The sequence below is a fragment of the Nothoprocta perdicaria genome, unplaced genomic scaffold (assembly GCF_003342845.1).
Source record: "Nothoprocta perdicaria isolate Ctin4 unplaced genomic scaffold, notPer1 scaffold_5, whole genome shotgun sequence".
Classification (NCBI taxonomy): Eukaryota; Metazoa; Chordata; class Aves; order Tinamiformes; family Tinamidae; genus Nothoprocta; species Nothoprocta perdicaria.
In genome coordinates this window covers 6,379,839-6,451,927 of record NW_020455754.1, presented here as the reverse complement: position 1 = coordinate 6,451,927, position 72,089 = coordinate 6,379,839, and the positions used below count along the sequence as shown (strand labels likewise).

At 40.9% G+C, this 72,089-nt stretch overlaps 2 protein-coding genes and 1 long non-coding RNA gene across 6 annotated transcripts in view; 1 reads left to right on the top strand and 2 right to left on the bottom strand.

The window, feature by feature from the left end:
• Positions 1-14,561, top strand: part of SGCD (sarcoglycan delta) — a 236,370-nt gene extending 221,809 nt beyond the window's left edge. For all 4 annotated transcript variants that reach the window (XM_026047658.1, XM_026047661.1, XM_026047659.1 and 1 more), the window contains exons 8-9: positions 12,812-12,935; positions 14,375-14,561. In XM_026047658.1, the coding sequence (XP_025903443.1) occupies positions 12,812-12,935; positions 14,375-14,548 (298 nt within the window). In that variant the 3' untranslated portion in view covers positions 14,549-14,561. The remainder of the gene's footprint in view (positions 1-12,811; positions 12,936-14,374) is intronic.
• A 46,791-nt stretch (positions 14,562-61,352) lies between these two features.
• Positions 61,353-62,646, bottom strand: LOC112954492. Its single transcript, XR_003250727.1, has 3 exons — positions 62,571-62,646; positions 62,224-62,254; positions 61,353-61,524 (listed from the first exon to the last, which is right to left on the bottom strand). It is a non-coding gene; the product is annotated as an uncharacterized LOC112954492 (long non-coding RNA).
• Positions 62,647-64,834: 2,188 nt separating this feature from the next.
• LOC112954352 (T-cell immunoglobulin and mucin domain-containing protein 4-like) lies at positions 64,835-71,629 on the bottom strand. The gene is made up of 6 exons (XM_026047526.1): positions 71,524-71,629; positions 68,516-68,860; positions 67,956-68,015; positions 66,789-67,106; positions 65,391-65,480; positions 64,835-64,998 (listed from the first exon to the last, which is right to left on the bottom strand). The coding sequence occupies exons 1-6, from the start codon at positions 71,570-71,572 to the stop codon at positions 64,835-64,837; spliced, it is 1,026 nt and encodes a 341-aa protein (XP_025903311.1). The 5' UTR covers positions 71,573-71,629.
• Positions 71,630-72,089: the final 460 nt, after the last annotated feature.

The window sequence follows — 72,089 nt, the reverse complement described above, 5'->3', positions numbered from 1 at the left end:
ATGGAGGGAGTTCTACAGTGAATCCTGATTTTTTCCATTCCTCATGCTAGCAGTGAAATAACTTGGCATGTAGCATTTCTGCTGGTTATGGAAAGCATGTGGCATTTGGAAACTTGTAGAATTACACCTTCAGAGTAGCTAAAATCAAGACTTCTCATGTACCTTTTGCTTGGAAGAACGGAAACCAAGCAACATTTTAAACATGAGGAAAGAGACATGCCCTAACTCTCATCCTGCCTGGCTCGGCTGTGGCTACTGCCTGACTTCTGTTACTGACAAGGCTGTTAATTATCACCGTGAAGGTTTCAGCAGAGTGGTGGCTGCACACAGGAGATGCTAAGGATTCCACATGTGCTTGGGGAACCTGAACAAATTCTAAGTTCTTGCCTGTTTTATTTTCCCTTCTGCTGCTGCCAATCAGACAATCAATATATAGTGTTAATGTGGCTGCTGAGACACCATGAGAGTACCTGCAATTCGTAAAAAGCAAGGAAATCAGGAAAAAAAAAAAACATCTTACAGCTTTGATTTGTGTTGTTTTTGATGGCGGTAAAATAACCAGAGTTACTATTTTTCCTGCAACACTTCCTCATTAAGTTCTCTTTTGGCCAGGGAAAGGAGTAATTAAGGTTGATTTTAAGGTCTGGAATCCGGTTTCTTTTCCCATGGTACATTTCCAAGGTAACTCCATTGACTTCTTCTTGAGGCGATACCCGGGAAGTCAGCAGGCTTGCCTCTGCCTACCTGAGGGCTTTCCCACCACGTGAGACCATATGGTGGAGCTGCCTTGTGGAGCTAATGGCTCGGGGTTCTGCTGTGCAGCTGAGCTGGCAGACCGCTGTGAGCAGTTTCGAAAGCTTTGGTGTGAGTGCCAGAGGAGATCAGCAGTGCTGAGCTGCCCGTGTTGTGGAGAAGGTCACCTCATGGATGGTGGGGAGCCMTCCACACCATTGCCATCCCGCAGTAACTCCAAGGAACACTGAATCCACTCACCCACAGCAGCGTTCAGCCTGGGGCTGCAGACTGCATTCCAGTGCTTTGACTTCAAAACCCCTTCTTCTCACCTGCCTCTCTGCTTAAGAACAAAACAGAGTAAGAGGAAATGAAATCGGCAGCTAAAAAATGTTCTAAGGAGTATTTGTGCTGCTGAGGGTAGCAAAACTTTTCTGACTTTTTTTTTTTTTTTTTTTTTTTTACTATTCTTTTCATTTCACCTCCAGGTGACCTCTCTTCTATTAGTAGCTGAAACTGTCTCATTGTTACCTGGTAGAAAGTCTTATAAAGAATGTTATTACAGTCAAAAAACAGACTTGTCCAAGGAAAGATGGAAGGGACATCCTGAAGCTCAAAAAATGCTCAGTGATTTTCTCATTTTCCTTTGGCTGACACCAGRAGCTGAATCTGGAGAACAAATTTTTATACCTTAAAGCAAGGGAGAACAACTCAGCATGGATGGCAGAGACAGCAGTGACACATGCAGAAGGCACCAGCAGGGCTGACAGTGGGGACTGCAGCTTCTTGAGCTAMCGGTGAGCAATAGGGCTTCCCAAACCCCGGTGCTCGTCTGATTCCAAGGAACAGGACAGGGACATTGCTGCTCCCCCACAGAGAGGGTCATCCAATGCAGTGATCTGCCAGAACATGGTGAATTGCCACCAGACTCAGCCTCTCAACCACCTGAGAAAAATCTGGCATTAGCATCTCTCCCCTGATAATCTCCAAATCTTACCTTAAAACATAAGTTTTCCTCAGAAGTGGTTATATGCAAAACCTCCTGTGCACCTCCTGACTCCCTTCCCTCAGCAGCCTTGCCAGTTCCTTRGCACTTCTCCAGACAAGATCAATTCATTTTTCAGTCATTCAAGTTCTCAACTGAACTTTGTAAGTTGTACATAGGAAAATTGTCCAAATCAAAATAGCTTACCAAACGCCGATATAATGTTCAGAGGGATTTTGCATCCRTGTATATATATTAAAAAATGGCTGTCTCTCCAGAAGAGATTCAAGCTTGGCCAGGTTTGACACAGGAATTAGAAAGTGATTTTGAGGCTTCTTTTTTGCCAGAAGTCGTAGATAGTGACTGTCACCCCACTCAGCAGGAGTAACCTCATCTTATCAGAAGCTTTTGTGATCTTTATTTGCTATCCCAGCTTCAGCAAATAGTGATATGTACGGAACAATTTACGTCAAATTTAGCAATGGCCAGTGGGCTTGACCCTATGAAAAGTATTTCTTTTCACTGTAGCCAAGTCCTGCCTTGTTTTTCYATCTGCAGCAGCCAGGCAGCCATGGAAGAGCATAGCAGGGAATTTCAGCTGGTGATTTGAAGAGCATCTCTAATTGGGGAGCAAGGCTCTGAAAGAGCCTCAGGGAGGGTGAAATATGTGCCTAGTTCTAAGAGGCAGGTCAGCAGATTTTGAAAACAGGATTGTCCGAGAGTTTTTGCATGATACCAGATGGGATTTGATGAGTTAGGGTCATTCCTGTGGCCATATGCATGCAAAAGTGTAACTGTATTGCTAGTATAATCTGCAGCTGTGAAAAGGACCGCAACTTTGGCATATGCATCCCTTTAGGTTTACAAATTACACATATTTACCATTTTGTAAAGTATAATGGGGACAGCAAATGGTGTTTCTTGTGCATAAAAATGAAAAGTTAAAACCTGTTATGTACYCTGTATAGCTCTGATCAGAGGGAAAAAAAATTACTACAGATTTGTGGTTGACAAGCTTCAGAAAAGGTTCAGCAGAGTGTGAAAATTGACATTTAGCAAATAGCAATTCAGCCTTCATTTCTTTGAAGCTGCTTGAAATAAACTGCAGGTTTAAAACAAAATGTTTGGTCAGTTGTTCTACTGGATGTTGCTTGTCTTGTTACTTGCAGTTAATTAAAAAGGGGACAAAAAGCRAAAGCCAGAGTCAATAAGATTGTTAATAAAGATTTAATTTGGTAGAGTTACAAATTGGCTGTACAATGAATGGATATGCCACAGGAGCATCAGTGTCTGAAGGTCTATAAGTGGGTTTTCAGAAATAGCCATCAGGTTGTAGCTAATTTGTCATGCTAAATAAGCTCTTCAAATCCACTTAGGGAAGTCTGTACGTGTTTCCAAAGGTTATCATCACCACGTGTATAATGCATGCAGGCATACTTTTTTTGCAGCAGGTTTTATACTCAAGTATTTTGAATTCTTTTTAGTTTTGATATTTCTCACTCAATCACTCATTGTAAGTGATTGACYGGTAAGTCCAATTTTTTAGAAAAGAATAGAATAAATTGCTGAAGAAGAGRAAATGCAAAATATCACTTCAGAAAGGACTGTGCAGTGAAGTTGTGTGCTAGCCACATGAGATTTTAATCTCTCCAGCCCTGTTTCTCTAATTCTCATCAARTGACAGTCAAAAATCTCAGGATGGATAGACTTCAAAAAGAACCTAAAAATGGAGACCTAGATCAGCACTTTTTCTCGTCATAAAGTAGCTCTGCTATAGAAGCCTGCATGCAAACTACTGGTGATAATGACTGCAGGATTTGCACAGCACTGTACTCCCAGTAGTCCTCTCATTTGAGAATTTTGTATTACCACAACCAAAGCCATTTTGCTGTCAGTGGCAGCATTCTGGTTTGTTCAGCAAGGTGGTTCAACAAACTGAAAAACGGAATAGGAAGATGAGAACTCTGCATCCTACAGTCTTCCATCAAGGTAGGGCAAAAGAGGAAGCCTACTGGAGAGCTGGCCCAAACTCCCCCATGGTTGCTTTGTGCAGAGATGTGGTTAAGCTGAGGCCAATAAGTCATTACACTTTCTTGGTAAGTAGAGGCAGCAAGTGCTGCCTCACCCCACCACTGGCACCATATCAGGTCTAGGTGCCCTTTATATCCCATCTGTGCAGTGTGGCTGGGATTCTCAGCAGGAAGGCAAGTACTTGTGGTGGGAACTGAAGCATCACTTTTCTGGGATCTCAATATCCACGCAGATTGAGGAAACCCCAGGAGCATTCTGGCATCCACATGCACCGCACAAGTGGAGGTATTTGGAGCCTGCTGCCTTGGACAGTGGCTTGTACACTATGTGGCAAGGGCATGTCCAGCAATACCAAAASTCTGTCTTTAGTGCTCTTAGGACCAGACCAGTCAAGCAACGTGCTGAGCCATGCTGAACTTGCTTTAGCAGTTCACATGTGATAATAATTATTTTATGGGTTAATCTAGTGAAGTTTTAAGCTAACTCTTGTTAGCATCATGTTTTCTAATTTCCCGCCAGCTCAGGTGGCATTTGTTCTGCAAGCATCTGGAAGCCAGAATAAACTTCATAACGTGTGCTCTAAAAGCTAATACAATGGACTTGTGCTAAACCCAGCCCATCCTACAGTAATGTTATGGGGTGGGTGGGGCTCTTCTGACATCCAGTTAATGTCTCCAAGGCTGTGGAGGACATCTCAGTACCAGCATGTCTTTGTGCACCCTATTTTCTAGCTACCCACATTGGGCTGTGTTTTGCCACCCACTGGTGTTTTGCTCCCTGAGGACCCTTTGAAATAGCCCAGACTGAATAATAAGCCTTATGTGTTTCTTTATGCCCTTCTGCATCACTTCTGTACAGAGAAAAATTTCAGCAATTTTCCATAAGAAAACATAAGCGTCAGCTATTACATATAGACACCTATCCAACTGTCTGCCCACTCGCATATCTCAAGGTTACTATGAAATTTGGTGGCTCCCTAGATCTACAGGAGCCATAGGGCATGCTCACCTCTTTGGTGCTCCTGATGACAGTGGTTTGTTATGAATTATGCAGTGAAAGGTGCCAGTGGCATTAGYAGTGAGCTGGAATGCCTTATTTCTGTTGCTTTGTCTCCTTCCTGGCTTGGTGACAGTGCATTAAGATAATACCCAATCTTAGCAGTCTCTTCTGTAATTCTAGTTGAAAAGGTTTCTTCCAATTTATGCCTTTTAATTGGAAGCTTTCAACCTGTAATTAGAAACTTACACCAGCCCAACCTTTGTTTCTTAAAAAAATACATTTATGGTTTAGGCAATTATGGTAACATAAAAAGTAATTATTTTTCTCCATGTGTGAAATGAGTGTGCTCATTAATGTACCCAACAGSAGGAGGATTTTATTTTGTTTCAATTTGTTTTATTGTACTGCAGTAAGTTACATAGAAARGTATAGCAGTCGAACTAAAGAATGTGTAGTAGATGGAGCACATCTAAGTACTAAGTCTGTTACTTTACCACAGCCCAGAGAACCTAAAGCCAGTGGGAGCGAAGGAGCAGTTGTTTGGTAACACTGAGTCCCCTGGCCAGCACACCCAAGCAAAGTAATTTCCAGTCTGAGACCATTAAYTGACTGTTTTGGACCCAGAGTGCAAGTCTAACTTATGACGATAATTCCTTGATGGGTTTTGTAATAAAAACAATTACAGGTCCTTAACTTCTAGATGGTGGTATCAGGAACAGTGCTATGGCTTATTTAGGAGCTGCTGCTGAACCTACTGTGTGATAAATCCCAGCTGTGAACATGCCACAGGCRTGGACATCTGTCCCTTGTGTTTCCAGCAGCCAAAGCGGACAGTGCTGCTGTACTTCCATGTTCTTTCACGTAGCATCTACTATGGCTAAAGAACAGCACAATTATATTAATATTTAGGGCTTCGTTCTCAGACCTGAATCCTCTCAGCCCTGCCTGCAGTTACTGTGAGGTTTTAGCYGACCTCTGTGTTGCCAGCTGATAATACACTCCCAGCGGGCAAGTTGGCACTGAGCTTCTAAGGAGAGCTGGACCCATAGAGGATCTGACCCTGGGCATTAGACCTCTTCTGGCATCCAGGCTCCGTTCCATAAAGCTTTCCCTCTGCTTGGCATTGGAAAGACTCTGGATGATAGAGCTTCTCAGTGAAGGCTGGACACATGAGCCACATGGAGTGGAWGAGTCCTTTGGACAGCGCTCTGCTCAAAGCCATCAGGTACTGTGAGGTCAAGAGCCTGCTCCAAACTCACTGGGTGCACAGGAGTCATCTGTAGGCTTAAAATTAGAATAATTCACTCTGCATCTCTGAAGCCCTCCCCTGGCCACTTAAAGAGATCATCTCCTCAAACCACATCTGTATTTACCGCACATCACTTTAGACTATCTTCCAATTTCTATGATAATTTTCTTCTGTGATTTATAAGCAACAGACTTTTAATTATCCAGATGATTTTAATTTTCTCAGCCATGCCTCCATTTCATTAAACATTAATCTCATACTTTTTTCTTTGACAATCTCTACCCTTCACCACTTTTCCAGTTCATAATGAAAGTAGATCTCAATAGTATTACACAGAACATTTTCTCCTTAGATTAATTTGATATCTTCTGTTTGATCTTTCCTTTTGTCCTCTAATTACTGTATTTTTGCTTCTTGTAAACCATTTCAGAGATGACTTATAAAGTCAAAAGAAAAACCTAAAACATTTAGGACAACTTTGTGTAATTACATCTCATTCAGCTATACCTATGCTGCAACCTGGTAAACAGTAGCAAGGAATATACAATTATATTTGGATTTTTGCATACTTTTCTTCCTTTTTAGTGCCTATGAATAAGTTTCTGCTGCATTACAAACATGGGAATCATCCTGGAAGACTAAAATGGGAGGTTGTCAGTTTATAGGAAGCATCTGCTACCAGCACTAATATGAGAGAACCACTTCCATTATCATCTCAAAAGTTATCCCTCAGCAAGAGGACAAGTTGGTGTACACAATTCCTCCAAACACACTGGAAACCTCCCATTTTAGGCTTGTGCGCAATTTTAAGTGCAATATATTGCACTTAGKATAGGGTATCCTATCCTWAGATAGGATATATTCCTATCATTTTCTCAAYTCTTAGTCTTCCCTTGACTCAGCTTAGCATAAAATCTCTTTAGTGCCTGTGTTGTCTAGATAGAGAGAAGTGAAGTTATTGCACCCTTTGCYATTTGAACTGCACTTCTTTATGGCTCAATTAGAAAACTGTGATATCCAAAAAAAAACCCACTATTAGACCTCTGCCACTGTCTAAGGATCTACTGATAGATTTAAGTGGATTTTTCTTTGGACTTAACCATGATTATGGTGATGGATTGATCATGATGGTTGAAAAAATTTTCATTCATTGTCTTTGAGGTAGTAATAGGGATTATGTCCTTGAGGTTGTAATAGGGATTATGTGTGACTTCAGACCACAGTCCATTGCAATGTGTTTTAGACTATGACTGTGTGGGAATTGTCATAAAATAGATTTTCTGTGTAAGCACTGGAAACTGTATGGTGATGCTTGCTCTCAAGCTAGAGTGTTTACAGCAATAGCCAGAATTTACAGTTGACTACAATGATAATAATATATCCTTGTTTACTTATGTAATTAATGTTCTTAAAGAAAATGCCCTGGAAACCTCACAAAAGCAAGATTTATTTTTGTTGATTGAAACTATAATCAGATGCCAACATTCAAACAGTAATTGGTGCACTTCATTAAAATGTAATTGAAAACAGGATTTATGTCAATGCTAGGCAGTAAATAACAATGATACATCTTTTCTTGTTAGCCATAGTATCTCCTGTAAGCTTTCAGAGCACTTGCAGCTTTTGTGCTGCAATCAGGTACACCAAAATTGTGKTATCTTGATTAGGAATGAGAAAGAGATGTGTATTTTTCTGTTCTGGTGTTAGTCTTTCCCTGTGGCATACTAAGGTCAACTTCCCTTTTTGCCCTTTTCTTATTTTATATTAAACTCACTGTAGCTGACACATTTGAGTTCACAGTGATTCTAAACATAGTTTGGAAATGCCAGTATCTTCCGTGACAAAGGAACAAGAAGGAAATCTAGTGAGGGTCAGGGCTCAGGTCAGAGCCTTTTGGTCCTTGGGAGCTTACAAGATTGTACTTGAACTTATCATCAGCTGAGATTTTTCACCAAGTGAGTCCCAGGCCAAATCCTTGTTTCTCCTCCCAAACTTTTTCTGTTCCACTAAAAGCAGATATAAGGCAATTAAAAGAAAAGGTAGGTAAGCCTTCTAGAAATGAAAGTTGACCAGTGGCTTCTTCATAATCCAGTAAAATCTAATTACCTTTTAATTAATGGAGAGATAAGTACTGTATTTTGTTCTATAAGAAAATATGTGTATGTATGTATATATATGTGTGTGTGCTTATTTTTTTATATATATATATATATATATAGGATAACACAGAAATAATCTTGTCATGAGTAAGTCACCGTGAATGAGTGATCTCACTGATTTCACTGAAACAAGAGAGTTAAAAACTGAAAACAAATTTCAACCTGAGACACCGGTTCATTACAGGCAAATTGATAGACCTCTGCATTTACTTGCTAGCATAATTTACCAATTGTATGAGATGTAAACAGGCACAGTGGTAACACTGGCTAATTTTATGCTCAATGTGAAATCTTATAGTTGGTCAGATGGATACCATAAGAAATAATTAGAGTCATTAGAAATAATGGGCTACAGCTGCAGTAATACATGCTCTATTCTCAGTCCAGAGGTTTCTAAGCGAAATTAAATTAGCTCATGTTACCACACTGCTGCATCATATGCTCCTGACCTCCTGAGAGTAAACTACTCTTTCAATTTCTTTATTGCAAGCAGAGTTTGTGCCCCATGCAGAAAAATCCCATGCTGAGKAAAAATAAAAGTCAGAAGTTTGTGCCATTCTTTGAAGAGGAAGAAAATTTAAAAAATAGCAGCAATAGGCTGCCAAGTGTGTCCCCTACGATTAGTCCCCAGCCCATATTAATCCTTTTCACATGTTCTGTGCAGTCCTGCAGCCTTCAGTGCTGCCCACGGCCTCTGTCGCAGGGCTGCTTCTCACCTCGGTCCCCACCACTAGTAGTCAGGGAATTGCAAGTACTCTTAGTGTCAGCGCCAGAACCGGGGCAGTATTTTCCCACCATGAAGTATTCGTATTGAGCATTTTTCTGAGGAAATGAYGTTAATTTTGCTGAGAGCACATCAGCAGCTCCCAGTGTAGTGTGGGCAAAGGGTGCTCAGYGGGGAGGAACAGGAGTAGCAGTGTTTTTTTATGAGGATAGAGTTTTGGAAAGATTGGTTATTCATCCACCTCTATCTTTGGCTATGGTACTTACTTGGTTTCACTTATTCCATGGTGTAATTGCTTCACAATCACTGATATGTTTATTTTTTCCTGCTCTTTGTGAAGCTGGAAAGTGCTATTATCTCTGTTGCAGAACTAAGAAGTGAGTTTAAGGGTAAAGTTATAGCATGTAGGTGCTCAGTGGGATTTTCAAAAATACGTACATCTGATGTATTAAGAGTATCCTGGGGTCTTTTGAAAATACCATTGCTTGTCTCTTTTTTTTTTTTTTTTTTTTTTTTTTTTTTTTTTTTTTAACCTATGCAGTGGTCTTGGATCTGTAAGAAAGCTGGGAGCTAAGCAAAGAAAGCAAAAGAAAATCCTTTTGCAGGTTTTTCACTCAGACCAGAGGACCAGCTCTTCAAGCATCTCTGAGGATACTGGGACAGGAGTCACTTCATGTCAGTAGAAGGAAGTAACATATCTAGCTTCTGAATTCGTCAACAGTATTTGAAAATCAGTGTAACTCTATGGCTCGCAGTGTTGCCCTCCCTTCACAGCTCTGTAAGAACAGTCAGAATCAGGTCCTCAAAGCCCTGGAGCAAAAATAAGCACCAATGTGGTCAATAAAAAGGGCTTATATGCCAATTGCTGGGGTGGAAAATTCAAGAGCAGGAGCAAATAATGAAACAATCTATATTCATGTAGCCACCTTCCTAGCCTACTGCTGTAAATACAGGCTTACACCTAGCTTGGAGATGTGAATCCTACTGACAGCTCCAGAATACCCTACTGAAAAACAAATGTTGATTTTGAACAAATTATCCGTTCATCACTAAATCATTTTCTTTCATTATTAGTCTACAAATTGGTTCTGCTCTGGAAGACAGAATTAGGTTTAAAAGCAGAGTGTCTCTTAAACACTTGCTTGAAATGAAAAAGTATTTGGTAAACATTACTCAAACCCCCTAGAGCATAAACTCCTCAACTGCTTTCTCTGGCTTTGCATGGATTTCTCAGCTCCTGGTTTTAGACAGGTGTCTCAGGGATTCATTCAGGAAATCAAAAAATAATTAAATTAAAATAAATCTCTTGCAGTCATATGTTCCTAAAATGCCAAGGAATTTGTTATTCAGACCTTTCTGTCTTCACTTATAGAGAAGTCCCATGCGGACACATGGAGTTATACCAACATCAAACCACTGTAAGAGAGAAAAGCATCAGCTGCAAGCGCAGAACTTAACTACAAAACCAAGCAGGCTTTGGGCACAAGTTTCTTGTCACTGAAAAAGCTGCACGTTGCTGTTATAGCACTTGCAGTCATTTCCATAATTTTAAGGTTCTAAAACAACTTGGGGCTTTAAAATGATATTTTTAACATTATAGGGATGGTTTTTGGTTAATTTAGCGTGTCAGTAAAATTGCAGCTGTCTGAGCTAGTGATACAGAATGACAGAAGGGGGTTCAGCTCATCTAACATTAAAAAAATGCACAGGCTGCTGCAGGGAGCATACTTGATTACAGCAAAACCCTGGGCATGGGCRACTGTCCCATGTTACACTTTTGACTTCTAGGAGATGCTCAAGATGGACATTTGTGTCTCCTTGAGAGAGAAATCTCTGTAGGGATTAGAATGTGCCTAAAAATGCATGGGTTTTCAACAGCATTTTTAAGATGCTGTTATCCTCCCTGTAGGTTTCAGCTGGGAGGAGGAGGGAGAGCAACTCAGTCACTTTGTAGGTATGAAGAGAGACTAAAACTTCGGGGAAAATGTTATCTAATGGACTCACAGATACTGGTTAGCTTGTTCATAGGATGAATTTAATTTTGTTATAATGGGGTTTTGTGTGCACAGGGGAAAGTATACAAGTAGAAGATCCCCTTCTATCTAATACACCTGCTTTTGGAAAAGATTCTCATTTTCCCCTGTTCTCTACCCTCACCTCTAAAGCCCTGTTGTGAGAGTGGGGAGGGCAGGAATTGAGTGCTGCTGCAAATGAGTGCATTTGCAGCGTGGTGTCTGGAGGCTGCTTTGCACTTAAAGGATTTATTTCTCTGTGGGGAGAAGAGCTACAAGATTAACAGATGAACAAATGTATTGAGACAGCCACAACATCAAAGAAAGGGAAGATTCACTAAGACGTAGGAGAGCCGAAGAGTCACCTGGCCATAGTCCCCAGGAATTATTTTATCTGCAGATTAGCTCAGCTGTCTTAAGGTTTTGGTAAATCTGGTGAAGACGTTGCTGACCCCTGTGTGCTTTTACCATAAGGAAATTATAACAGATATTGATAAGGCAGTCATTGCAACTGGAAGGTCAGAGGCAATCATACCCCACGTAGCACTGTTTAATGTCAGTCATGCTTAGCAGGATTTCTCTCCTTCATGCAAGTGAAAATTCAATTGGGAAAAGAAAGAGAGAGAGAGAGAGAGAGAGAGAGAGGGATGCTGCCAGCCATGAGACCATGCTGTCTGCTTGTACTGCATATGCCTTAGTCCCTCCCTGGAGATTGTATTTATTTGGGTCAGCCAGGAAATTAAGATGAGTTTGGGGTCTTGAGGGAAAGGTATTTGAAAAAACAGTGATATGAAGAGACCAACAAGAGACAAAGTCATAACTTGAAAAGTGCTACATGGAAGGCACTGTATCTCTGCTTTATTGAACTGTTGGTTACAATAAATGCAGCTGAATTCCCTCAGTTCCCCTATAATGTTGTCTCAGTACCAGCAGGAGTCTATTCCAGAAAACACGGACTTGTACAAATTATGTAAAGAGCAGAGAAACAGCTGAAATGCCACTGCAGTAACACAAGCAAAGCCAAAAAGATACCCAAGCATGCTTGGTCATGGGCTGCCCTTGTGCTTTAGTTTTGTCCATGTGCTTGCTCCTGTCTGCCCAAGCCTTTCCTGTGATGCAGAGGATTTTCCACTGAAGTTCTCCTGTCCTTTTCATCTGGTGAGAGCATAGCCTAGTTTCTGCAATAGCACTGCAAATAAGTTGTGAGGAATCGACTCGRAAGACAATTCTGAGAACTTTATTATGAACAAAAACTTCAGAGACTCACATTCAGTGACTTTATTATGAAGGAGTTTCGTGTTGTGACACTTACGAATGGATAATCAGCATCGAAGAGTGAACCTTGCATGTTGAGATTTTAAAGCATTAACCTTGACTGTGTCTGAGCAGTGTTAGACAGTGCTGTGCTGGGGTGTCAGACTTCTGTACGGCTACTCACCATTAGAAGGGGTCAAAGGCCTGCAGAGAGGGCCTGGATGTGAGTAGTGTGATGTGAGCACTGGATTGTGAGACAGCAAACATTGTGTCTTAATCTTTCTACTCTTAGGTTTTCTTAGATGCCATCAGTGATCTCTGTGTGTAGGTGTACTGCTTTGGTCATATCCCTAGTGGTACTGCTTAGCTAGAAATCAGAACTTGTATATGGGCCAACTGATTATAGGAGAAACTCCTTGCATTTGGCACCTTGTTCCAGCGTTTACAGTAAAGCAAAGCTGCTGTGCAATGCAGATTGGATTAGTGATGTGTTTTATCCATTACACATTAATTCTTTCCATTGACTAAAACAGGCTTGGATCGAAAATTCAGTAGTAGGCGCCTAAGGTGCCTTGCAGTGAGCATTCAGACTGTGCAAGAAGGCAATCCAAAATTCAGCATGAGTTTTCAGGTCACCAGGATCTGTGATTCTGTTTTCTGTTGCAGGCTCGAATCACCTACGCGCGCATTGGTGATGGAAGCTCCAAAAGGCATCGAGATCAACGCCGAGGCTGGCAGCTTGAAAGCCACGTGCAGGACGGAGCTCAGGCTCGAATCCAAAGATGGAGAGGTAGGCAAAGCTCTGTGGCTAAACAAACCAAGCCCCACACCTGCAGATTTATAACCTTTTGATTCACTTAGGAGCTCTATATGAAACACGGGTTTCAGAACAATGGTGAAGCAAACCTTTGCAGCTTAGGTTCTGCCAGCAGAGATTGAACATATCTTATGCAAACACATCTCTCTCTCTGTGGAGAAGACTGATTCATTATTTTTAAAGTGCTTGGATAATAGCCTATGATGTTCAAGGAGATTTATGCAGTTGTAAAATACATAATACTCCCGAATTTTCTGTTTCCTTGTCACTTTAAAACAAGATTTACTTTGTCAACGTAATTAAATCTTATATCATACATTTTTCTATAAGAAGAGCATAAATCAGCTGTATTGATCTGAAAGCTTTTGTAGCTGATGCTTTCATTCTGGAAGGAAAGGCAGCATTAGGAAACATAGGTCATTGCACTGGGGAAACTTCCAAAGGAGAGAGAGAATAACTAAAAATTATATCACAGAACAAAAGTAAAACAGTATCTCAAATAGTGTCTGAAAAATTCATGTGCACACGGTTCTTATCCCCTTCTCCTCTGCAATGACGGAAGACTCTGAAAAAGGATATGGCCGAGAAATGCACTGGGGAACCTAGCAAAAGCCTTTGACAGAAAGAACTTACATTGAATATGAGCCTCCCAGCAGCAAGGTTTCCTAAGCATTTCCCATCTTTATATGAAATAGGAGTTTTATTGCAATTCTCTTTATTGATACAGGTATATATTCCAAACCTAGATGTAAAGAGGAGACATGGGTGACAGACTACAATTGAAATCCAGGRCATTTCACTACTGCAAACAATTACCTTAATGTTTTTAATACTAATTTGCTTTGGAAATCCATATATTGACCTGCCTCTTTGAAGAGATTAGATGGTTGGTTACTAAAACTGAAGTGGAGGCTCTTACTGTAATTGCAAGATGAGCAGATTCTGTAGGTTATCCTACTGTGCTGTTCTCTGCATTGGAGCACTGCTAGGGCAGGGGCCATATGTTCATCTTAGCATTGTGTTCTGTAAAGGGAAAGTCAGACACCGGATGGGCTAAAAGTGCTCTCTAGAGTCACTGCCCCGAGCCTGCAAGTGAGGATGTAAAAAGGCTCCCAAYGCCAGCAGTGCCAGCAGAGGAGGGGAGTTGTCRTGTGGATGTGACCTGTACACAACAACGCTTCTCCACTGGAAATTATGATCCAGGAAAAAGCAGGGATAGATTAGCAGATAAACGATGGAAGCAYTGGGAGGCTCATGCTAAAGGCAGATTTACATCAGGTTTTCCCCTTCATCTGCCTTTAATACATTTGCTTGCACAGTTTGGTTTTCCAAGTTTCTTTCTTTAAACATAAGGTCAAAAATAACAACTCTTCACTAATGTGCTCTTTCTCTTTCTCCCCTTCCAACTTCAGATAACGTTGAATTCTGCAAAAATCAAACTACCTAACTTGCCTCAAGGATCTTCTTCTTCTGCAGGGTCCAGGCAAAAAATCTACGAGCTCTGTGTGTGTCCCAATGGGAGGTTATTTCTGTCTCAGGCAGGGACTAGCTCGACCTGCCAGATAAATACAAGCGTCTGCCTTTGAGAGACAATTTGCAGAGGGGCATCGCAGGCAGCACAAAAGCCAATTCTGGTCTCACAGATTGCAGCTGCCAACTATTTTTACTAGAACACAGAAAGCCTATCAAAGACTTTTTTTGTGTGTGCGCGCGCGTGTGTGTGAATATATATATATAAAAATATATATATAAAATATATATATATCCTCTGTGTAAAATGATGTTTCAGTACAAGGAATCCCAGGGTGACCCTGTGACATTTGTGTAGCATTTTTCTTTCCCATGCCAAAATTTACGGATACAATCTTCTGAATTGGACTAGATGCTCCCCTGGCCCCTTCTGTTACATATTCTGATGATCGCCCCTCCTTATTGATCATGTTCTCAGAGCAATGGGCTTGCTGGCTCATCAAGGCCATGGAACCAGTGTAGACCTAACATCATACAAAGGGGAGAGTAGCGTCTCTGATTATTTTTGCATCATAAAATCAATGACGTGAAAAAACAAAACAGGCAGGTGTCCTGTACTGATGACCCAGAGGGAGCCAAGATACCTGAGCTTAAATTCTTTATTTTTCACCTAGAGTAGGACTCCCTGCTGGGAAAAAAAAAAAAAAATGTATTCCCTTGTCCTTCCCAGCCTTTGCCAGGAGAAGAGTCCAGATCTTCTCACTGGAATAAATGGTTTATCAGAAAGGGGTCCACATTAGCCTGTGCTTGGCAAAGGATGTCTTAGGCTGTTCAGACAGGACACAGTCAAGCTGTGAAGGATTATTATTTAATAGACTCTTAAGGGAGACCTTTTCACTTCCCAAGTTGGAATGCAGCAAACCAAGGGAAGTTAACAAACATGTAAAGTTTAGTGTAACTGGGAGAAAAAATAAAGCAAAGCCAATGCAGTTAACTTCCCTGAACCTTACACTGAAGATCGCTGGCGGTGTTACCCAGCATCAGTTGGAACGCTAACCTAGAGATAGCTCCACGTTAAGAAAACATTCTATGTATGTTGCAAATATCAGAGACGCTGATAATGAAACAGATTTTGTGGGTTTTTTGTTTATTTTTTAGAATTTTTAATTATGACAAAGATTACAAGAAAGCAAGAGCTTTGGATGTTGGTTCATCTAAAACATTAACCTCCGAAGCTCTGTGGCTGAATCTTTTCATGGATGCTTTTTTACATATTTAAGTCCAGARGTCACTTATGGACAGGATAAAATATGAGATCTGATCTGATAACATTATTTTCTTTGTTCAKGTTTTGAAAAGTAAGGAGAAGCCCATAATATTGAATTCTGACCCATAACTGCAGTAAAAATCCCTGAGAGACTAATGTGATAATTATCTCGAAAATGTCTAGGTCACAGTAAATCTCATGAGGGCAGCAAGGTTTCTAAGTCACTGAGATGCTTTTGAAAATATCACCTCATGTGCAAATGTGACAGATCTCTGCCTATCCTAATGATATCTAAGAAAAGCTGCTACTCCTAAAGCATTTTTCAAGATRAAAGATAACCAATAGAGAATCTTTTTTAAAAAAAAAACAAATACCCATTTTCTTTTTTACATATTTCCTTGGATTTTCTTATGGTCTACTGGGGTATTATTTATTTTTTAAGAACATCTCTGGCCTAATCCAAAGCTGTCTGGACTCAATGGGAAGTTTTCCATTGACTTTCCTGGACTTTGGTTTAGATGTTGCTTTCCAGCAAAGCAACAATCCTGTAAAATTTATMCCTGACAGAGGATTCATTTCAGTAACGCTGTCAGATTAATTAACAAGTTCAAACAGTCTGTTAATTAATGATTCCTGTAMTTATTGTGTCTTGAGTCAATGTTTGAATGCAAAGGGTCACCCAGGGCAAAAATTGTATTGGGACACAGGACTATACCATCTCTGTTCAAAGAGGGGAATTGTGCCTATGCCTTAAGTCAATGCACTCAGCAAGGAGAAGCACATCATATTTATCTTGTTATTAAACCAGTTTATTTGGGGGGGTAGGGACAGGAGGGTCTTGTCACCAGGTGTTCTGGGAAGTGATTGTGCAACATAAAACATATATCAATGGAATGCATTAAGATTGGAGGGGCACCTAGTGAGATATAGATGTTTTTTACCATGGTAAATATAGCAAAATACTGTGTACATTACCTCTGGGACCACAACTGAAGTCCCATTCATAGTCCTACGTTTTTTTTCCTGTGTCATTTTATTGTTGATCACAAATATTTCAGCAAGCACGGCCCAGTTCATAAACAAATCCCGTGTGCAGAAGCGCGTGAGCTGTTGGGAAGCAACATGCTGCAGGAAGAGTCCTGGATGCAGAGGGGTGGTTGCATTAGTCTTCCCATCCTGGAGAGTTTGGATGCTAGTGGGAAACACTGGTTTGAGCACATGAACTGCATCGGGAAGGGCAATGCTCCYGCAGCCCCATATTGCACCCCATGAGATAGGCTCAATCTCCCATCCCCTTACTCTCTGCTCTGCTGAGGATTTCCATTCCAAGACCTGCATTTTCAGCGGCCAGTCTTGCCACCTTGGGTCTTAGATGAGATTATCACCTTCCTATTTCATGAAGGCCATGAAACTGCTTAAAGATGTTTGGCCATTTGCCTTTTCTTTACTGGATTTCAATGGGAGAGCTGTTAAGGAAGAGCCTTATGTGTCTGTGCTGTCACTATAAAAGACTAGCTTTTGCGGAAGGATTCACTGAGGTGACTAAAAGGGCACCTTAATGTCTACATAAAGGAATTCCAGTTGTTTCAATGTATTTTATACTCCTATTTCCACCTTAAAAACCCTGTATGGAAAGACAAGGCCTGTGTTAACAGACATTGAACCCATACGGAGGCTGGTAAGTCATTTGAGCCGCACTTGAGTTTAAAGGCCATAGTTTAGATAATACTCTATGCTCTTGGGTTAGCTACAGGATTAATCCCATGCTGTTCAGCAAGTGACAAACCAGAGCAAACAGGGCTGCGTGCCTGAGGTTCCAAGGAAGAAAAAGTCATTTTGTTTGAAAAGTAGCAGGCAAAAATATCCAGCTATCTCATGCTTTGTAGCTTGTTTTACTGGGGCCTCTGTGGAGACACTAACTGCCCTGGGGAAGGGCAAATGCATGAGACTCCCTCTTCCTCCTGCCTTGTTGGCAGACCCATCAGCAGACATTTAATAAAGAGGATGTCTGTGCAGGGCTGCGCTTCTCATCACCCTGTGATGTGACCTTTGTTAAGTTTAAGTTGCCTATGCATTACTCAGAATTGCTTTACCTGTATGAGTCGTTTTCCCCCAAATACATGCAAATTAGAAGCTTTCTGGATGGGGTTTCACACACATGCTCTCCCTACCCCAGTTAAAATACCAAAAAAAAAAAAATGCACAATGTTTTGCATGTTTCATTATGAATTTGGYCTGTAATTTAGGTCAGTTTCTGCTGATAGGGAGAATTTATCTCAGCTAGGAATTTAGTTTCTACCTCCCAATGCAAAGGCAAGGACGAAGTGGATGGTGAATTTGCTTCTATTGAAATCAATATAAGAGATGTCRACAGCTTTGATGCCTGAGCTAGGACCAGGATCTTTACAAGCAAAAATTCAGGGCACTGGGGCTGATGGAAACACTGCCATTTAATTGCAGTGGCTGCAGGGCTGAGCTCTGACTGCGCTGCATGYGATTCTGCATTGCAGCTATGTGCATTAAAAACACATCAAAATGCTAATCAAGCAACTGTGGTACTAATGTCAATATACCTTGGGCAACCATGAATACTGCAGTTAAATGCTTTTATGTATTTTAGCTCTTAATTTTATAGGGCTTTTAGACCTTGTTAAGTTTGCTTTGAATGCCACACTTTAGAAAGCAGTCAAAAAAATGACTGACAGTGCTTACTTGTACACCAGGGCTTTATCCATGTGTAATGTATGACCCTTCTGCTGTAATAAGTGAGTTGGGGTGTTTTGTTCTGAATTTTAAGCAAAATGTCATTAACAAAAGCAGGGATCCTAATACTGATTATGTGGCTGTAATCATTGTCCAAGTTTCTTTACTTGTTTTTTGCTTCATACACTTCTTTGAAGTGTAAGTTTCCCAGCAGTTAGGGAAATGGTTCGCTTGACAGTATGAAGGAAATACTAACAGTAAAGGGAGATGGGGGAAACCAGCAACTATAAAAATGGTGTGAGGCATCTGCTAGGTATACGCTGTTAGAAAACTAAAGGTGCAAGAATGATTCCTGTTTGTTTCTCTCAGTCATGCTGTCAAACAGCTGTATTTTGAAAAGGATTTTTGTTTTTGCTCCTTTAGTCACAAATACCACAATATATGAGGGAAAAAAAAAAAAAAAAAAAAAAAAGAGTTTAAGATAGAAGCCTAAAATAGCATCTGTATGGTATAGTGACAGAATGATGTCTAAATCAAGGAAAAGCTCCTTAGAAATTGCTCCAAGGACAGATTCCTATCGATCTTGTGAAGATGTCAAGTCACTTAGTGTCATATCTAGTTTCTAATGAATGACAGGCATTCTTAAAGGAAATTAGCTTTTGTTGTCATAAAATGCTCACACATGTACTCATATATATATATACATGTTCGTATACACTTGTTTACAAAAATATTATTCATATACATATATATATATACTTACTGTTGTGGCTTTAAGTTTCATATTGCAAAGAAGAGTGAGGCAAAGACCAAAGACTTACAGCAATTCACCCGTTCCCTAGTAGCCCTCACCCCTGAAAGGCACTAACTTTACTGGTGCTTTTTTGGGATCTGGGCAGGACGAATGCAGGTTTATTGCATGGCTGCATTTGAATGAATAAAGCATCGAGAAGATTCTTAACTTCGTTAATAAGGACAAAAGGAAATAATGTGAAATTATTTAAATGCATACAGAAGGAAGAGATATCTGAAATTTGGAAGACGTAGAAATGTGGTAGAGTATAAGAATTTTTAAAAATGCAGTCTTAGGCTGAAAGTATAAATAAGCCAAGTAAGTGTGTGGCTTTTTACTTAAGTGCATTCAAGCTGTAACAGATGAGGGACAGTGGCAGAGTTATCGAGAAGAGGCACGGTGCACTTGGGCTCCATTTCAGTGAGAAAACTAGAAAACCAGAGGTCTTACTACTCCTGTAGCAAGACCATCTGAATCTTTAGTCTTAAGCATTCATAATGACCCTCCTCAGTACGGAAGCATAGCTGTGTCATAATCCTTTCATTTTTAAAGTACATACAGTGAAAACAAAAAAGTTAGCAGCTCTGCTCTTTTATTTTTATGGCTGACATTTTAAGTTTCAAAATGTCATCATCCAGAATGCACCTGAGCAAACGGAGAGAGCGCTTCGGTGAAGCACTAGCAATCAGCAGGTCAGTGCTTTTCAAGTGTGAAAACAGCAGCGTTTTCGCCCTCGTTGTCGTCGTTGTAGAGGTGTGCAATCACCGTAACGGTCAGGTTTTCCACATTTTAACCTTTTTCATCAATTCCAAAACTGGTGTGTAGTATTCTGGTAGCCAGTGTTCTGCCCACACACTGGGCCACGTTCAGGTGGCCTTGTACTCATTCTTTCACACCTCTGCAGACCAAAACTAACAAGTAGGAAGCATGGGGCAGTGACTCTTCAGTAAAAATTAGGCCTTCTGCACAGACATTGCAGTATTTTCACAGCTCATCTAGCCAGGTCTATGGCTGTGAATGAGTTAAACACTGATGAGGCACCAATGACTAGATTATTCAAGCAAGAATGGAGTGAATTGAATAAGGCAGGAAGAAGGGAGAAGGAAAGGTAACAAATATCCCCCCCATCGCAGTAATGGAATAAATATCATTGCTTACACATTACATTTTAAATGAGTATTGGCCATTTTACTAAATATGGTAGCAACTAGATTTGATCAGCATGGTTTGTGGTGAAGTTATTGTCACTGAAATCGCTTACAGCTTCGGCTGTTTGTTGAGATTGCTAAGGGTATTGCTTCCATCCACAACAGCCACAGTGGCTTGGGGCTTGGATAGAAATTATAGCCTGTGTTTAGAAAACTACTGAGGTTGAGATGCAAATAGTTTTTATGCGCATACAGCCCTGAGGCTTTATCATTTAAGAATTTCTTGTCCTGCCATTTGAATTGTATTGTGCCGTTGTGAACACTTTGTGACACACTTTGTTTGTACAGGAAAAGATGGATATTGAAAGCTGCAGGATTTGTATGTAAAGTGAAGAAGCGAGTACAATCATTGCATACCACTGAGATTTCCTATCCGAGTCACTCTCAGCTAGAATTGTGAGCTGCTTAAAAATTAATTTGCTGCAAGTGTAATTCCTGCTGGAGAGCTATCCCTGTGGTTGCTCTGAGGAAGTGTCTCACCTTATTACAACGCAGAGCACCCTTATTTCGACCCAGAGCTTGTGTGTTGCTCTCACAAGCCCGTTGGCAGGTCAGGAGCTGGTGGCTGCCTGGTCAGAGCAAGCAGGTGCTCCTCTGAAACGACTCATGAGCACAGACAGCATGAGTTATTTGTTAGCTTTTTATCACTAGTAAAAGCAGGGAGAGTATGTCCACTATGGAACTATACGTAAATCTATGCTTGTCTTGCATTTAATTTGTTTAATTTTTCTGTCATAAAACAAAAAGAAGGAAAGGGAGATATTTCTGCAAAGTGCTACGTTTGTGGTGTGTCCTACTACAAAAAGCAGCCATAGCGGGGAAAAAAAAACAGTTTTTTTCCTTAGGTACAAAAGATACTTTGGAGCCTTTCATCAGCTGCTTCCCAAATCGAAAGTCTCGCCATTTCTTACACATTTGCCATTATAGGAATAGACCCATTGCAAAGCATAGGTTGTGTGCATCTTTGCATGTAACAGGAATTTAAAATTGCATTGTACTCTCACATTTTTTGCCCCATTCAAAAGGCTTAACTGCTGATAAGAGATAAAGCCTTCTGAAGCCTGCTACTGCTAAATGCATTATCACTTTCCAAAGCAATGCAGTTTCTCTGGTCTTTTAAAGATTTCCTCATAACAGAGTCCTTGAAACATCTTGAGGCAGGCTCACACTGGAGAGCAAGAGCATAATTATTTGTGGGCGGTTTTATTTTTATCAGAGACTGGATTATAGTTGAAGAAATGTTGCTGTTAAGAGTTCCTCCCACACTTAGTTAGCTCCAAAAACCACCCCACCAGCACTGTAACTAGCTCTCTTCCAAAACAGGGGAAGGAGTTGGCATTTTTCACTAAAAGCCAATTATGCTGTTTCTGGGCCCTCCTCAGGATGTGTGCAGCTAACAGCTCCAAATATCAGTGCTAGTGATGGAACGGATAATACGATACTCTGGCAGCATTAATGATTTCGCAGGTTGCATGTCCGTGCAGTGTTAAGCGGTGTAAATAATGGTGACAGTTACTGGTCGCTGTCCTCAAAAGCCTCTGGACACCTTGCGAGCAGCAGCAGCCATGCCAGAAGGTGCAAGGGGTTAGTTCTTGGAGCACATTGAGCTCCTGCATCCCTGGGAGGGCATCCCAAGCATTTTGCTTCAAAGTGGGGAGGTTGATGGTGGCTTTGCCCTTGCCTGTTGGTCTCGGGGACAAGCCCTCTGAGCCAGGACCAGAGGTGAGGGTGCACTGAGGGCCCAGCTGGAGCGGTGCTGGCAGCCTCCCACTGCACGACCATTTCACTCCCTATTTTTGCCATCTTTCTTTATTTTTGCCCAGAGCTTATTTTAGTTCTTTGCCTTGTGCGAGTGGTGCTGCTCGAATGCCAACAGAGTTCTTGATGTTAACCCCATATATGCTTCGCATAGGCAAAACCGACAGCGAACTTTCTGTGAGACTTGAAGCAAAACTCCCATTCATCCACAGCTGTATCATTATAGGCATGACCCGTATGCTATAGCAGCTTTCATCTGCGATGATAAAATACCTTGTCTGACCTCTACTCTGATAACCACCAATGACCTTGATAGTGTGAAGAGGACAAAACGAAGTTGACGTCTTATCACAGTTCTCATTAAGAAGTTCAGATTGGTTTGGCTTTTTTTTTTCCTTTTTAATTTATGTATGTGTGTGGTTGTGTGGGAAAATATACAGCTTTTTTGTATCAAACAACATCAATCCTTGCACACTCTATGCAAAATTTTGTAAGCATTGCAATAATGCTAAGAATTACACAAGGAACTATTTTAACTTTATTACACTTTCTGTATAAAAAAGAATTTGTATTTAAATGATTTCAACTGCGATCTTGTAAAATATATTAATAAAATAATGATTGTTAAGAAGGAAAGATGTGTTATTCTTTTTTTCCTCTGAGTGTAGCAAACGTGAATGAGAGCTCAAACCAACATCGGTCTGCCAGAGCTGCCCAAATGGACCATCACAGTGAACTATTCTGCAGCATCAAAAGCCCTCAATATTCTCAGTAAAGGCAAGTGTTGATTGAAGCAGCTTATCTCAACAAATAGCACAAATTCAATCCCGCCCAAAACTGCTGTTTACCTTCCAATGCGGAGTGTAAGTCCAGTCATCCCAGTCGTTACATTGCCAAAATGCAGGCGTTCAGGATACTCGGGTTGTGGAGAGCACTGTTTGCGATGCTATGGATTTTGGATTGTTTGCACTTAAAAGAAAAAAAAAAAAAAAGAGAGAGAGAGAGAGTTAAAAAATCATTAAAATGAAATAATTTATGAGCCAACTCCAATCTAGAACCACATTGCTGGGGGATGCCACTGAAACAGCATATAAGACACAACTCTGTAGCTGAACAGCCAGCAGCATTATGAGCGGTACTTGTTAGCAGCTGTATTTTTTGACATTTTTGAAAGCTTGGAAAGTTGTGGTAAAAACAGGATTTTATTTTTCATAATTGAGTCCCTGGAAAAGTTGTCAAAAATTCAGTTTCTTCCTAGTTTTCTGCCTTTGTACATTTGTACATTTTAAAAGGCACCTTCTAATTTCTGCTTGTTTTCCTTTTTCTCTCTTTAAGTTAGTAATTTAGGTTGGCTTTTATTCCTAAATAGCAGATAAAAAAGGCAAAATGAATAAAGACAGAATTATAAAGGCAGAAAATAATCAGTAAGACCAAATGAGTTGATTTCAAACTCTGTAGAATGACATCAACTCCTAACATTTTAAAATTGTACGTGCAACTGGGTTTTTATGTTTTTCATCTAGGTCTACTGTGGACAAGTGGTTGCTGCTGAAGTTCAGTTGTTAAATCAGAGTGATTGCTTTTACAACCAGTGTCCAAAATCAGTGATGACAAGCGTATGTTTTTCTCTCTGGTGCTGTGACCTTGATTTGTCTGGTCCTTAAATTGAATGGAAAAATCCTCTTAAATTTAGTGATGAGGACTCAGACCTAAACAGCCCCCGTACTGAATGTCTCCCTAAGGGAATTTATATGCTCTCATTTAATAGAGAGAAAGCAAGAAATCTGGCCAACAGATAGAGCTTGGCTGTTCTTTTGCAGTCATTTCAGAATAAAAAGCAGTTTGTAAGTAGTTTTAAAATATTTCTCACACTGTCAGGGTATTGTAACACACATTACTGACGAGACCTGCAGTTTTTAAAACTGGGGGTTGTGAATAGCCCTTCACATAGCCACTCTGCTTCAGCCTAGCTAAGCTCGTGCTGCAGCAGCCGAAACATTTTCCCTTTCACACCTACAGAGACATATTTTTCCTATGTGTAGCCTTTGTTTTCAGTCTCATAAGACACACAGCACTGCAGACAGAAAACATGCTCACTGCCTCCTTGCTTGGCAGTGCTCCCTTCCATCTGCATTGCTCCATTCATTGCATGCGTGTGGGGAGGGAAAAACACAAAACTCCTCTGAAATCTCTCTGGTAACCTCCTCGGACCTGGCTTTCTGCTGCTGCTGCCCCTGCATCATGTGGCTCATGCTTGTGCCGGAGCCCCTGGTAGGAAAGCATCTATAGTAGAAGCAGGAGCTGTGAATATTACAGGAGTTGTGCACACTAACAGAGACAAAAGAAAGGAGAAAAGCAGTGGCACTTCCAAGAAAAAAACACAACCCACCACCTACGCCGTGATCTTTTGAGAACAGAGTACAACATCTGATGAATTATTTATGAATTAATCTGCAACGAACAGTTAGCAGGAAATGTAAACTGGCAACGTGCCCTTGCCTGGGATGCCAGTGCTCGATAGTTGCTGTGGGGGTAAGTCACTGAACGGCACCCAGGGCAAATGACACAGTAAGAACAGTTGAGAGCAAGAATCTATTTCATAGCAAACCCTTACCTGATCTGCTAGGAGCCCAAATGCCCTGTGGCCACTCGTCGCTCATCTTTGGCCAGGGGATGGTACCCAGGTGCTTTTGGGCCACAGGTACCTGATTCAGAGCTGGGGCTCTTGCAGCTCTGGTGGGAGGATTTGCTGGTCTCACCTTCTCCCTTATCCCATTATTTATATGCTGCACTAAAACCCAAGTGCATCAAGCTACCGTTTAAAGGTAACGAAGGGGACAAAGAAATCAAGAGATATAAAGGCTACATCCTGCTTTTAGATTAATTCTTCCTATCCTGCTGGCTATCCAAAAGAAAGGGGCTGTTGCTGTCGCACGCTGGGACGTCGAACAGAGGCACAAGAGCCAGCGGTGCCATGCAGGGGCCTCCAGAGTCCACACGAACGATGGCCTTTAGCATGACACTAAATTAGTGCTTTTCTTCCCTGCCTCGGCTTGGTGCCCTGCGTTGCCCGTGKCGCTGCAGCCAAGAGCCGTGGCGCGCTGCTCGGCTCTCCGGCTGCTGCGCGGCTCATCGCTCCGGCATCGTCACGGACTGGAGGCACAAACCAGCCCAGCTGGGCTCCTGGCAGCACAGGAGCACGTTCACTCACTGCAGAGGCAGGAGCAGGGGTGGTCTGGGAGCTAGGAGGGGAACGCAGGAAAAAGAGACATGAAACAGCATTATGAGGCATAATTAGTGCTAGTTCGCACTCTCTTGGGCAAATAGAGGACAATTCTCCCCATCATTCCTGTCTGCTGTGTCTTGACCGTAGGAAATACTGTGAACTGTTCACTTTTGAACTGTTCAATGCTTTTGAATTTTATTTGTTTATGGAGCTATAATAGAGTCCTCCTGGTTCTAGTGGGGAGAGGACTGAAATTGTTGCTCTGCTTAAACCATGGGCTGAGGCCAGGCCAGGACTGCAATGCTGTGTCCTGAGAGACAGCGTTTCTCTGTAGGGATAAAGAGGCAATATTGCTACTCATGCCTCATGTCAGTCATTTCTGAATGATGAGGCGAAGTCATGTTATTGCCCAAAAGCAAAGGAGAAAGTGGCTTTGCGAGATCTATTCTGACAGCAAAAAGTCAAGGCAGGCACAGAAAGTTGCTAYGATAGTTTAAAGAAGTTCTCTGCAGCTGATGGTAGGAACCTGCTCTGCAAGATGAAAGAGATTTATTTAAGATGCCTTTGCAGTTCAAGCCATGCTCAGACCTTGGCTGTGGGAGGATGCTAGATGCTTTCCCTCCCAAAGAGAGCAGATCAGGCAGAATAGCAGAGAATAAAAGAGTCAGGAGGTGCTTTCCCTGGTTTTCTTGGTCTTTTGTTTGCTTTCTCCGTTGACTTCTAGACCTGAAGCCATCTCAAACGTTTCAGGGGCTCAGCATCCCTGAAATGAAATGCTTGTGTTGGACAAAAATTGATAAGCACCACACACCAAAGAGAGACTTGCTTTTTGGCAGTTCTGCAGCACAAGGACATTGCGTATCCAGCTTCTAGCATGGGGAGAGGTAAAACCCCGGGGAGGCAGATAGCAGCTGTGGGGCACATGGGGCTGCAAAGTGAGAAGGGCCACACAGCAGCAGGTTTGGAGCCAGATTCATCCAAACTGTAGGATTTTGGGGCTCAGGAGAGTCGATAAGGGCCATTGACTGTCTGAAAATGCAAGAATAAAACTTAGGACTCAAACAACAATACGAGAAGAATAAAAATAAAGATATACTATGAAAAAAAGTTGCAGTMTGCTTTGGGGAAGACAGTGAAGATATGTTACTTTTTTAGTTTTCCCTCCAATATTTACATTCAAGCCTTAATAAGATCCATTTTCCCTGTATCTCCATCAATTCATCTGCTGTTAGAATCATAGAGTGATATAATCTTTGAGATTGGAGGGGATGTTTAGAGGTCATCTAGTCCAACTTCCCTGCACACGCAGGGTCACTTAGAGTATATTACACAGTTTCTTCTTAGAACGTTGGAGCATCCAGTTTCCCAGAGAAAAGGCATTACTGGGTSGGAAGAGACAGCCGTGCTGCAAGAATAGTTTAAGTAACTCTGAGACATTCTACTACTGCCTTCAGAAGATTATTTTCCTCCTTGTTTCACATGGGGACTACAAGGAGGACTTTAAGATAAGCCTAAGGAAGATTCAAGAATGACAGTGTCAGGCAAGGCGATTCAAGACAACCAAGGCAATCAATACATTACAATGAGTTATTTGCAATTAAAAAACAGTTATAAGCTGCTAAATGCCATTAACGTTTCATGGCCCATATAAAGTGACCTCTAATTGCATATTAAGGAAGGACCTCTCTTTCTATTTTTTTTTAATCTCAACAAATAAAAAGTAATTAGGTGAGAAGCACATTACCCAGACCAGACCATCATCTGGCTAACAGGCAGTGAACTGAGAGCTGTAATGCAGACATTATAGCACTTCTGGCCGCAGSTGAAGCCTGGATGCAACAAGAATAAGATGCAACCTGCTTGGCTCCTCTGCAAAGGGGTCCCACATCACAGCAGCTGAGCTGATCTGGTGCTGTAATAGCTTTGCTGTCGTACACACCACACGTCACTGCCAGGCAGCTACAAAGCTACATGGACTGCAGAAAACAGCTGCATCTGACCTGTCGGCAATTACTCACATAATTTATGAGTGTGGTTGGGTCTCGGGGATGTTGTTGTTTTAATGTCTGGAGGATGAAGGGAGCACGCGCTTCATCACRCACACACAGATTGTGGGGCTACACAGTTGGCTTAGGAGGGCCTGAAAACAAGCCAGGAATGCTACATTCACCTCCTACCACCCCAAGAAATGGATCATTACCAGTCTCTGAGTGCATCTCGGTCAAACCCCCATCAGTCTGCTGCTGGCCAACCACATGGTCTTGCGGGGTAGGCACATGCACTGCTGGACCTGAATGAGCTGCTTAAAAGCCACCACAGTTGAATTTTTCTGTTGAAAATCCAGAAATCCTGGCAAATCTATAAGGAATTGCTTTTCACATGGCTGAGCCTAGAAGCAAAGACACTCACTGAGGAGATCTCAGCAGAGTGAGCCTGGGACTGCCCAGGCTCTTTGGGATTTGCTCTATGTCAAGATTAAGTCATATATATGAGATATATAAGATTAAGTCATATATATCATATATGCTCTTGGAAAATACTTAGTTACAGTTGGACAAATGGGCCATTCTAAATGTACCTACTTGAATTGCCCAAATCAATTAGGCAATGATTTCTCATCCTGTATTTTTTCTACACTCCTCAAGATTTCTCACTGCTAGAAAATATGTATCACAAGCATAAGAAATCAAACGTGGCTGCTTTTCAGTGCTAGTTGTGATTTCTCTCACTCTCCTCCGAAAAGAAGCCAACTGGAACCTCCTGGAGTAGTTCACTTACAGAGAAAAACACTTAAAAGCTGTCAGTTTTCACTGTAAAAAAATGAGATGGAGATAAACATYGAGTTCAGATAAAATGCATACAATAAATGCACTGTATTGTAGCAGAGTAAATGCAGTTGTCCTCTGCACAAACAGCAGCAGACAGACTTCTTGCTTGGCTTGATCTAGTTGGTGCCTGCAGGCTGCGATGGTTCACAGCCCCAGCCCACAGGATCTGGGTTATTTTTCATCAGCAAGAGACAGATTTAGATTTAGATTTAGATTTAGATTTAGATTTAGATTTAGATTTAGATTTAGACTTAGACTTAGACTTAGATTCAGACTTAGAGGGGAATTTTTTTTGCTTGTTGCAAGAAGGGGAATTTCCAAAAAAATAAAAGTTTTTGTTTTCTTCTGGTGCTGGAGGATGTGTTCAGGACTTCACCCAACATTTACACAGGAGATTGTTCTGCCCAGAAAGAGCATTTAAAACCTTCATAAGAAAAACCAGGTCCATTCACCTGTTTCGCATTAAATATCCAGASAAAACACAAAGGATCCTCGGGAGTGTGAGGACCACATGAAAGCCAATGATGAGACTGGGAAAAGTGCTTCCTTGCATGGCAGTTCAGAGGATCAAGACCATGCTACGGCACTTCAATTATTGTTTGGGAAACGGCTGCAGGAATCATAGAGGAGGTGCTGGCATTTCACCCTCTGAAGCACAAGCTCTGCCAATGGCATCGTTTGGATGTTTAAAGCCATCGGCTCTAATTGCAGCATGGCCATGCTTGAGTAAACAGTGCTAGGATTACAGCCGTTGTGCAAAATGGGATGGATTATGTCCCAGTCTGCTGGAGAAGGGAAGCTAGTGCTGTCTCAGCTGGGAGGGCGAAGTTGGCACTGAAAGCTTTTGACATCCTGACATCTCTCTACAATGATTTCCCTCAAGATGAAAGGGCTGATTAGGTGGAGAGAGAGAGGCTAAAGCAGATTGAAACATCCCTTACGCAGATGCTCCATTTAAATCTGTGTACAGCCCAAGATGATGGGCTAGCAGAAGCTTTGGCAATCAGTGCTGCAGAGGACATGAAGTCAAGGGCATCTCTCGTCCCCATGGAAGCGAGCAAGATTCCTGTGACCAGGAACAGCTTTGTGCAAAGCAATCCAGTCCTCAGTCTGGGAGCACGGCTAAGATGTTCTTCCTTCTAGTGCAACTTATCTTTACTCTGCAATATTTTCAGGCTTAAATAAGGTATTTAATGAACCCCAGGTAGATGGCTAAATATATGAGCCCATTCTCTAGTCTAGTCTTCCCATTCATTTTTTATGTAAAAGAGTAAATGTCAAATCTTTGGAAGAAATGATGTGACTAATGTTAATTATTGATCACTGAAGCCAAGCTTCAAGGCCCTGGACATCTGCTACTGCATGGCAGATGTCAAGAAGGTGTCAAAATAGGATTTTGATCWTTCAGAAGCAGAAAGATAAATGATACATGCAACTCCATAAACACTGCTGAAATCCCTGTTTCCTACATCCAGTGCAGCAGTCCCTGGGTGAGGATGAATTTAACTGCAGTTGTTGAAGTACRTTTACATTTCTTATTTTGGATAACACTGGGATAGAATAAAGTGTCATAAGAAGAACAGAGCATGGCAAAAAAAAAAAAAAAAATCCCTCTGTGTGACTACAGCCACCAAATCCTCTCAGAGGCTCCTKGGAAGAGGAGAGGTTCACACTTGACTGATCCCACAGGAAGGAAAACGACAGCATAGCTAAGAAAAAGCAAAAAAACACAGTGATTTTTAGTACCAACTTTGGAGAGCAAGGGTACGAGCTGAAGACAGGTTTGAACTTAGGTGCAGCCTCCAAGAAACCAGGAACTTGCCACAGAAGGATGATAGTAGTTGGGGAAATGAGTCCCAAATCATGGGGGCAGAAGATGCTCCTCCCAAGGCTGGTTTGCTCTTTCCTTTTGAAATGCCCTGATGTGACCTGCAGTTCGTCTCTGCTGTATGTCCCAAGGCAGTTTTCCCAGCCTGATGCTGAGCAACAAACATGACTCTGAACTGTAGGCAAGGTAATGAGATGTCAGGCACGTGGATGGGCAATATTCTCAACTCATCTGTTAATCACCAGTGTTTGCTTAGCAAATAGCTGCTATTTGCCTCAGTGCACCAACTTTTCTGGGGATACTTTGTATTTTCCAGACATTCATCTGGCAAAAGATTGGCAGGTGCCTTACTCTGATTATTTTTCCTTAAAGTGGCAGAAGATTGAAAATGTCTGTTTGATATCCCCTACAGGACATTCTGGTTAGATGCTTCTGAGCTGCAAAAAGCTGTCCCCCGCAAATGGTAAAGGCAAACAAGTGACATGGATTTAATGTGGAAATTCTCTCTGGCGAGATATGAAAGCAGAATGAACTGTAGCACAAAGGATAATGTGAGGTGGCACATTACTTACCTAGAGGCTGGTTTGGGTGAATTCACCTCCAGTTTAGGATAGTAGAAGGATTTTGAGGCGGAATCAACAGCTGATATATAGCTAAATAAGACAGAAGAGCTCGGCATCTCTATTTAAGGCCCTGAAACTTCCTGTTTGGTTGCACTAGTATCTGCTCTGTCCGGGAGGAACAACTAGTTGCAGAGGACCCAAGGCTGGCACAGACTTGGAGGAGCTTCCTTGCAAGGGGAGACATGAGCATTCAGCTAAATGCAGGCTTCTACCTGCAAAATAGAGCTTGGGAAAGATTTGTGATTTTTTTTTTTTTTCAGTGTAATGATAGATTAGAGAGGCCAGSTGCTTGGAGGAAGACCGACTTTGTGACTAATGCAAGAGCCTAGGGTCCAGGCAGCTCTGTGCCCACAACAATTCCACATTCGTCACCTAGCATCTTTGCCTCTCTCTTCTGAGATTAATTCTCCTGGGGAGAAACTCTCTAATATAGAGACACAGTGAAATAGGAGAAAAAGGCTTCAGATGCCTTGAATGCAAACCTCCTTTCCTGGTTCTGCTCATATATCTGTGGTGTCAGAAGGAAAGCGCATTTGCAACTGTCTGGCAGGGAATCAGTGCAGCCCCTTCCCTTTGCAGTGCACCTGTGCAATAAGTAATGCAGAAGCCAAGCTTCAAACAAAAACATGAAAAAGTAGAAGAGAAGATAGGAAACAAGGCCAAACAAGGACAGATCCACCTAACTCCGCTAAAAGATACATGCAGCAGGCATCTTCCYTGAAGCCTTGTACTGAATAAGTTCTCCTCAGCGTGTCTGATGTAAAAGGCTTTTATGCTGAAGTCCTGAATGAAATGTCTAGTTGGAGCTTGTTCTGCACCATGCTGAATGACTAGRGTAAAAGAAGCTTATATTTACTCAGAACAATTATAGAAGGAATGATTTCTGATACTGTGGAATTTGACCTTCTAATGTAGGCGGGAAGGCTGTCAGATCATGTCATTTTAGTTGTCAGCTACAACACATAAAGCAGCGACTTTAACACCATAGCCCACTAAAAAAAAAAAGAGAAAAAAAAAAGAAAGAAAAATAAAAGAAGATAATCCCCCTTCTAAATCTAAACTCTGACTTCTAAAAATTCATGCATGTTGTTTATATATATAGGTCAGCAGTTCCATTTTCTGGGTGAGTATCAGTATTTCTGCAGTAAAAGGAGCTTCCATACACTATTCAGCTACTTCAAATCAAGGCACTTCACTATTTTCTCTGAAGGTTTACAAACAAAAGCAGCTGAAAACCGTTACAATTCAGCACACTTGCATTTCAGTGCAAGTGATCTGTTAATGGATGAACAGATCAATCAGCGCTTACAAGCAATTTCAAGCATATATTCTCATTAGCATCAGGTTTGTAGGTGCTTCTCTCTAATCTGTTAGTGAAAGATGCAAAACTCTATCAAGAGCTGCATCTTTGCCAATGCAGATCTTGTTGAGTAACTACTMTGTGGAAGAAAGCATCCATTCTTARGGTAGAAAGGAGGGTAAAAGAAGAGCAGCTGCTGTTCTGGAGGGTTGCACAACCCCATCCATCTTGTCATGCTGGGCCATAGTCCAGGCAGTCARGATAGTACGCTGCACATATACCAAATACTGCACATACACTCAATATACATCTCCAGCCATGGTTATCAGCCTTAATTGGTCTGCTATAAGAGATTTCTTATCTTCTAAATGGCYTCCTGAGTTCCCTTCTTCTTTTTTTGGAGAACGCCAATGGAGGAATTAGGAAGTTCAAGCTCCCTKAAGTTGCCTGGAGAGATTCCTCCAGACTCTGTGGGAATACTGTGTGCAAGGTCTCCTCTGAGCTGATTATCTAGGTTTGGTCAGGCTTAAAATGACCTGCATGTAAACTGGTATGATTTTTACTCTGAGCATTTCAAGCCACTTCATGATTTATGCCTCCAGAGATCTGTGATACAGTTCAGAGAGTAAAGGTCATCCCTAAAAGGCATAGAATTATCACAAGTTTAATCATTTAAACTCCCTAATAGCAAGTTACACATTCTTTGAGGAAAGAAAAGGAAAATCCGAACTTGAGAACAGTTTTGTTGATCTTATTTGAATGTTAGTGGGGAAAAAAATATAAAAAATATAAAAAGGCACTTATTTAGTGCCTGAGGAACAGATCTTCAGTAAATATTTGCAGCAATGAAACACTTACAGATGTGCTGGTTAGGCTTACCCACAGATTTCCTCACCACTTTCCAGTCCTAGTATCCAGATCTCATTAGCACAATTGAAAACTCAAAACTTGCCCATTTTTAAAAGTACCACATTAAAAATTATTTCTAATGATATAGCAGATGTGATAAAAATGTATTTTGTCTAAATCTCCTGTAGCAAGTGAGAATTCATAAATGAGATCACAGTTTATAATTTTTTGTTAGCTTCGAGGAAAACAGAATTTTTGTCTTTGAAACATTAGTATAGCRAACCAAATTCCTGTGAATGAACATGTGTAGGCAGCAGATTTCTTAAGCTGTTTTGGTGACTGATTCAGAAGAAAGCTGCAGGTAGATATCTCTCTGACTTTTGAAATACATTTATTTGAGACAAACTGTCATCTGTGCATCTTGCTGTATCTAGCAGGTCTCGCTATTAACACSCATCACCATGGTATCTGAACTTCTTCTGCTGGAGGTGTTATTCCAATTACTTTGGTGCATTTGCAGACATGTAACTGAGAACAAAATGTGAGTTTCTGCTAGGAAAAYAATGCTCCAATTAGTTGTTCCCTCTTTGTCGCACAATGTAGAACCTCACACTGTGAAGGATTATTTCCAGAGCTTTCTCCCTGTGGTAGTCTCTCCTCCTCTCTTTTTTATCTTTGCCAGTGAAACGTTGACACAAAAGTTTGACGGTTTCCCATCTGATTCACATATTGCAGCTAAAGCTATTTATAAGAGTCAATACAAATCAAATACCTCCTATGTACATAACCTGCTGCTCAGCAGCATTTCCCTGCTTCTCTTGAGCTGACCCACATCTACGTAAAAGACACAGATAGAAGCTTTCCTAAGCACTCTGACACCTAATTCAAATAATTGAAATAAATAAATTCAAATAATAACTCCTAATGGGAGGAGTTGTAAATATACAGCAAATCTGAAGAAGCTGCTCTTTCATGATGACCTACAAACTGTTTCTTTCTCAATAACTCTCTGGGATGTACAACAGACTTCATGACTGACAAAATATAACACACAATCACAGCAAAAGGAAAAAAAATACAAAGAACTTGGAAGACAGTTTGCAGGCTGGATCTTTGTGTCTTGACCTGCTAGCTTAAAAATTGGATACCTTGCTCAAGAATGGGGTAATCAGTACTTGAAGACTTTCACCGTGGATTCTCCTTTCCCAGCAGCAGTTACTGTTGGTCAAGATTGAAAAGGTGTCCTGGAAACCACTTCATTCAGCTTTTACCTTCCAAAATAAAATAAAATAAAATAAAATAAAATAAAATAAAATAAAAAAGGTAAAGCCCAATGCCAAGCAATCTCCATCACGTACCCATCTTGACTATAGAAAACTATAGTTACAAAGTCACATAATGGAACATTCTACATTAGTGCTCCTTAAAGCATGAAAACACTGACCTCCACCACAATTCAGACCACAAGGACAATTTACCTAGATGTTACTATGGGAAGGCACACATAGATCCCGATTCTCATTGAGGATCCAGTATTTCTCACCATTTTTTGATCATAGGAGGCAGCCAGCTGCTTTCAGTCTCACAGCCCAAACATTGGGAAGTTCGCAGCACCCATCAGACCACGGACCAGGAATCTTTTTGCTTGCTAAATGGGTTTTCATAAATTTCTTCAGCAGGCAGCAGTTCATCTTTACATGATCTTATAGCAGAATTCGMAAATGAATGAAAAGAAATGAAATAGTGAATGAAAAGAATATTCCCTATGTTTTGGGGGGTTTGTTTTTTAAAAAGCCTTTTCATTTTCTAGGCAGATTAAAATGCCTATCCCTGACAAAGCAGCCTTTTAGGCAAGTATATACGCACACACACCCTTCTGAAGCATCTGTCTTGATCCTTCAAGCTCCCAGTGCACTCTTTGGGGCACCACCTGGCAGTAGCCCCCTGCCATAACCACTTGTATAATGTCTCACAGAAGTTGGTAAAGAGGACCTTAGTAAAAAGAGTTGGATCTTCTTCAGAAGCTGAACACTTTTTCAGCTCTACATCTTCCTCAGTGCTGTCAAGTGCCAGTCAATAAAAGGTGACCTGTGAAGATGGTGGAGCTGCTAGAATGTTCTGCTGTGCCACAATGCCACAAATAGACTTTGGATTCCTGCTCCCTGCCCATTTCTAGCATTGGACTTGTTACAACTTTTCTCTCAGTGTAGAAGAGGATTCAGCAGTGGAGCAGCTCGAGGTGATGCTTCCATCTGTCACTGTGTAGGGAGACAACTGAAATCAGACTCTTCCACAGGCTGCTGAGCTAAACTTGAGATCTCACAGAGACTGACTGATCAGAGAACTGAGTTTCACAATAATTTAAACTTTGCCTGGGAAAATAAGAAATTGTAACTAGTATACATCCAACATCTTTGATTTCCAAGAACTCACCAAGCTGAGCAAAAGCAAAAACTCCTTTTATTCTTTGTATTTTGWTTTTCAGAAAAGAAATCCTACAGAAAAAGATCTGAGTGTAACTATCATCTAGGATGAATAGACCTAGAAGCACAAAGCCAAGAGACTGTAACTCCCTTTGCCAAGGCCCATCCAGTTTTAATGAGCACCTTTTTTTAGACATTATTAGAAGTTGGAAGACAACTTGGAAAACAGGAAATATATGTTTGCAAGATTGATTTGCAAGTAAATGAAATTTGGAAAGTAATGCAAAAAAAAAGCTACTAGGTGCAAAGACGTAACTTTCTTAACACATCTTTTAAAAAAGACATGTAATAATCAGAGGGGGATTCTGAGAGAAAAAAAAGGAGAATTATAACACAGCCAGAAGTCCTCTCCCTCCTGCCCATGGCACAGCCTGGACACATTCCCAGATGGCAAACATCAAATGCATCACCTTGTGGGCATGGTTCAAGGATTCCTTGTGAAGATAGACATGTTTGTGAGTTACTATATGATTCTCTACCATCCCTGATTTTCACTTGCTGCTAATTAGTAAGACAAGGAGGGAAGAGCTAAGGGCAGGCTGATGGGAAAGTATGACGAGAGAAGAATGCTTGGATGTGTCAAGGGTTGTTTGAGCTCTTATCCTTCTCCCCCAAATATTTTGTACCCTTCTACTGAGGGAGCAGCAGTGTGTTAAGCAGCATCTGCTAAACAGCTGCTCATAACCCCTGAATAAGGGATAACCACTGCATGTTCTCTCTAAATCAGATAAATACAGAGGCTCAGATGGAGAAACTCTTTAGTTAGCCTGAGCTGAATGAAGAGCATTTGAATCTGTGTGCAAGGGACTGTGCTACAGCCAGCTGTAAAAAGTCTTCACAGTTAAAAGTGACAGAAACTCTGTGCTGAGAGCAAAAGGAGAGAAGAGCACGGATAGAGCAGTCTTAAAGTCTCTTTCAGAGTATGTCGCAAATAAGAAATAAGCACGCTTATCTATTGCTAACTCCAGTAAGAATGGATGCAATCCTGTGTCAGAAGTGCATCTAAAGTCTTTCTAAGGCCATTGGCCAACTCAAAGCAGTGAAACCTCTAAAGGAAATACAACAGAGATTCACTGAAGCCTATGCAGAGATTCACTGATTCTTTCCTGTCTACTTTATAACCCAAAGTCTTTAATGATCAGTAGCTTGTCAAAGATGTTTAAGGCAAAGCAACCCTCTAGACAAGTCTGGATGCAGAAATCTTTGTCTGAATTCAATTTAGCTAGCAGGAAAAGGTCCTTTCCGATCAAGTGTAACTGCCTCTTGCTTTAAGACTGTTCCAAAACACATGGCAAAAGAATGGTGGGGAAAGATCCTAGGGTCAGCAGCAAATGTCACAGCACATTTGTATTAACAGATCTGAGCAGTAGTTTAATGTTGAGGTTCACCTTAGTCACACAGCTAGTAGCACACACGGCTTGCAAAGCCTAGAGCCTTAGTTACAACAGACATGGAGACAAGGGGAAATAGCAAACAAAAACGATGTTCCATGGTGGTTGTATTTGCATCCCTCTTATTGCTTTTTCTCATTTTAACATGACTGTTTCTGCTGAGTGGTAAGGCATTCACAGCAGAACCCATTCAGTCTAATGTGCCATCTGAAAACAAAATTGCTTCCTTATAGCTTTGTACATCATCAAAACCAGTACTAGGGATTAGCTGATGATTCTCTAAGTGAGATGTATTAGATGTGCTAGAATACAGCTTCACTTCCTCACAATAGTCTACCTATCACTATCTTTTGCCTTTTTTTTTAATTGGAATATATAAGGGCTAAATCCTGATATGAGGATTCAAATCCTGTCATCACAGATGACAAAGTTTAAGGGCTCTTAAACTTAATGCTGTCCTTGTGCAGAAGAACCTGTGCAGAGCATTGCAACATAGGGTTGTTCTTTGCTGACAATAACTGTATTAAGAGTTAGTACTCAKATCATGTATCAAAAAGAAATAACAACTTTCCTTTCTATAGTGAGATTCAGCCCATGACCTTGCAACATACAAAGTTCTGGAGATATTCTGAGATTGAATAAGACTTTTATGCTTCATTAGYGGTATCTCTCTCGAATGGCTGTTCATGGAAGTAGAAAGGTGAATGACCCGTCAAATTTATTTATACCACTGATCCTGTGGAGGAATTTCATCTCTATATTCAACTGTCTGAAACTATTTCCTGGAGTATAAGTAGAGGTATTGGACATTGACTTCCAGAACCATGTTAATATTGATGAAATGTCATTGACTCCTCAAGCCAGATAGATAAACTAATAGCGTTCTTCCCAGACTGTATTTTTTTGCGGTCCAAGCGGTGAAGGTCCTTATAGACCCATCAGGCAGGGTTCAGCCTACTGAAGGCAAGAGCTTGTCCTATTAAAAGAGTTGCTACTTGAAAAACTTTTAACATGGAAAGGTCAAATATCTATCTGAGCATAAGCATGAAGTTTCTCAGATAACTAATGAGCAGGAAAAAGTGGCAATATYTTCTAAAACGCAGATATAAAATCAGAATGAGGCAACAGAAGTCTTCCTAATCAGAATCCTTTTCAACAGCCRCTTTACTCTTCCAGTAAAAATAACTTTGACTGACCTTGTAACCCCTCTTAAGAAAGTCTCTACTCTGAGAAATCACCTTTTAATTGACAAGCACTGAAGCAGAGCATTAGTGCTCTGATAGTAACACCCCCGCTCCCCAAATGTAAGGTAATTCAGATTACAACTTAAATGTCTTTGAGTAAAATGATATATTTGGGGTAGTTTCTACAATGCACTTGGCAGCTTGGAGCATGTGGGATGGTTTATTAAGGAAACTATTGAGAGTTAGATTTTTCACAGACAGGGAGAAGCACGAATGGCATTGCATATTTGCAAAGATATCAGTGCCACCACGGTGTGTGACTACAGGTASAACAGGTACACTATGATTTCCAGACAAGCTTAGCCCTGCAATTAGTTCAGTCTTAGTGAAATGGGCAAAAAAGCCAGTTTCTCTCCATGACCACTACTTGCTTCGTCCTGCTGTCAAGTCCTGCTGCAGAGACAAGGCCAAGGCATCCAACATCATGGAAGCACCTCTTCATGACATTACCTGCATCTGATGCTTTAAGAAGATCTTCAGACAGCTGAGATGTACTTGTCCATTTTGGAAAAAGTGATTGTTACCTAGAAATGACTCAAAAAATATGAAAACAAAAAAAAACAAAAAATCAGGACTCCTATTTATCTAACAGTTTGAAGCAAGAGACTGTTAGCTGAGACTGACCAGTTCATATATTATTTATCCAGGTCACATTTAATTTTTTTTGGTCTCCTTATACAGCCTTCACAGTTACCTTCATACCTTATTTGAGAGAGGGGAATGGCAGGCGCCTGTGGTTTTTCTCCCGGCTGCATGGGTCACACATGCTGCCAAAGCAGCAGCATTTCCTGCCCAACAGATGAGCTGTTCCCAACAATAAGTAGGGGATTACAAACTCTGAATTTTGCTGTATTTTATTGGATTGTTAGATAAGCAGATTTACAGAATACGAAACCTGTCTCTGTACCTTTTTTTTTTTTTTTTTTTTTGGTAGGAGATAAGGAGTTTTTCTTTTGGATAGATTGTTGGAGTTTGTCCTACAGCCTCTATGTCTTGTACACTTGTACCGTATTTAAAGTAGATAAAAGTACAAATATTTTGCATAATTACATGCATGTTAACATTCATAGTGCCTGTGGCACCAGTTCTAATTTTGCAGAGTGAATCAGCTCTTTTTTTTCTTAGCATTTCATCGGTGCTGTGCCAAAAAGAAAGGCTGCAGTGTGCATGGCTGTTACCACACTTGAACATTAGCAGCGTTAATTGCAAACCTGCTTTAAGTGTTGCTCTAATGGAAAAATCAACTTTTCAAAAATAAAGAATTATGTAGATGCTCGAATTTTCTGTCCCCAGATACAGTCCAGCTGTTCACTTACAACTTCCCATCAGGAGGGTAGGGGGGAAAAAAAAGGCTTGTTCTCTACAGAGCGTGGTGGTAATGCTTGAAGGGAATATCTCCAGGGGGCAATGCAAGAACAAGAAAAGCGCTGATGCCTCTTGAAAAAAATATAACGTTATTTAAACTCTTACTGCTCTTTTACCGCTTCAGCAAGTGGCATGCACCCTATGAAAGTTCTCCTTGAATGCAGCAGACTTGGGAGGGCTCCTCAAGCGAGAGCATGGGGGATCATGATGGGACCATGAAGCAAGAAAGATGTCTCCATGACATTGCACGACTGGAGGAGAAGGGCATGGGCTATGAGTTGTTTCAGCTCAGTTAAAAACAAGGAAGTCACCATGACTTCATTCACATTCCCCCTCAAACCTCATCTTTGATATAATACAGGCAGAAATTGCAACAGAAGAATAAATTTATAATCACTACCCCATGAATGGGAAAGAGCTGCCATATTTTCTGATCCACCATTTCCTTGTCTCTTGGGTCTGCTTTTCCCGGCCAGGTATAGGACATACTGTTTGTCTGGACACCTTTAGCACTGTGAGAGCATGCAAGCAGAGCTAGAAGTGTTCACAGTATTTTCACCTCAAAATAAATTTAGGTAGCTGTGCAAATTCCCAGGAAATAGAGAATGAGTTCCTAGAACGCAGTAGGAAGCAGTCTAGGAAGCAGAAGGGTGACATTACAAAAAGTCACTAGTGAATTGCCAGAAGGAAGGGGGAAAATTCACTAGAAAGCAGCAGGTGATATATTAGAAAGCAGTAGAAAGAGGCCTACAAAGGACTGAGAAAATTCCTAAAGCACAGGTTAAATGCCTGGAAATGGTAAAATTGGCTGGAATATACAGCATGAATTCCTAGATAATATCAGTGAATTTCCTGGAGAGCCACCAATGAGTTTCTGGAATGTAAAGGTGGCTCAAATAAAATAAAATAAAATAAAATAAAATAAAATAAAATAAAATAAAATAAAATAAAATAAAATAAAATAAAATAAATGAATGAGTGGTGGGAATTCCTAGGATTCCTAAAAAGCAAAGGGTGGCTTTCTGGAAAACACTCTGTGAATTCCTACAAAGCAGTAGGAAAAAATCCTACTAAGTAGCTAACTTCTAGGAAACAGCAGATGAATTCCTAGAAAGCAGTGGGCAATCCTAGAAAATAATGAAGAATTCCCAGAAACTAAARGACAATTTCCTGGAAGGCACCAAATGAATTACTAGAAAGTCATGAGAAAATTCCAGGAAAGTTTTCCTTGCTCCCTGAAAGCAAAAGAATKCCTAGAAAATAGCAGGATAATTCATAGATAACACAGAGTAATTTTACAGAAAGCAATAGAAATATTTCTAGAAACAAGCTTTGAAATCCTAAAACAGTGGAAGTGTTGCCTGGAAAACATTTGATGAATTCCTAGAAAGCAGAGTGTGAATTCTGAGAAAATCACTGGGGAAAAAAAAAAAAAAAAATCCTAGGAAGTTGCTTGAAAAGACCTCTGGAAAAATTCCTAAAAAGCCACTGGAAATAAAATCCTAAAAAGTGCAGGAAATTGCCCAGAAAGCAGCTTCTAGCCTGAGGACTTCCTAGGAAGCAATGGGTGAATTCCTAAGAGTGAAGAGTGAGAAGTGCCAAAAAGCTGAGGAAATTCCCCCAAACTTTCTAACTCACAGATTTCCTGGAAAGCAGCTCTCAGAAGCCATGAGAAAGTCCTAGAAAAGTTCTGGATAGAGCTATGCTTGGAAAGCTGTAGGAAATTTCTAGAAATCATTTGGTAGAAAGGATCTAAATAGAGATTGCTAGAAACTCACCTGGAACCTTGGATGCTAGATTGAGAAATTCCTGGGAAGCCATGGGAAATTCCTAGTCCATTTTCCTTGGATATATATTTCTCCAGGCATGGCACAGTCTTGGTTACTGCGGATGTTATAGGCACCTCCTGCAAGGTCCTTTCTAACCCAAGGAGAGCTCGTGCTGTGCAGCACTGGCTAAATAGGCACATGAGAAATAGGCACCTAGCAGGAAGGGAGAGCAGCTGCAGAGGGTCCTGCTGGTGTCTGGTAAATATTTGTTAAATCTGTGCTGAAAAACATAGTCAGGAAAGTAAAATCCTTATAAACAGCCATGTGGGAAAGGAGAGCACACCCTGACCTGGCTTTTGTTGCTGCTCAGACCAAATTAATTCAAGAAGCCCTTATAGTAGCTCAAGCAGAAGAGAAAAGACCCACTCATCAGAACTTATCCTTTATGGAGAGCTGGATTTATTCCCAATGAGGTTTCACCACATTGTGCAGCTAAGCAACTTCCAAAAAAGCCTTGGCAGAGGAGAGGCCCTCACAAAGGCAACGCGGGTCCCGGCTCCAGGGCGCCAGGAGCTGCCTGGCTTGGTCGCCCCAGTGGTTAATGAGGTTGTGCTGAGCACGGCTGGGTGTCCTGGGAGTCTGGCAGGTTATTGCCAGGAGCACAGCGACTTCTTTGCTTCCTTCCCTCCTCTCATCCTCCATGTGCAGCTTCTCCTCTCCCTCTTTTTTTTTTTTTTTTTCTGCTTCATTTCCCTCTTCTTTCCTTTTCCTTCTCTGCCCTTCTTTCTTTTTCCCCTTCTCTTTCTTCCTCCTTTTGCTCTTTCTTTCCCTCACATCCTCTCTTTCTAGGTGGTTTGCTGTGCTCCAGCAAGCTGAAGCCCTCACTCTCCCCAGCTGGGTGAAGCACATGCAGCACAGGGTGGTGAGGGCGGCTTTGTGGCCCTGGTGTGCCTGATGTCAGCAGAATCTGAGCCTGRTGCAACACTGAACCCCTTTGAAACCACCAAACTTTGAGGCCACCAAGCAGCTGGGAGCTGTTGGATTTCCCCAGTTTGAGCCCAACGTGTTGCTGATGGCAGCAATAGAGACTACTGGACAGCAGCACAAAGACCAAGAGTTTCTGCGTGGCAGCTGCTGAGCAAGTYGGAAACATTTACTGCTGAAATGGAGTGAAGGTCCTGATCCACCACACCAACTTACATCTCCTSCTCTCTGCCACAAAGCTCTCCCCCTCTTCCTCTGGCTCAGGTGCTCCACATGGCTTTTGTTTTACATTTCCCACATTGTAGCTGTGCCCAGGTATTTGGTTTATGCAGGGAGAGCTGTGTCTGTGCTCAACATATAAATTGAAAATGCMTTAAACCTGTCAATTATCCTGCTTTATGTACATATTTTATTTCTGCTTCATATTCAACTCTTTCACAGCCACAATATTTTGTGTTCTTTATATTAAAATTGATAAAAAAAAAAAAATCGATCATCATGAAAGACTTCATTTCATTAAGCTAGCAGTGGCAAGAAAAAAAACATCCATCTGCTTTATGTCACCTCAGTTTCAATCTGTCTAAAGTAAATTTCCATCAACTCAATCCATACACTTTTCCCTCTATTTGCTCTTCCTGTACTGCATGGAGCCAAGCTAGATTGCAGGAAGATTTTTTTATGGGCTTTTTAGATTAGTACACATAGTGTTGCACATAAAAGAGAAGTCTGTTTTGCTTGTGCCCTCCTGTTACCTGCCCAGGGTAACTACTGAATAAGGTTTCACATGTCTTATTTCCCATTTGGATTTATCTAGCTTCCATTTACAGCCCTTGAAATTTACTTATACTCTTTCCCTTAGATTGAAAGCCTATTCTGCCTGCTGTTGCTACTTATAGGCTGTGACTGAGTCACCTCTTCACCTTCTCGTGGATAAAAAAAAAAAAAAAATAGTATTTTTAACTTTTTTAGTCCCCCACATTGAGGCTTCCAATTCATAATTTCTTCCTTCTTGAACTCTTTATGATTTGTTATGTTGTTCTGGATATATGGAAACACATAACACAGTGTTTCTTTTATGACTTCGCTGAAGTCATAGGCAGAAGTCCGATYGCCTCCCTACTCCAATCTGAATCTATTTGATAACTGCATTTTCTTCTATAGCTRCTGATGATTTCTTCCCCAACACTGATGAAAGGAAAAACAAAGCTTCATTTTGACAGATTTTAAGAAATAGAACTAAGCAGTTTTCAAATTGGCTGTGGATATCTGCCCTTGATCATCCTATAGACAGAACCCAGGCATGTATTAACCCAAGTGATGGGTCCTAACTACATTCTGCATCACACCTCCAGAGCATCAGTCTGATGCAAGTACATCATTTCTCAGCAAAGCATTACGGAAGTTAGGACAAACCTGCTTGCATGTACTATAAGGGACAAATTGCAAAGTGTGAGCATTAAATGCAATGTCAGGCTGCTGCTRCTCAGCATCAGCTGCGAGGCCAGCTGTGAAGTTCCAAGGCACACACAGGGTTTGTGCAAACACTGTGAGATTCATCTTCTTTTTCTGTCTAAATCTCACAGGTYTTGCCAAAAGGACTTTTCTGATTCCCCTCCATGCCTCTCCCCCCATAGCCATTACATGCAAGTTATTTGCTCTCAGTAATTGAGAAGGGATGGGCAGGGCAAGCAAGTCACTCACATTTTGTTCAAAATCCTTTCGTGTCCTTCTGGTTTAGTTAATTTTGGTCAGGCTTTTCTGCTGCCCTTTGGACCATAGCAAATAACTCATCACTTCAGATTTGGGATGGTTAGAAGAAGAGGAACAGTAGTGCCACCTTCAGCAGAAACACTAAAATGTACGTCCGCTCCGGCCACAGAGATCCGAGTTTGCAGGCTGAGTATCACAGAGGCATTTTTATCTGGCCCCATATATATATWWTATATATATATGTATATCTGTCTTCCAGGGAAAACAAGTATTTGAAAACTTAACAAGCTCGATTCTTTTTGACCATGATTATATCAGTAAGGAAGCTGSTTGTTGATTTGCAAGCCAGGGAATTATTGCATTGCTGTTCTCTGTGAACATCAGATGAATGAAGGCAGAATACGATGCTTGCAGCAAATTCAAGGTGAGCTCCAGCCAGCAGAGAGAAGGTTAATTTTGGGTGATGGTCACCTATCAACAGGCCCCATGAGGGGCAGTTTTCAGCCTACATCCAAATGAAGCCTAAACATGCAACTCACTTCTATTTTTATAGGCTAGCAAAAAAATTTTTAMACCAGTGAAATTTGGGAAAGATTAAAGAGTTCAGCAAAACACTCCTCGGAATGAAGCACAGAGCAGGAGGCAGAGCGGTGTGTTCTGAGATGCTGTGTGAGATCAAACGCCAGGATGCTCTCATCAAACCATACGGGCAGGATTAAKGGCATATCACTCACTGCACAGAAAGAGTATGCTGTTTAATTGCCGAAAAGGCAACAGAAAATTTCTGTAAAACTTCTTCTACTGCAAATATGCCATTTCATTAAAGTCCAGACCTCCTGTGAACATTTATTTGCTCACTAACAATTTTTCATTAAAGAAAAACACAGACCATCCTAGAAATACCTTCCTAACATGTCTCTTCCATTCCAAAAATGTCAAGGAGGAATACTTCAGCTGCTCGAATAGCAGAGTGATACAGTTTTTCTTTTGAATATTTACTTTACATTATGGAAAAGATCAAATATTTCAACTGACCTTCAAAATAGGATAAACCAAAAATGAACTTGGTAGGACATTAACCTTGTTTTCTAAAGCTCATTTTGCAATGAAAACAAGTATTCCAAGAACAAATAATTTCCCAGGTTTGGCAGTCTTACCTGAGCACATACAACTCGCAAGAACACTCCCTTACTGAAAGATCATTAAATAGGATCACCACATCTTGAAGGTAAATATAAACCAAACTAACCAGTACTAACCAGCACAGCTGGTTACAAGTCTAATTCAACGGACATAAATCTTTACAGACTCCCTGAAGTCCCTGAAGTATTGCTTAATTAGCTAGACATGGAGATCAGGCCATAAGAGAAAAGCAAGAAGAGATTTCAAGAGGTCATCAAGTCCTTTCCTTGTTTTATTGCATGTACCGATACACTAGTATTTGATAATCTTGTGTCAAAAACCCCTGTAAGCCTGCTTCAAAGAAGGAAGTTCTTCATAATAAAGAATTAAGAACTGTTGCAAATCAAACTTCTTTTCTTTTCTTTTCTGCAAGTTCTGTGCGTGTATGTGTGTGTGCGCGCATGTTATATGTATGTTTATATATATAACATATTGGAAGACTCATGGTACAATTGGATGCCTAAAGATGACCCTTTAAGCCTTTCAAAAATGCAATTGGCTTTAAAGGTGGGGTTCCACAGGAGCAATTCAGACAGAAAATTTCTTTGCTCACTTARCACAGATGCAGAGAGGAAGGCAGAAAAAATGTACCTTGAGGGTTGCAGAAAAGTAAATATGTGTTTGCCAATGGAATGGAAAACCAACACCAAAGTCATTGGAGCTTAGCGGAGCATATCTGCAAAGCTGATTTTTCACCCAAAACRTGTAAGTAAGCTTATAAATGCCGCTTAGCATGGAGTGGACTTACGAATCCTGTTCCATGCTGGCTCCTCTCAGAGAGGAGGCTCTTGATAGTAGGGCAGCAGTGGGGCTGGTTCATGGACCTTTTCCAAAATCTTGTTCTTGGATTGTAACACAGAGGCTGCAGCAGGAGCCTGTGAGACACCCAGTTCCCTCTCACATGCAGTCAGAGATCTGTCATAAGAGAAAGCACAAACGCGAATTTCTCTTGTTTTTAGAAACAGCATCGTTAGCAGATGAGCTAATAGATATATCCCCAATTCTGTAAAGAAACAGAAACACGGAGAAACACCCTTTCCACGGCTGCCAGGTACTGGAGATCAATACAGTGGTCCAGGTAACGCTGGAGTCCCAGTTTGGCATGCGGCACCCTGTGCTTGCACTTTAGCAGTGTGAAGCTGATTGAACCCTGGTTGCTGTCCAACCTCATTACAGAGGGTTCCTTGGTGCAAGGAAGCTCATGAATTATTCAAGGTAGGTGGGCTCTGAAGCAAACAAATAGAGGTAAAAATGAATGACTTCAAGCAGAGGCCCTTTGTCACCTGGGGGGAGGTCATTGAACGTTCTGTGTCCCTTATGAATAGATATTAAAAACATATATATAGATACACACACATACATGTTTATATAATGCCCTTTCTACTAGTCTCTTTCAGTTCTTAGGCTGACAATTTTCCTCCCAGCAAAGTACAAAGCAGAAAACGGGGACTTTCCATTTGCTGACTGCAGCGAACAAAAAACAGAGTCACAGTCTGAAGCAAAAGTAAGGGAATAGTTATATCTGCAATCTGTAAGAGATTTTTTTTTCATAAAATCTAAAATATAGTCTCTAATTAGTACTAATCTGGTAACTTCCATGGAATTGAGTTGGAAGTTCGATACAAATCTTCTAAATGYTCCAGAAGAAAATTAATGCTTTCTCCATGTAACATCGTTATTCTTGATTGTACCGTTTTGATGATGATACGGTACGAAAAGTCACTGCTGTTCTTTCAAGGGATAGACAAGCAGGTATTTACTTTTTTTATAGTTATAGAGAGTTAAAAAGTAAATGGAATATGTCATATACAGACTTCATTGCCAGAAAGGTGCAAACTAGTCTGTCTTGACTGAGACAGAGTAGAGGCCATGAGTTTTAGAGCAGGAATTCAAATAATGTTAATATAACACAGTCTACAAGTGAAGTATTGGCTGGGTAAATACAAAAAAAAAAAAAAAAAAACTGGAAAGAGTAGATAGCAGTTCACAGACCTGGTAGCCAGCATGGGAATAGAGTGTGAAGAAGCAGTTTGACCAGATAAGCTTGCTAGGAGTCCCATCAGGAAAAAGGGTGAGATCTCACCTTGTCTGAACATCTTCTGAGTTTCTCATAAATATGGGATGTCAAGAGATTTATATCAAGAATTTTGTTATTTAAACGCTTTCTGAGCAACTTTTGCACTGTTTAGTTCAAGAGTTCAGGCTCCTTTGCCAGTCATTAGAGACAAGGAGGAGCTTCCAGAAGGAAACCTGGACAGCACTGATGAGCCTACCTCTTGCTATTGACTATCCAGAAGGAATCAGGCTTCTTGCTTTGATACCAGGATCGGGGCATATGTCCCGTGCCAACATCTCCATGGTGTAGTACAGAGTCTGGATGCTCCTTCAGCAGCACATGTGAAGAAGTTACGCTTAAGTTCCCTTTCCAAACAAACGGCTTCTTTATAGTCCGATTAAGTCCCTGGGGTTATGATGTGTTGCTTTCCGAATCTGTTTCGACTGCAATATGCAAGCATTGTCTAGAAGCAAGTGACCACACACGTCCTGTATAACTGAGATATCCTTTCATTCTTGCAAAATCGTTTTTAAATGCATTCCTTGGACAGAGGCCCTACTCCACATCACCATGAGACACAACTGCTCTCTTACCACAAGTGTTTTGATTCAATAAGCCAGAGAAGCCCCAACCAMCGCTGGCCCTTGCACAAGCCTGCAGGACCATGCGGACAAAGCTGCAGAGGAAAGAAGACGTGGCTATGTGCGTACTGCGCTTGAGGCAGAGCTGCAGAAGCAGCGGGGCGATGCTGCTGGCCAAGCAAGGTCTGCATCACTGATGTCCTGCTTTGGGGCCACACGATTGTCCCTGCCTAGGGGTGCCATCGGACTCATCATGCTGTTTTCCAGGCAGGACACTCTGGCTTTTCTCTTGTTTGTAACACACAGCAGCACAAGGAAGGCAAATGATTTGCCAAGTTCTTTTGACAAGTCAGTGGCACAGACAGAARTAAGAATAAAATAACTCCCCAATTGTCTCTCTCTCTCTGTTTTCTTGCATCCTTCTTGGAATGCTTTATTTTCTATAGTGTTGAAATATCATGCTCTACACAAATTAAATAGCAACACCCTAGAGCTGATTGAATTATCCCATAAGTCCCTCCTAAAGAGGTTTAAACTGAACAAAATGTATTGGTAGTTATTATTCTGAATGCAAAGGTTCTGGTTCCTGAATTTTCAATCACTTTAAAGTGGAGAATCAAATTAATCAGGAATTGGATGAAGTGGAAGGTTCTTGATCAGTAAATTTGTTGTATAGTTCCCATGTGAGTAAAACCTAAAGACTGAGGAAACAATTATGCTTGACTCGCCCAAAATAAAAGAGTTTGTGCCTGATTAACCTACCTTGCATAAACTTTATCAAATGCCTTTCCGTCAAAGATAATTAGAGGAATTAGTTCACATGTGCATTTTATTGGTATTCCAGTAGAGCCCTGCAAATCTACAGCCCCCTTACTACTTGTGTGGCAATCTCTGTACACCATCCTCAGGCTTGGAAAGCAAAGCAGGAGGAAACAACCACCTGCAGCACCTGCTGCTGGAAACACGGCAAAAGAGTGTCACCTAAYGGCCAAAGAAATTCTACTTTTTCAATGAATTTCTGTATCCTTTTTTGTTTTATTTTACATAATATACCCCAAAGACACTGTCTTTGCTTTCATGRATTATGCCAAGTGAGTCATAGTTGTTCAGATAGTCACTCAGCAGCTTTTTCTCCCTTTCTCATAATCACTGTCYGCTAATTTATCTGAAACTATCTGTTCCTAAAATAAACTCTCCTTAATTGTATAAGCTAACAGAGATTACCCATCCTATTAGCTGCCAAGCTATTGTATGACATTGGCTAGATATTTCAAATAAAGAAATTCCCCRCTAGCCAACTGTAAGATAACCAGGTTCTGGGTTGGTTTTCTCTAACCTGCAAAAGCAAGTTGTTTAAGCGCAGAAATGTACAGAAATGTATGACCTGGAAGAAAAGAAAAGGAAGAGTGAATTCAGAGGGATTTTTGGCTGCCTGATGTTTGTTAGTCTGCCTTGAAAGAGCAATGAAGGAAGCCCTGTGACAAAAAAAAAAAAAAATCTTATAACATGTTCACATTTTCTTGGTACAACTTTTTGCTACACCAAGTAGCAAAAACCAGGTACTATTTAGATCACTGCAAAAACTAAGTGCCTCAGCAGCCCATTCCCAGAGGAGCTCAGTTSCAGAGGGGACTGAAGACACCACATTTATCCTATCAATATTTCATAACAATGGCAAAACTTGCAAATGTAAGTTCTATAAACAGCCTCTGAAACAACACTGCCCTCCCTATTCTATGTCCAGAAACTTTATCTTTTTACAGAAACTGCTTTAGACAGAAAGCAACATTTTTTGTCCTTGCTTGGCAGTCACTAAAACTATGAAATTCATTCAGCCATACTTGCATAATTCAAGTATCTCCCAAATCTCCCAGGAATTAAGGGATAAATTATGCTAACTTTATTCAACAGGACTCTGCTGCTGTGAGTAAATTCTTATTAATCTAGCCTCCAGTACTGTCGTTTTGGACAAGTAAATGCACTTAGGCCTGCAAAACCTCCAGGCAAGGACTGTCACTTATTTGCTGGTCTGTGGAACAATGGCTCATTAGGATCTGGGCCCTGTTAGCAACACACTGAACAATGGGGAGAAAGGGAAGAGAGGGAAGGGCAGGAAGCTTCAAAGACCAAGAATGGAGTAGTAGACAGGTCCTTTGGGTGTCTGCCTACTGCTCTACTTTGCTTTTTTTNAAAAAAAAAAAAAAAAAAAAAAAAAAAAAAAAAAAAGCAGTGTCCTTCCTACTATATATTCCAGGGGCCCGACGTCCTCCTTGTTTCCACCCTTGCCAAGTATTATATCTCAAGACCTTTCTATTTTAGTCATTCACTCCTATTTTCCATCACATGCATCATTTCATTAACAGTAAGTGCCTTTCTTACACATAAAATGCAGCACTAATTTGTCCAAATGGATTTTTTTGTAGAATTGACAAGTTTACTTTTTCCCTACTCCTGTTTTGTAGCATCCTTATTCAAATCAGCCTTCCTGTACATATTCATATAATTTACTAGCCTCAATAATCTTTAATTAGCTGTATTTGTATGGAATCTCAATTTGCTCATAAAGAAGCAACGTTTAATGTAGCTTAACGTTCACCTATCTTTCTGTGAAGAAGATAGATGAAATAGCTTTTGATTATTTTTTCCATTAGGTTTGTGTTTGTTTGAATCATGAGGAGAGGAGAGAGGAAATGTATTTAAGTGCCCGATCTGAATGATAATCCCRCACGCTCCCTATTTCTTCAAGTTCCGTGTCTCACAGCCACCCTATTTTGGGTTTCCAGAAATTGGGCCAAGGACGTACGGAGGGCCCACGGAGGGCTCAGCAGTCCTGCTGATCTCTAACGTGGGCCCTAATGGACTGCTCTGACCTTCTTAAGGAAAATTTGAGTAATAGACCAAAGACCCTTAGTTTATTTGAGTAATAGACCAAAGACCCCCCCTTATTAAAAGGGGACCAAAGTATTTTCCTCATTTTCTATTAAAAAAGAACTATTTAATCTAGCAGACAAAAGCAGGAAAAGAACCAATAATTGAAAGTTGATACTGGATCAATCCCAGCTAAGTATGGGAAGTAATTTTTTCCCATACTAAGAAGAGTAATTAACTATGGGAATATCTTCCATTAGGGCCTGATAGATTTTCTATCACAGGAAGCATTTGAATTAAACACTAGGGATATATCCAGCTCAACTATACAGGAGGAAACAGGAGTTTTACTCCCTACTATGAGACTGGCAAATGCAGGAGGCTTTTTCAGTTCTGGTTCAGAAAAGCATATTAGAAATTTGAACCAAGTGAAGAAAAGAAGCACTAAACAATTTAAGAATTAGAAAAGAAACTGTAAGTTATTTTAAAGGTCAACTTTGTTTATAATAAAAAAAAAATTGAAAAAAGAGTGTTTCCTAGGGAAGAAAGTTTGGTGCTAAATCTTACGTGGAGAATGGCACAAAGGAAACTACGGCTGTGATCTGAATACTCAGAGTCCAAAACAAGAMGACAAAGAGAAACCTGAAGTTATTCTGCATCCCTCATGCATTACAGAAAGGTCCAGTAGAAAGACACCCTTAAAGGACACAGCTGAGATGGAGAAAGAARTCTAGCGAGAGGAGCATCAGTGCTCGGTTATTTGGACCACAGAGGATGACACATCCCAGCTGTTAAAAGTCAATTTGAAATTAAGCAGAAGTGCTTTTCAATCCCTTGAAACACAACTTTTACAAGTCTAGGAGTACTGGGGAAGGAATTCTTCATTGTTGAAGCTGATATATATTCTTTGGCATTTTAAAATATTGAACACCCATCATGGCTGATGAGAAACAGCAAGTGGGTCATGCCCAGAGAGATGCGGCTCCGTCCYTCCTCAGGGGGACAGGTCTTTGAGAAAGACAAGGGCTGTGTAAGGAGGCAGCTGGAGGACACACGTTACCTGGGGGTCCATACACACAGTTCCAGCTCACGTCTACACTGCATCTGAACAGGAACGCAGCAGTTGTCTTGCTGTTTGCTACAGCTTCTCTCTTGTCACTACATAGTGAGAACCACTTGTTATTTTCCCCACAAATGGTTCTTACCAGACAAATTGGGCTGAAGGCCTGTGTTGATATAAGCTASTTACTAAGACATTAATGGGACTGGAAGAGGACTTTAACTGTGATCCAAAGTATTTGATCAARTAGTTGTTGAATGCAAAGTGAAACACAGTCCTGGAGTAGGGTTTCAATGGATGCTACTCACCAGATTCTATCAGTACTTTCTCTSTGCTGGTACTAAACTTGAATATTTTTTTTCCACGGTAGACCAGTTCCACACAGATTTAAGAAAACTGGCAGATTTTGGAACAACCAGAGATTCAGGATGTCCACCTTATTTCTGSTTCTTGGTAGGCACATGTCATTTCTGGATGTTGGTAGGACTTTAAAATGATGCAATAGGATAAAAACTGCTGAGTCTGTTGAGACTGTGGATCTTATTAACCCAGAACTGCAAGAAGTCCAACCTTTTGACAATTAGAAAAAAGTCATGTGAGAAAACAGCATCCATAGATTTAGTACCAGTGGCAGCCTGGGTGAGGAAGGAAGCTGAAAAAGCAGCTTTTGATCTCTGTTTCTAGCTTGCTGTGGACTTACTTTTGCCCCATTTGGTATGCAAAGGCTCTCTGAAGATAGGAGAGTTTTGTCTTACTACCAAATAAAACAAACTTTACCAAAAATGGTATGCATTTTACTAGGTCAATACCATTTATGGATAAATGGGAGACGTTAAAATCTAGTTCTGTATAAGTAGCCCCAGCAGGAAAGCAGTAGAGTCTGCTAAAGTAAATGATCAATTTTTAATGAATCTCCATCAGAAAATGTAACATCAGCTAAGGAGATCTTGCAGGCTCTGCAATTACAGAGGACTTGGAAGAAACAACTTCAAGGGAGGAGAAAGAAAAATGCTGCCAGGCTRCTGGCTCTGCAGGAGAGGCACCATCACATCACAGTGGGCTTTTTGCAGATAGAACAACTGTTTGGCTTCATATTTCTTTGTACATACATAGGAATTTCTCCAGACTTAAAATAGTTTTGTAGGTACCTTTCAGTCTTAGGCAATCAAAGAGAGATAAAATCTTAATATTTAAAAAGGATAATAATAATATTTAAAGAGGATATTACAGAAATTGCTCCAATTTCTTTCAGGGTAAAAAAGATTCTGAAAGAAAAAAGAAGTAAAACTCAAATGCTTTTGTGAAATCCATCAAATTCCAGTGATAACCAAATGGAAGGGAGATTCAAAAATGATGTTTGCTTTTCTAGGAAAAAAGCTCTCCTTTCCAGGAAAATATATGAAAGCTAGGGTTTGCCCTAGCCCATTTACCGAGACCTCCAAAGAGTTGTTGAGAAAAGTAGGTTTAAAGAGAATCCACATCCCCAGGGTTATGAGAAGATAAAAAGCAAATCAGAAAACTTCTGAAAAATGTTAAAATTGGGTACAGTGTTAAAATTGTGCAATATAGCCCGAATTATGTTACCAATTTGAAAGCAGGGCCTTAAATATAGTAGCTGAGTATACAGAAAGACTTATTTTACTTTCAAATAATAAGCTAACTAAATACATATACATACACACATTCTATTCATTCTATGTGACCTGACATTCCACATATTAGTTTTTTAGTTCTCTCAGGAAGGCACAGAAGGACCAGACYGTGTCTGGCTATCCAAATGAGCAAACCACATGGCTTTCAAGACAAGAAAGTATACCTGGAATAACTGTTGCCTCTGCAAAAAGACCCTTAAAGCTATGTACCAGCCTTCCAAACCCCAAACATAAAGGCAAGGTTCAGTAGGGATCATAAAGCTTTGCATGTGGTACCTACCTCAGCTTTTCACGAATATTCCTGTTAAAAAATAAAAATAATAATTTTTAAAAAGCCATAGATTTGGATTATTTTTGAAAGATTAATGGACATGGCTGCACCTGCACTCTGAACTTACAAAGTGGCTGAATATTACTCTTGCGATTCCAGATTCAAAGCTCTGAAATGTGTCTACTGTGACTGCAAGTGAACTTCCCAAGATGTGAATTACAGCAGGGTTTCRTGGAGGGAAAAGTTTAACAGTGGACTAGTATCACTTTGGCTGTAGAGAAATGAAGATTTTTGAAGGAAATTTCTWCCTAAATCAAGCTCCTAAAAGCAATGACGATTTTTGACTGGATCTGATAATCTTTCTCAGAGATCTAAATTTTGACTAAAAAAACAAGAGAAGAACCTAGAAGGAGCAGAGGTAGCCTGCTTAGAAATTTTTGAAAGGAAACTTGAACTTTGACACCAAGTGCTGTTCTGTGGCTAAATTCAGCTAACCCCCATTTCAAAAGCAAATAGGAAGCCATACCCAAAGCAAACTGTTCACTTACTGCACAAAGGAAACRTTTTGTCTTCATGGGAGTAAACCTTTTCCTGGGTTTGCCTGGATGTGGGCAGACTGGCCTGGAGTAAGCACGACAGATGAAGGCAGTGGGGCAGCAACACTCCTGGTTTCCTGGTCACAGGCTGGTGAGGGCTCTTGGGACAAAAAGGAGAAGACAGGAGAAAGAGGAGAAAAGCAAACAAACAAATCCACATGCATKCACATATCACAGCCTCTAGGAGCAATCTTGCCAACCTCAAAATGATTCATTTTAGCTCTAGTTATTACGTTTGCACTTAGTATTTGTTGCTGTGCTGCTGGTCCTCAGAGATTCCTCCTATGAGCTCTCTGACTCTCTCATCATTTTCTATCAGCATCCTATTGTAATTTATTATTAGTTAAGAATTAATGTAACATTATGCTTCCCAGCATCTATTTTTTCCTCTTATCTTCTGGACCTCAGAAGCATTTTGTGGAGCTGATCAAGCATTAAATCTGTCATGTACAMACATTAGTTTGTCACGTAATGCATTATGATCGCACAGTACCTGGGAAATGAAAAGCACTTAATGGCTTGTGCTTGATATGTGCTGTCAACAAAATTCAGGAAGAATTTGCAAGGTGTTGTAGTTTAATGAGTACCTATTTAATAGGCTTTGCCATGTCATTCAAAAATGTGGCTTTACAGGAGATATGTGATACAATGAATTTCAGTATATATTAAAAAGCACAATTTAGAACTCTGAGAAAGATTATCAGATCCAGGGAGCTGTTCATAAGCAATAAATCATGACTATTTCTTGTTTTCTCTTAGAGTATTTTTCTGTCCTCCATCCGAATTTGTGAAAATGCAGACATCATATCTGAAAGAGCTGTCCAGTATTTCTGCGTTATTCTACAAAAGAAATGGGTTTTATAATTCAACTGTGGAGGGGAAATGCATGAACTAGAGAAGAGGATGAATGAGCTGATAAATGAGACCACTATGAGAGATTCAGTCACTGGCAACTCTAGCGAGATTTAGAGTTAATCAAGGGAGAGCTTGGAAAAGCTGCAGCGAGTGAATATTGAATGGGGAATCTCTACCCAGCAGAGTCCTCAAATAAGGGCTCCATACCTAGACAGAATATCACAGCAAGAGCAGAAAAAAGGCAAACACAGAAATGCAGATGGATTTTCTTTTTCTTCTGTCCTCCCTATGGAAGCCTGGAAGCTGCTGGGAATGCCTCCTGCAGAGTTTAACAAATCAAACGGTCTAGGAAAAGCTTGAAGTCAAATTCCTTCCTACTTGTCAGCTCAGAGCCAGGCAGCATTTCTGCTGCAATAAAAGAGACGTTGGAGGTTCATAGTGTATTACTTCCCTCCTTAAAACTCATTAAAGCTGTATATATTGTTACTAACGTTAGCGTTAGTCACCCTCCCCAGAGTTTGTCCAGCTAGGACACAGCCTTCATATCTAACAGGATGGGTTAGCTGGGATTCCAGTGCTTTTTCATCTAATTGTACTATGAAATCCAACTAGCAAATACAAAGCCTTATACTATAAGTCCCTATGACATGGGTCCAGACTTTTGCACCTAGCCAGCAATACCCAGCTGAGCTCTGATGCTCTCTCATGAAATGGRCACCACAGACTTTCCCTTTGGTAGGCCAATTCACTTTATGGACTATCTTTCTCATTCCCTCTGAAAACTATAAAGAGAACCAAAGGTAGTGACACTAAGCGAATCCAAGTTAGAGCCCCTTGAACTCCTGGCACATAATTCACAGGATAGACTCTTACAGACTTCTCTTCAGAGGGCTTTGGTTAGAGTTCAGCCAGACCTGATGTAATTAAAAGCTCTACCTTATTAACAAGATTATCTACTCCCCATTTACAAATGATTTGCATTTGTATGCATTCTTTAAGCACAGATCATCATGGTTTTTTGGGTATTAGTGAAGTTGAAATTTGTCTATTTCCTTAATTACCTTATCATGTTTTCCATTAGATAATGCACCAAGGGCATAAAACACTAAGCAGAATTCAAACAAAGTATTGACTTACCGTTACATTGAGAGATTGTTTTCTCCTTGTTCTTGAAGCACAGCTCAAAGGAAAGCCCCAAGAAAGAGTTCTATATCGAGCTGAGTCTTGTGGGTCAAATGCAGCATCAATGCTTGATCACTGCAATCTGTGGGACTTATCTCACTTCATAGGCTTATATCCATTCTCTAGTCAAGTCATCAGCACAGCACTCTCAGGCCTAAGAGAGCCACATCATGTTCATTAGAAGCTAACCAAGGTATTTCAGCATAACAAATCATAATCATTTCAACTCCAGCAGCCTGTAAAGTAGGACGTGACAGAGACTTGAAGTGTTCATACAAACACCTTTAACAATACAGATCTTAGAATAGCCTGCCACAGAATTGGAGGACAGCTGGGTTGAAAAAAGACTCTGGAGATTAACTCTTCCTCCACCCCTCCTTTTCTGTTCTAACATGGTCAGCTACAGCACGTTTCCAAGGACCACATCRTCAAGTTTTGAATATCTCCAAAGATAGAGACTATGTACCCTCTCTGGGCAACCTGTTCCAGCTCCCATCCAACCTCACAGCCAGGAAGTGTTGCGGTCTTATGTTCASCTGGAAGGTCCTGAGGACTGCTCACAGTTATTATTACAATCACAATTACAAACTACTCGGCAGTTCAGCCAGTTTTTCCATCCACCTCACTGCTTGGGCAATTGGGCCCATAATTGCTTGGACAAAAGGGCTTCATTCCAGGTCATTGCCACTGCTTTCTCTAARGAAGAGTTTGGCCTGATCCAAGATGAACTCAGCTCAGACTTCATSTATGTTTCACTAGTGCCCTGAAAGGAGAGGGAAGAAGAGGCAGAGATGAATTGAGTGTACATAAAAATCTTCTTTTTGTGTATTTAGGAATGAATATGAACAGATTTAAAATTAACCAGCTTAGTTTACTGCTGGCCAAGTGATCTAAAACGTTCAATAAATAATTCATCCCAGCAACTCACATCCCTGTGTTGCTAGGCCTATGACGCAGGCCATATCAGGGGGTCTTGTTTAGCGTAAAAGAGACAACTTAATTCACTATGAAGTGAATAATCCAAAATCCCATAAATGATTCATCACTGGATTAAAAGCTATGGATTTCTCCATAGAAATTCTCTGTGTGACATTAAATATGCATATGATTGTGTGGTGTGTTAACTACCCAATGGCTTAGTTAAGAATGAGTCCAGCTCTGGTGTTTGAAAGTAACTCTGAAGCTATGAATCTTATTAGATGTACATCTAAGCATGAAAAGAGGTTATCTTCAAGGAGTTGTGCTATAACRTTAGTAATAAAAAAGAGAAGATAAACTTCATACACTTGGTTTAGATTTGGCCAAGCAGATTTAGGTCCTAGAAAAGAGCAAGTATTGCCTTCCAGCTACATTTGTACCAACATAGGTTCATTAGTATCGCCAGAACTACATGGATGTGCGAGAAGGATGAGCTTTGGTCCTTCTCCACATCTCAAAGAGATGGGAAAAAAAAAAAAAAAAAAAAAAAAAGTCCAGTGAGATCTCTTTTCCTTTTAAAGAAAACATGCATTTTATAATTGCCTCCTCAAATCCTGCACTTTATCCAGTCCTCTCGGTGCCTTTTTCTGACAAGATTGCAGCCATCTCCCCAGTGATGTGACTTCTTACCTTCACTTCAGATCAGTGGGAGCTCTTACACTGAGGCAAGTCATAGGGTAAGAAAATGAAGAATTCTCTGTAGGAAGAAGCCACTCCAATTTCAGTACCTTAGGTCTGAGCATACCCTAAACTCATCATTCTGAAGGTCTCTTGCAGAGACTATCCCCCTTATTATTTTTTCTCCTTTTTTAATTAATTTTAGGACAGGTGGAAGTGGGTGTGGGGACAAGAGGCAGGATGGTTAGTGGCCACATTTCCTTTGCTAGTCACAGTGCTGGCCTGTGCACTTAAGTTAGCAAGGGCACCCAAAGCCGCACTGCTCCTGGTGGGGATTAGAAATCGGAAGGAAGAGCAAACCACAAGTGCATGGGCACGATGTCCTGCGGAGCACAGAGGAGCAAGCGTCACCGAGACCTGCAGGAAATTATTTAACCACAAGCTCAACAAAAGAGAAGCAGGATGCCTCAGTCAGTGGCTAGGYCAAGTCTGCCAAAAATGCCCCAGGCCACGGGTCCAGCTCTCAGCCCAGGATCTCTGTCTCCATGAGAAATTTCTGCATCTATTGTACTTGGGAGCAGTGAATCTGTTTCATGTTTTAGAGTCTCTTCCAACTCCAGCAGGTCCTCTGCTTCATCTCTGCAGCTCAATTTTGCCACCTGCTGTCATGTCCATGGCAATACTTCCCCTTTCCTTTTTCTACTAGGATAAAACTTTCCATTTTTTCATGCATTCATCTCACACTGTGTGGTTATCTCTGTTGCTTCCCCAAGTCCCAMGATGCTATTTATTCTTATTTCCTATGTACTCATCCACATTCTCCTCTTTGGCTTACTGTTTCTTAAGCTCCAATTAGATTCTACCTCTGAAACCCAGAGATTTATTTATATTAACCTTAAAAAAAAAAATGACTAGAAAAGCACATTAAGGCTTGCAAACAAACTCAGAGTAATGAAATATGCTGCTGAGAGGGAAAGGAACCATCAGGGCAATCAGTTCCAATAACATCTATTAAGAGAGGCCTCATTAATCTCAAAATAATGTTTTAATTCATTCCCCTTGTTTCTTTTTAAAGGATTTATATCCCTTTCTCAACTTCTGCTTATTTCTTTTCCCAGTATCATTCCCCTATTTTCTCACTGGCAATCACATGTCTCAGAATGCTTAGATCCTCCTTTTTAATTACTTTGCTCTACCATCTCTACACTAATCAGGTGTTCAGTTATTAGCTCTTCATATCAGACCTCCTTCAGACAATTTCATCTATCATTCTGGTACAGACCATTGTCCACCCACAAAGTGCTGGGGTCCACCGGAAATTATTGCAGTGATGAAAAGCTGAAAGTCTTTCATTAATTAACCRCATTCTCTGATGGAGTCAAACTCCCTAGACATAACACCATTTAGGCCTAATGAAGATTTCAAATTAAAACCCACCAACTTTATTGGTGCCACCCAATAAACATGCAAATAGTTTTAGCAGGCCAGAGCTTAAGGGAGAGTTAAACCTTGATGATTTCTGGTCTTCATGTTTTGCAGCAGGAAAGGTGGTGATCTTGGTGGATTCAAATCTGGGGGAAATGCCTGGAAATTTCAAAACAAAYGGCTTTCCCTGTTGGCAGGTCGCCAGAAGATGCAGAGCCAGCAGGGAGGTGTGTGCACAAGGCAAGACAGGAGAAGGGACACCCACTGCCCCAAGTTCAGTAGGCAGCAACAAGGACAGGAAAACACAGCACCACTCTCTATAGCTCTGGTCGCAGGCTCTAAGTCCTTCCCTATGGGCAAGCGGGAACAGCAGGAGCGAAAGGGGAAGTCAGGAGGCACAAACGGGAACAACCCCAAACATGCAAGAGGCCAGAGCTCTCGCTGGGGACTCCCAGGCCAAGTTCAGCACTTAACATGGGATGTCTCCATCGGGAGCCTTGGCAGCTCTGCTGCCACATGGACATTGCTCAGTTGGGACCTGGCTTTAGAGAGCCCCCTGAGCAATATGCCCTACAGCAGCAAGGCTTTTTTTCTCAAGCAGCTCATCGTAAAATCAGCTTTTTCTTTATGTTCTTTGAGAGATGTACCTGCCTGATTTTTTTTTCTCCCTGTTGTTCCTTGCAGATCCATGTGAGATTTGCTCCTGGAAGCAGCGCTGGGAGCCACGCTGAGGCCAGCCCGCAGGCTGCGCCCCGACCCTGGGACAGCCAGCGCTGACCAGCCCGTGTCAGCGAGTGACCCTGACCCCGGCTCACGTGCCTAGGGGCCACATCCTCCCCTCGGCTCTGCTCCCCGCTGGCGCCGCGAGACCGGCCGAGCTGCAAGACCCTGGGAGCCAAGTGAGCTTCAGAGGGATCCYGAGGAGGAACTTCCCCAGCCGTCCCTGGGCAAACCACAGCATGGGCCAGGAGAAGACACTGCAGCGTCAACATGTCTCACCACAGCCCCAAGTGTGACTGAGGGGAAGTCCAGGGCTGCCGTGCCATGCTTGCTTCTGCTCGCATGCTGTGTGCACAACATGCTTTTGCTTCCAGAGCTCACTGCCTGCACTTAACGCACCAGGATTTTCTCCAAGAGCTTTCTCCCATGCAAGCCTTTACCCCCATCACTGCAGCAGAGCTGCAGCTGCAGGTGTTAAAGCTCTGCAGCGTATCCCAAAGCTCTGCAGTGTATCCCAAAGCTCTTCCTTCCTTCCTGAGCCTCCATGGTCAGTCCTGCTGGGGTRGTTCCCCAAAGGCTCTTTACCCCACGCAGTTTGTTTCCTAAAGCTTAAACCTTGACCCAGCTGAAGTACATGCAAAATTGCCCTCATGAAGGTGTGATTAGCATCATGAAATGCTGCCTGTCCAGCTGTTTTTCAGCCACCCAAAGGCTYCAACTTTCTGAGCTGAGAAGAAGGTGCTATGCATGCTGTTATCACTACAGGCAGCACTTACAGGACTCAGAAAGGACAGGGAAGATTTCGTAACATCTCTCTTGAGGATGACAGTGCTGTGCTGCTCGCAGCTCCTGCTCCGGCAGCCCGCGGTCAGGCTGAGGCTTGTGGTCCAGGTCAGGCTGGTCCCTCTGCGYCTGTGTCAAGTACGTGCTTGCCCATCTGGTGCAGACCGCCCTGTCTCCATCCCCAGCATGAATCCTCAGCACAAACACAGGACTGGGCACGAACACAGCCACTGCTTGCTTGCCAGCTCTGCAGTGCCAAAGTCCTGSGAATAAGGACGGCAGATCCTGCTGCTGCCCCTGGGATGGGGTAGGTGCAGGCAGGCATCTTGTTGTGGATAAACTCTACCCTCTATAACGCCAGTGCCCTCCCTCCAGCTCTTCTGCCTCACTAGAAGAAGCAGAAATAAAAATAAAAATAAATAAAAATTGCATTTGCTGACTTTTTTTTTTCCCACTTCAAAATTAGGCAGCATTCCTTGCTATATCTCCTGTCTTCGGTTCTTCACAGCATGGGCAGTAATCAGTCAAGCACACTAGTAAAAAATGAGAAAAAAACAAATTTAATTCTGTAACACAGCATTAATAAGAAAACAGACTCCAAAAGCAGCTGTAAATAATGAGTAGAGTATATTCTAAAAGAAAATTCTTTATGCAATTAATTTTAAAGGTGATGTGGCAAATTTTGGTGATTTCAAGGTGATTTCAAATTTTCACAGCTCAAGCTTTGGCTTTGTTTTATACCCACAGATATTTTGGAAGCACATAACAAATGAACCTTCTTTCCCAATGTAACATTGAGCAACCCMTTTTTATTTGCAATGCAGCTATACTTTCTTCAGACGGCATCTGCAGATGGGAGCTGTTCACAAGGCAAGGAGGCCGTTTTCTCCTTCAGCACCACTAAAAACTTTTTCAAGCTCTTCTTTTGGTCCAGGCCTGTAGTAAAAAACACAGATCACTATGTATGGGGCAAACACAAGTATTGCTCCTGCAGAGCATCCTTTCTTAAWTGTAACATTTGCAAATTCCTGTGGAAACTGAGACCAGAAACTACTTTGCTGACTTAAAAAGTGCAATAGCTGTGTATTTACACCAGGAAAATATTTATCTTATATACATTATTCTAAAGCATATGAAAGGGCTGTAAGATTTGTGGTGGAAGGGTTTGGTTGGCTGCACTGCTGTAGTGAGACCTTCATGGGRCCAATTCTCTTTGTCTGTGAATTGCCTTTTTCCAGTGGAATCCCTAAGGAATATCATCCTAAGCACTCATGATCATGATAATCATTGATTATCTTGGTTTATACCATCATTGCAGATGACGAAAAAAAGTCACATCCTGATATTTGATCAAAGCATAAAATAGATCAAATGTTCCCCTAAACTGGAGTCACTTCATTACAGTCAGCACCAGGTCAAACTTTCCAGTTGTTTGCTACCTATTTGTCACTCTGTATGAGCATTTTACAGGAACCACTGTTTTGTTTTCTAAAACTCTTATAACTCAATTTGAGTGGTTAGAGCCACAAACCAAATCTACACCCACCGCGATCAGTGACAAATACCTTCTTGGTTCTAAGACAAATTAGCWGGAAATAATTGGGATTATTAGTAGAAGATACCAAAATGTGTTACCTTTTTGTTATACATCTCTTTGAGTATTTACCTAGAAATAAAATAAAGTTAATTTCACAATGGCAAAATAAATAAATAAAGCTATAATGAAGTAGTCAAATGGATTCAAAAAAAAAMCATAGTTGAGAATGAGGAGAAGCAGGGTCCATCCCTCCTGGCAGTGCTATATGTAATGATGGGCAGACCCTGATATCACCAACAGCAAGGACAAATGAGCTTTCAGGATGGCCTGACACATACGTTAGGGTGGTCTGAATTCCTGATGACAGAGAAGATTAACCAAAGATACAGAAGGACCTCTGTATTAAGCTTGTATTAGAAGCATTAACAAGCTATGGGATACTTACATAGCAGTACTGAGAGCATCAGCATGAGAAAGATGAATGCTCCTGCAGAACAGGTGATGAGAACAACCTGGTTTGAAAACTGGAAAGGACAAGAGAAAATGGAAAGTGTTTTAAAAGTGCTTTACTTTAGATCTGCTCATGGAGGTCTGTGTTGTCCCAGTAGCTAAGAGCTCTGCAATAGCTGCCCTGAGCTGGCATTTCCAACACTTTTCTGAGTTTGTGTGTAGAAAGTATGGAGAGGACATATGAGAAGAGGAGTAAAATGAATTATAGGTTAAATATTTAGTACTTYTTGCTCTGAATCAGTTGGGCCTACATTTATCCATCTTACATGAGATTCTTAAGCTGTTTTTAACAAAATTAAACTGTTCTGAAAGAAACTCTTCCTGAGTTGCTAAATAAAAATTCAAGCTACTAGTTTGCAAACACCATCTGTCTAACTTGAATGAATTAAAAATCAGTAGCAAGTTCTACCATCCTCCTGGTCTCTAGTTAACCAAACATTTTTAAAACTTAGAGGAAGTTTTACCTGATAATCATCATTTTTCATAACCTTGCTGCTTGAACTTCCTGAAATATCTGAAAAGAAAAGAAACTGAAATAATTATTACTGTCACAGTCAGCTGAATTAATTTCATAAAGAGGAAGCTTCCCAGTGATAGCCCATGAAGAACAACAAAAGAAACTTGTCTCCTGGGGCAGTTTTTATTTCTGTAAGCAACAAGATGTCGTGGAGAACATAGCAAAAGAGATACAAGAYTAGTGAAGGATCCTCCTCTGTTTAACTGTGGTCAGTTATGTGTGATCACATATTATTATCAAGAATCTTGGGACATATTTTCAGGTTCAGATAATTTTTTTACAGATCTAAGACAGCTCTATGAAAATGATTCATGCCTGTTTTAGGATATTCTAGTTTACCAAGGTTTGAATATGGGGATAATGCTCAAGAACTCTTGCAGCTAACTTGTCTATTATTATCCTATGATCCTACTATCTTTTGCTCGTGAAATTAAAGTCACAACAGGGTGATACCGTCTTGCCATCAGTTCCTGGTGACCTTCCACTACAAGGTGATGAAATATTGAAGTATTTGGAACACTGAGACAATCACAGGGAGTGCTCCATGCTTCACAGCATCTTAAAAACAATTGAAGACAATCAGCTTGAATTGAAATCTCACTCAAATTGAAACCTCAGCTTATATTTTGCTCTAGGTGAGCATTGTACATGCTSTAACACATAGAAAGATTGTGAGGAATAGTGGTTTCTAAGGTTTGATAAAAGAACAACTGCAGAGCCACCATACCAGCAGTGTTTACTTGGGGATTAGATGAGTCATAGTTGCCTGGGCATGTGTGACAAACGTTATATGCCTGAGACCACATCTAAAGGAAATGCTAAATGCATGAGAACCCCCAGAAAGTTGCACAGTGGTGGTAYGATCAGATGCCCACCAGTGTTGTTGTTACAAGAACTGAAGAAATTGCTGTCCCTTCAGGAACTGTGTACAAGTAATTGTCCATTCCAAAAAAATCCAGTGTGTCAGTGACCAAGATAACGTTTAGTGTTCAAATTACTCTACAGTGTTTTCTCATATTATGGGTGTTTGTCCTTGGAAATAACAAAGTTTTTCACACTAGTTTTTCACACGGGTGGGAGTAAGCGATGACTCACGTAAGCGTGGTGTATTGTTTGCTGCTATTCATATTATGGTTACTCTTTTTAGCCCTAGTGACAATATGTGAGTTGCCCCAAGAATTCTAGCGCTAAGATCCTTTCTCAAACTCCTTATTTTGCTTTTATATTATGAGACTGAATAGAGTTGTTCTCTGAGGTGGTTCCTGTGCTCGCCTCAACAGTCACGGAAAGACAGGCAGATATTTCAGAGCAGGAGATTAGCAAGAGTATTTCTGCTGCCTATTGCATCTAGTCTTACTTTACAGCAAAGTACAATAAACTTCTGCTTTTTAAGTGAAGTGGCGTATGTGCGTTCTTCTTTCTGCCATATAGCTAGACCTACTGTTCACACAGAGCACATCCAGATATGTTTCCCGTGGCCTACACATACCTTTTACAAGTGATGCCACCCCAGGACAGCCAGACCAGCCATGCGCATGCAAAGCAACTGCTGTGCTCCTGCTGTTGTCTACCTGACCTCCATTCCCTGCTACAGTAAAGAGGCTGTGGGTGCCTAGGGCACAAAGCCCTGAGTAAAACCCAGGCCATGAGTGCCTCAGGCCTGCAGGAGCTCTGCGTGCTCCTCAGTTTCTTGTTGGGGCACTAACAGCAACCGGCATGGCTATCCGCAGCCTCAGCACTATGCTCTCCTTACCTGTTGCAGGGTCTTCTGCCAGGGAGTTGTACGCAGACGCAAGTCCATTCAGACTCCTGTAACGTGGGCTGATAAGCAGAGTGGGAACAGTCACTGAAATACAAGATTTTCCAAAATGATAAAGTGGGATGTGTTCACAGGATGACTTTAAAAAGGAACAAATGCCCCTTTCTCATCCCTTGTATGAGACCTTTCAAAAACCAGGCATGAGGGAAGGGGAACAGACCACCAAAGTGGATCAGTGCACATCTTGAGTGAGCATGAGKTGCCAAACAGGGCTCTGCATGCAAACAGCAGCAGAGTCTGGTTATTGCTTGTGCAAAGAATCACCTTGTGGTATTAAATGGGGGACAAGTATGATAGTATATAAACTGAAGTACACAACTCAGGAAAAAAATAGAAATGAGACTGAGCARAGAGAAATGCTCACAGAGGCTTACAAGACAACATACGAAGTCCCTTCTGTGTTGCCTTCTCATACTCACCTGCAGTTAGTTCATCTTCTATAAGGAAAGAAGTGTCAGCATTTTCAGTTCCCTCTGAACTTAGGAGTTTACTTAGGAATTCAGTAGTTACTGAAATGAAACAAAAAATAATGCTCATAAAGATCACTGCCTAGGGGGTCTTCATATGCTGTTCAAAACTGCTGGCACAATTCTGCATTATCACCTAAGCAAGAGAGGAAGATTTGCACCTAAGTGGTAGTGTTTGCAGATCATCATACTCACTTATTTGATGTACTTTTTTAATACGTTCAGCACTTAAAAGTTTAAACTGTTTAGCTGTTAAAGGCAATTTATTGTTGCTTTGTTTAGCTGTGGTGCATGGTTATGGTTGGAAGACCAGAAATGCTATTGAAAATCTGTCCTGAAACATTCAGGTCAGAAAGAGCTTCAAAGATACAAGACCCACAAAAGGTACAAAAAMCAGCTATGTGTAAGAGCACAGATCTGTAGAAAAGTCACTAAAGTAGATAAAGCAACAACTTTGAAGTTAGATCAGGTTGCTCAGGGCCTTGCTCATTTCAGTATCTCCAAGAATGGATATTTCACAACACCTCCTAGCTCAGTTCTTAACCACACTCACTGTGAAGCTTTTTTCCTTATATCTAGTGAGAATTTCCCTAGCTGCAGCTTGGGATGTTGCCTCTCATCCTTTCACTGTACTACAGGAAGACTCCCTCATCAGGGAGTTGAAGACAGCAATTAAAATAAGCCCTCCTTTGTGTCCTCTTCTCCAGAATGACACATCTACTCACCTGGGAGATGGYAGAGGACCATCTTAGCAGCCCTCTGGACTTCCTACAATTTGTCACATTTTTTTCTTATATTTCTCTTTTTCTTATTTTCTTGTATTTCTTATATTCACAAGCCAGATGTGAGTCCAGATGTGGCACCATGAGTTTTAATAGAGGGACATGATGTTTTTTCTTTCACCCACTACTTACAGTCTTGCTAGTGTGGCTCAGAATGCAGCTGACCTTCATTTCTATACTCAAATTTTCCAAAATTCCCAGATTTCTTTCTGCAGAGTTGGTTTCTATAAAGTCATCTTGACCTGTTCTGGTGCATTCATCCCAGGTGCAGAACTTCACGTGTATTTCTGTTGTACTTCATAATTTTTCTCTATCCTGTAGAAAACCCACTGAATGGAAGCCCTACCCTCCAGCATCTTGGCCATTTCCTCCATTTTGACATGATATGCAACATTTGATCTGTGTTTCCTTAAATTTACTGAGAAAAAAAAATCTAGCTATCCAGAAGAAAACTTGACAGCTACAATGATATCTATATGGAAAACCTCCGTAGTGCAAGAGACTGACATGATAAAGCAGATCATATATGTTACAAAAAGAAAGAATTGGTTGTGATTACTTTTTGTACCTTCAGGAACATTGACAAATCCTGTTGAGCTCAGCACATAATCATCTTCAGTCATCATGCCAGATGCTTGAAAAACGGTTGAAAAACCTATGGGAGCACTAGTTGTCTCCACATTTTCTGGAAAAAAGTCATTTTCCGTCCTAGTTAATGTTGGGGGAGCAAAGGTCTCCAACATAGTTACTGCTGGGGACTCAGTAGTTGCTGGTGGATCAGTAAGTATTGGAGGAACAGTGACTTCGGTGACAGTTGTTGCTGAGGTACCAACAGTTGTCAGGAGGACAGCAGTCTCTGTTGTAACTGTTGCTTGAAGATCAGGGGCTGCTTGGGGAACAGAAATTGTTTTTCTAAAATTCTGGGGAGAAATGGGAGACTTTACCGTGGTTTTTATCACTGGCATGAAAAGTTATAACCAAGGGACCAGCTGGGTCAGAATATTCACAACTAAGCTTGAGGAAAAAAACAGATTATAAATGAATGAAAATAGAGATATTCTTCACTGGGACTACGATCTTGCATTYGGTAGATGTAGAACATTTTATGCACCACGTTTTCCTACTGATCAGGACAGTTTCATTTTCATGTTAGCCTGTTGCCCACTGTCCCAAGCCTCAGTATAAGAGTAATCAGTCAATCTCTCTTTTCTTTTTTTTTTCCTCAAACAAGATAGTGTCATGATAACACTCCTGACTGCCAGTCATTGCTTGCCAAACACTGATCTGAAAAGWAAGAAAAGAAAATGAAGACCTCATTTTCCAACAGCCATTTAAGTTCAGAAGCTTTAATTTTATTAAAGACAAAGGTTGGGCACAGGTGCCTTRTACATATGCAGCTGTAGCAGTATAAATTTATACTGGAGTAGAAAAGAGATTCAGGCTCTTCAGCATTACAACTAAGAAAATCTAGATAAACAAAAAATGTGTAGATGCTGAAACCCACAGGGAAGATGTGAAAATTCCACTTTGCCCTAAGATTTATGACATTCTTCTTTCCTCCATTTTCTCCACATCTGATAAAAATAAAAGGAACAGCAGTTAAGCAGGAATATCTCTAAATACACAAGAGTACATCTTGGTCTGATGCACACTTCCTACAAATCACAGTTAAATTTTCTGGGTGCATGTTGTATCCTGGATGATGGGAGCAACTATTCGTGGTTGCTTTTCATACCTGAAGGAGTCATGGTCAACTCTGTTGTCTCAAACCTGGTTGTTGCTGGCAGAGTTGTTCCTGAGGAAAGAACCCAAAGGAGGAAGAGACAATAAATCACAGCATGGTCAGCAAGTAACAACCACCCCAGATCTCAGCTAACCCAATCTGGACATGGGGTATTTTAAGGCCATTTTTATTCAAGTAATTCAAGTATTTTTACTCAAGAAAAACTTGCTGGACTGAATAATAATAATAAAAAAATAGAGTTTCATCCCAAGGGCTTTTTTTAGTGCAAAATCTTTTTTTTCCATCAAACACTTTTTAAAAATCTCCAACATACTTTCATGCTCAAAAAAAGCACCTAAGTCTTTCTTTTGAAAAGCAAAAATGTTATTTTCTCATCAAGCTTGAATTKGACTCAAATTTGCAACGAGTTTTGGCCTTCCCTTAAATGTACATTTCTCAATAAAAATGGTATTATGGCAAAACACTATGCCCAGATTTTGAACCTAAGTACAAAAACTTAGTCCAAAGTTTCTACGCATCAACTTGCAATACAGAAAAGGTAAAAAGCTCACCTTGAACCACCCTCAGGTTTACGTTCACTTTGATGTCATTGAACCAGCCAGGGATTTCTATGCGGCAGCAGTATACACCTGCATCTTCTTCCTTCACRTTCTTTATTGTGAGAGATACGTCTCCGTAGGAAATATAGCCATGAAGATTGTATCTCTGAGATACTCTGTACGTCACCCTATTGCCAGTGGTGTGCAAAATTTTGTCTCTGCATTTCGAATTTGGGCACGTGCCCTTGCCCCAGCACATATCTGAGATGTCTCTCCGTCTTGACACCCGGTAGAAGCAAGGCAATGTAACAGATTGCCCTGCTTCTCCTGTAATCACAGTGTTGGAGACGGCGTACACTGTCAAGGAAGGACAAAGAAGGAAAAGTGAGGAATTTTGGCAGCTAGAAGATGCGTGGTTACACCTGTACAACATAACATGGGAGGAAAAGGATTGACCTTAGATCATATCTGCTTGGATTGTAGGAGGCAAGTGAAACCAAACACCCACTAAAACCCTCCATTAAAAGATCTCTAGATCAGAGTCAGTTTACGTGATCCATCCGTGCAAATCTATTCTGGGAAAATGTGCTGCTCCTTTTATTTCTGAGCAAGTCCGGCCAACTGTCCAAGTTACAGACTGGTCCATCCCTTGCATAGCACAGTATCCACATAAGCTTAAGTAACTAGTATAATGCTAATGTAAAAAAGAGAAGATTCACATTATTTTCACGCTACCAACTCTTCAGGATCAACTTGACTTTGTGCTTACAGGCAATATAAAACTCAGCATCTGGTTTGAAACTTTGCTGTCTGCCATTCCCTCTTAAATGTCCGTACAGTTCTCAGATTAGGCCTGAAAGGAATTTCTTCCTCATGAATGGCACTGTACTATGAAGAAATACCCACATACAGAGACAAATCTCTTCTGGTCTTCATTTATCTTTGTCTATGTTCATCCTTTTACCTTCTGCCTTTTTCCCATTAGYGTATGGCAAAGCAGGAGCTGCAGGACACCAAGATCCAGTCCCTACTGCAGCAAGAGAACAATCCCTCCAGTCTGATGTCTCACAGTTGGTTTGTCTGTCCTAAAAAGKAGTCACCGTGGCTCCTGCTGTTATCACCAGTATTGGTCTTGGTTTGCACTACAGGTCTATTTTAGCAGCAGTTTGAATGCCTCTTCTTTTTGACATGYTTCTCAGACAGCAAATAAAGATGATTTCAATAGTGTGTATGCCTGTTTTCTTTTGTCTTTAACAGACTATTCCCCAGATGAGATTTTTTTTCCTGAGGCATCCTGTCTCATGACTTGTTGAGATGACATTTTAGCTTTGTTATTGCTTATCCAATTGATTAGATAAGCAAACCAGTTCAGGTTTCCATAAATCTAAAAGTGTTCCATAAAGGCTAAAAGTGTGGAAGCTAGAACATGCTAAAAAATGAAGCATTAAGCTTTAAAGAACGGGTGCCTGTTTTGCAAAGAATAATAAAAAGAAAGAGGAAGAAATAAGGTACAAGAATAATCTCCAATGCAGTTTCCTAGCAATATTGAGGGGGAAATTTTAGGTTTTGCAATTTCATTTCCTCTTAATTTATGCAGATCTTATGTTCCTGACATCTGCCTTCACTGCAGGTTACTAGTGAATACCACAAGACTCTTGTTTCAACAGTACAAATATCTACACAGGCTAAATAACTTCTACTACACAGGCTAAATGTAGCCTCATTCACAGATGCATTTTCCAAAAGACATATTAAGCAAGATTGAATTCAAATGGCTTTGAAATTTGTAAAGAGGTTCCTGGGACCTTTTATAATGTGACATCTTGTCTTTGGTTGCGACCAAGCGCTGTGATCCAGCACTGAGCTGTGTTAAAAAGAGAAAGGAAATAAAAAGTTGGTTTCACCCCCAGGAGCTCCACATATAACAATGTTTTTGAAAAACACTAAATGGAGACAAYTACCTTTGACATATTTGAGGATGAAAATAGAGTGAGGATAGAGAGCTCCTGCTCCTTCTGCTGAATCCAGCAAAAAACTAAAAACATTATAGAATTTCCTGGCCCACAGCAAAGTGCCCACGAAGCTCTGCTTATACAGCAGAGGTTTGGGATTGCATAAATTTGCCTCCTAGATCTCAGTGAGACACCTTTTGTCTCTCAGTACTCTATCAGTAATCAAACCTTTCCATTACTTTTCAGACTGATTTAAGAACAGAACACTGCAGTTGCTATAAATATTACACTTGATATTTCATTGTGTTAGATGTTGCCTGATTAAATCTAAATCCTAGTCTTCTAAGATGAATTTTCTTGAAACGTCTAAGTAATTTAAGAGCATAGTTCCCATGAGGAGTTCATCAGGCCCTACTGAAAGTTGGTGAAATCATCTTCTTGAGCTACATGTGCAATTTTGAAATTCCACTATTGACACCTAAATGCAAACTCAGAAGTATAGCTGAAGTCAGCATGCTTGTGAGTGGTGACTAGGTCCTAATGTACCAAAGTCCTCTTCTTTGACTTGTATCTTTTTCAGGAATCAGATTTTAAAAGGACAAACAGTGAACATTGGGGAAATAGAAATAACAGAATTTTGAAGCACRGTCTCCCTTCACAGAACTCTATTCATAATGGCAGATAGCTAAGTCCTTCAGAAATTGTTTTAAAAAAAAATACATACACACATTCAATACATTATCAATCTTTCACTTCCCTGATTCTGGCTGTGTTAGTACTGCATTATTGCGGAGAAACAGAATAAGAAGCAAAGGCTGTAGTACAAAATTAACAATGGTAAATTATATAAATAGGGGAAACGAGGAATTAATCAAACCTATACACAGAGGAATGTCTTTAAAAACAACAAAAAATGATCACTATTACTGTTAAAAACTTCTGAAGCTCAGTATACAACTACAGCCTTTTTCACTGAGCGACACAAACAGCTCAAGCACCACCGTTTTTAGTACACTACAAAATTTTTGTTTTCTGAACAAGCACACAGAAAAGCAGCTAAAGACTCACCTATAAAGGTCTGTATCAGAATCCAGCAAAACAACCCAGAACAGGACATTTTAGCCAATGAAGACTTCAGCACAATGACTGGAATAATGAAACACCGGATCTTATAAYTTCAGAAATGCTGAGTGAGCCCTTCTGAAGGACCATTTCTCCATTTCCTCTTTATATGTACTGCATCTGCATGCAGTAGATGCATGTACATGCATCCCTCTTAAGCATATGTGACCTCTCTTCTTCCCCTTCCAGAATACTTTGCATTGTACTATCACCAGAGATTTCTGTATACTGTGTTCAGCCTTTCCATCTGTCTTTTAAGGTCCACTACCTTCCTGTTGTGCTGAGTAGTAAGAACAAGCTCTAGACTCTTAGCTTGGAGAGGGATTAACTGTTCATGCTCCCCAGGACGGCATCAGAGAGAGACTCCATGACCTGGGGGACTCATTAGGCCACTGGAATAGAGGGCATCTCTCATTAATATCCTCATCCATCACCTCTGCTATCATCATCTTCACCTCTGCTACAGGGCAGTAGCAAGGAGCCAATCCCAACAGCCTGGACCCCAGCTCAAC